The 72089-nt window shown below is 37.7% G+C and overlaps 3 protein-coding genes across 3 annotated transcripts in view; all 3 read right to left on the bottom strand.

Annotated features, from left to right (window-relative positions):
* Positions 1–3834, bottom strand: part of LOC122981806 (ADP-ribosylation factor-like protein 8A) — a 17943-nt gene extending 14109 nt beyond the window's left edge. Inside the window, exon 1 of the mRNA XM_044350589.1 lies at positions 3402–3834. Coding sequence (XP_044206524.1) covers positions 3402–3524 — 123 coding nt within the window. The 5' untranslated portion in view covers positions 3525–3834. The remainder of the gene's footprint in view (positions 1–3401) is intronic.
* A 20426-nt stretch (positions 3835–24260) lies between these two features.
* Positions 24261–33830, bottom strand: LOC122982318 (receptor-type tyrosine-protein phosphatase S-like). Its single transcript, XM_044351506.1, has 3 exons — positions 33792–33830; positions 28316–28509; positions 24261–24461 (listed from the first exon to the last, which is right to left on the bottom strand). Exons 1-3 carry the CDS (start codon positions 33828–33830, stop codon positions 24296–24298), a joined length of 399 nt encoding a protein of 132 aa, XP_044207441.1. The 3' UTR covers positions 24261–24295.
* A 12607-nt stretch (positions 33831–46437) lies between these two features.
* LOC122981814 (receptor-type tyrosine-protein phosphatase S-like) lies at positions 46438–50981 on the bottom strand. The gene is made up of 3 exons (XM_044350603.1): positions 50544–50981; positions 50060–50253; positions 46438–46875 (listed from the first exon to the last, which is right to left on the bottom strand). The coding sequence occupies exons 1-3, from the start codon at positions 50583–50585 to the stop codon at positions 46710–46712; spliced, it is 402 nt and encodes a 133-aa protein (XP_044206538.1). The 5' UTR covers positions 50586–50981; the 3' UTR covers positions 46438–46709.
* Positions 50982–72089: the final 21108 nt, after the last annotated feature.

The raw sequence follows: 72089 nt of genomic DNA, 5'->3' as shown, positions 1-72089 counted from the left end.
ACTCTGGAGGACGTTTTGGAAAAGCTCCGTTTTCAGAGCAGAACAAACGCTGTGTTAGTCTGGATGGAAGCCAAAACAGAGAGAAGAAAATGCATTTACAAATCTAGCCAACTTAGCGTGGACATGGTCTCAGTCTGTAACAGTCTGTCAGCGCTAAAAGTGTTTCGGTCCAGTTCAGCCTACGGGAGCTTTTGAAGGCTTGTGTGATGTGTTTTTCTGAGTAAATAAATTCCTGATGAGTAGAAATGAGTAGAAATGAGCTGACCGCAGAAACACAGCAGAGCCCAAATCATCTGTCAAGCAGCAAAAAAATTGCCAATCTTGTTTCGAAGATAATGGGGAGCTCAAAAAAAAAATGTCTAAAAAAAGAGAAAATTATTTTTCACCGCTTCTAAGAACCTGGAAGGAGAGACTGTGTGACTGACAAAATACACTAATGTGGGATTTATGTATATATAATTTATTATAACATAAGTATTTGATGTTTTACTTCTACGTCCCATCATCAGGGTCGTCTGATATTCTGGCCAATACGATAGATTTCCTCTCAATCTAGAATTGAGCATATTACACAACTAATCAATCTGTGAAAAACATGAGAATCAACATTTATACTAGGAACTAAATCTAAGGAATCCTTACAAAAAATGTTTGTTTAGAAAAAAACAAAATCTTTATCACTGTCCGATTTTATAGCTTTGAAAATATAAATTTCGAACTCAGAAATAAACCATCAGTCGAGCTGCATTTCAGACTTCTAAAATGATTAAAACATACAAAAATCTTTTTGGGTGGAGGAAAATCTATTTGAGTGAGTCACCCAAATTTTCAACTGTAAAACATACCCCTCTGCACATAACTCGGGTCAGAATTATCTAAGACCCAAATCTAAAGAATCAAAAATGCTTATTTAAGTAATGTGATTATGGTAAAATATCATCATCTCTATCTGATCTTTTAACCCTTACAGTGATGGAAGAAGTATTCAGACTCTTTACTTAAGTAAAAGTACCAATACAGCAATGTAAAAATACTCCATTACAAGTAAAATTCCTGCATGAAAAATCTGACCACAGTTAAAGTACATAAGTATTATGAGCTTGATGTAGTTAAAATATTGCAGTAAAAGTACATAAGTATTATGAGCTTGATGTAATTAAAGTATTGAAGTAAAAGTACATAAGTATTATGAGCTTGATGTAGTTAAAGTATTGCAGTAAAAGTACATAAGTATTATGAGCTTGATGTAATTAAAGTATTGAAGTAAAAGTACATAAGTATTATGAGCTTGATGTAGTTAAAGTATTGCAGTAAAAGTACATAAGTATTATGAGCTTGATGTAATTAAAGTATTGCAGTAAAAGTACATAAGTATTATGAGCTTGATGTAGTTAAAGTATTGCAGTAAAAGTACATAAGTATTATGAGCTTGATGTAATTAAAGTATTGCAGTAAAAGTACATAAGTATTATGAGCTTGATGTAGTTAAAGTATTGCAGTAAAAGTACATAAGTATTATGAGCTTGATGTAATTAAAGTATTGCAGTAAAAGTACATAAGTATTATGAGCTTGATGTAGTTAAAGTATTGCAGTAAAAGTACATAAGTATTATGAGCTTGATGTAGTTAAAGTATTGCAGTAAAAGTACATAAGTATTATGAGCTTGATGTAGTTAAAGTATTGCAGTAAAAGTACATAAGTATTATGAGCTTGATGTAGTTAAAGTATTGCAGTAAAAGTACATAAGTATTATGAGCTTGATGTAGTTAAAGTATTGCAGTAAAAGTACATAAGTATTATGAGCTTGATGTAGTTAAAGTATTGCAGTAAAAGTAGTGGTTTGGTCCCTCTGACTGATATATTGTTATATATGACATCATTAGATTATTAATAGTGAAGCATCAGTGTTAGAGCAGCATGTTACTGTTGTAGCTGCTGGAGGTGGAGCTAGTTTACACTACTTTATATACAGTTAGCTAGTTTAGTCCAGTGGTTCCCAACCTAGGGGTCGGGCCCCTCCAAAGGGTCAGCAGATAAATCTGACGGGTCGCGAGATGATTAATGGGAGAGGAAAGAAGAAAAAACAAAGTTCTGATACACAAATCTGTTTTCAGTTTTTGGACTTTTTCTCTAATCTTTGATTTTTGGTGAAATATTGGATCATTTGAACATTTATTGAAATGAAAGCATGTGAGAAGTTTAGAGGGAAAAATCACTATTTGGTGGAGCTGTTAACAACTCATAGACATGTGAAATGTGACCCCGACTACACACTGCTTTTTGTAAAACGACAAAAGCCAAAAAGGTTGGAAACCACTGGTTTCATCTTTAACAATGTGTTGTATTTTAAAAGCTTGTTATATTATCCATTGTGTCAAATCTTCATCTGAAAAGTAACTAAAGCTGTCAAATAAATGTAGTGGAGTAGAAAGTACAATATTTCCCTCTGAAATGTAGTGGAGTGGAAGTATAAAGTAGCATCACATGTATCAAAGTACAAGTACCTCAAAAGTTGTACTTAAGTACAGTGAGAAGCACAGTAGATAAATGTACTTAGTTACTTTCCACCACTGTGATGCATTTCAAACTTCTACAAGGAAAATAAAAAGAAGTACAAAAATATGGAAGCATTTTTTTCAGGTAAAGGGTGATTTAAGTGAGTCACCTAAATGTTCAACTGTAAAATTTCCTGCTCTGCACATAACTTGGTCAGAATTCTCTAAGAACCAAATCTAAGGAATCTGTATCGAAAATGTTTCTTTTGATGAAGCGATTATGGTAAAACACAAAACTCATCATCCAGTTTTACAGTTCAATGAGCAATTCTCAGTTGGGCAGCGTTTCAGACTTCTAAAATGATTCACTTAAATGAAAATATCTTTTTCGGTTAAGAAAAATGTACTTGAGTGCATCACCCAAAAATTATAATAAGAATCACTGGAGGCTGATGTCAGCTGATGGTGTGATAGCGAGGGAAGGTCACTCTGTCAGGAGGGGGGGGGGGTCGACTCTCTTTCACTGGACCCACACATCTCAGCTACGGCCCTGCTACCAGCACCAGGGCTGTGGGGGTGGGGTATGGTGGGCTGGGGTTTCCTGACCCAAAACCTGTCATCCATCTGATAAAACTTACCTGTAATATAATATTTCAGGTGGAGGTTACGAGCATCGACCGGCACAGGTGTAACAGCAGCTCTACTTATTCAAATGTAAAATCAGAGCCAGAGGTTTTATATCTACAGCAGGGTGTTAACATCTGTCAGAAAACACAGCTAACACCAATCTGCCGTTTAGAAAGCATCTTCTACATCTTCCTGAACTGGCTGACCTCAGCGCCGCAGGACAACAATGGATGCAGCCAGATGCTAACTGACAGCTGGCTTCAGCAAAGGAATCTTACCGCTATCACATTGACGAAGGTCGTCTTCCCGGAGTACTGCAGCCCCACCAGGGTCAGCTCCATCTCCTCCTTCCAGAAGAGCGCCTTGAACCAGTCCAGCAGTTTGTTGATCAGCGCTATCATCTTTGTCGTCTGGTGCTAATGCTAAAGCTAGCTGCGGCTGCTAGGTGGCTCTGCTAGCGAGCTAGCTGGGCTAACAGCTAACGCCCCGATCGTGTTTTCTAGACGCCGACAGTCTCCGTGACAGCCACGGACGGTAACGGGGGACCGGACGACACCGACTGGCGTTATACGAACCTAGGTGGAGCTTTAATAACTGTGTGTTTTCAGGCTGTAATGTCCGCTGTGTATTTCTGTGATGTTTACTAGCTGCGCCTTTTCCACCCGCTCCGTCAAGACAGCGATACTTCCGGTCAAGCATTTCATAATAAAACCCGCTCCATCGAGGCAGGGATCTTTCCGGTCAAGACTTTCATAATAAAACCTGCTCCGTCAAGACAGCGATACCTCCGGTCGAACCTTTCATAATAAAAACCCGTTCCGTCCAGACAGCGATACTTCCGGTCAAGCCTTTCATAATAAAACCTGCTACGTCAAGACAGCGATACTTCCGGTCAAACCTTTCATAATAATAATAATAATAATAATAATAATTATTATTATTATTATTATTATTATTAATAATAATAATAATAATAATAATAATAATAATAATATTGGACTATATTATGATTATTATTATTGTTCATATTATTATTATTAAGATTTGAGAAGTCTGAGTATGGTGGTTTTTGATCTAGATCTGGTCTGGATATAGAAATATCAGTGAAATCACCTTTTTTCTGTTTTCATAAGCAAAATAAAGGTTTCAAAAATCTGGAAGTGGGTTTAAACAGCATTAAGGCTTTTTGCTACCATGTCTAACACTTTTTCACAAGTATAAAATCCGAGAATCAGCTGCTAAATATCATTATTTATGTTTCTCTTTGTCTACCTTCATATAACCCATACCCCCCTGCCAGTGTGGAAGCACCGGCAGACAGCTGTCCTCTACCTCTGACCTAAGTATCGGACGGGTTCCCAAAATCTACACGCGAGACTGTCTTAGTCTGCTTAGGGAGCCAGAGTTCAGCCTGGCTTTTATAATCAACTGCTGTCATTGAACCACGCTAATGGGCCTATTTAGTCAAGAGTACCTGACAGAAGGGACACAACGAAGTTTATTGGTACAAATAGGTGTTGGAGGTTTGAAAGTACTCCAAGATGGCCTTCTAACAGGTCATCACTGGAGGAGGCCCACTCTGACGGTCGAGAGCACTTGCCCGGTTTCATAGGGCAGCTTCGATGCCCCTCCACTAACAATTTAGCCAATTAAACAAATATAATAAACCTTTCAATCTGATACTGTGTTGAAATTATACCTCTGTCACAGATTCCAATTATGTTAGTTAGTAAACATTACGTGTTTATCCCTGGCAAATTTCATTATACATTTTTAACATAAATAAATTTAAATCTCTTGTCAGCCATATCCCAGGGGGGTGTCTTCTTACCTGAAAGGAGGTATCAGAAGACCTCAGAGATGAGCACAAGTCAGGAACTTTGGTTGGTGTGTATAAAAATACAAACCAGTTTTATTTGTTCTTTTCAAAAATGAGTAATGCAAAATACAACTTCCTCTTATTTGTATTACCACATATCGTCTATCTCCAGGACATTGCAACGAGTCTGTCTCCTAGAAATGACCTTTATATGTGACTAAACTGTTTCACAGTGACGTTGCGTTATCAAACGTTATCTCTGTCTGGATGATGTTCACAGTGAGATTTTGTGGAATGAATGAAGCTACATTACTATCTGTCTCTGCAGTGGGAGGGAGGAGGTCGGGGTGGATGGGGGGCTACAAGATGTTTCATACTTCACTTTCATACTGCTGTAGTTTCTACCAGCAGAGATTTTACTGCAACATCAGATATTTTGGTGGAAAAAAACAACCAGGTACGTTGTCTCTGAACATTTCACTCATATGTTCAGATTCAACACTTAAAATTTAAAATACATTAACAAAAGAAAATGTAATCAGTAGGCCATTGTAGAAGATGTGATGAAGTCTTGTTTTGATCAGAAAAATTAAAAGTATATTTCACACATCTAAGTATGAAAACCAGTTAAATTTGACCCTAACACAATAGGGCGGTTAACTGATTTAAGCATTAGGCTGCAACATAACAAAATGTGAAGAAAGTAGAGTCTGAATAGTTGTGTATCATCAGCATAGAGGTGAAAAATAGCATGTTTATAGATAATAGTTGCTGATTAAACAAAAAGAAGAAAGAAAGTGGAAAAAACTGGAACTTTGCAGCACATGTTAACCTGCACAGTACAGAATCCAGATCCAAATCCAAAAATCATCATGTGTTTGCTGTGAGTGCAGAGTAGGTTTTGTCTGGATCCCTGTCGGCTGGATCCAGGCTCTGGTAGATATTGTCTTCACACGTGGAGACAGAAGGACGCTTCTCATTGCTGACAGATAACTGAAAATAAAACAGGAATGACATCAAACCTAAAATATAGCAGTAACCACGGTAACAGCCCAGATATTGTGTTCTTCAATTGTTTGCTGATATTTTAGTGATAACAACTCGGCAGGCCAGAGGTCTATTAACAGTAACTGCGATTTTATTTAATTATACTTTGTACACAGTAGTGAAGTAGTTGCAGCCATGAGATTGTTTGTTCCTAACTGCAAAAATAAAATGTATAAATGCCAACAGTAAGAGTTAACATGTTAACAAGGGCCACTGCCATTATTCTTTGTGTGTTTAAACTCTTTCTGACATTGTCATATTTGTATTTTGTAGATTTTTAAATGTGTGTGAATGAATTGTATATGTGTACTTGTTTGCAAACGTGCTTCCCCCTTGAGGGATGAATAAAGTATTTTTGAATTGAATTGAATGAGACATACAGAGTTAAAGGAAGTCACCTCCATGTTTCTGCTGCCTAAGGTTTCTCTGGTGTTCAAATCAAAGTTCCCCCTCGTCTTCAGTTTGTAGAGGAGCAGCAGAACAACAGCCAACAGCATAACAATCACAGGCACACATACAACCAGAGGCCAGAAGTAACCTGGGCGAGAGACATCAGACATGGCTGGGAAGGAAGAGAGAGAGAGACATTTATTAGTTTAAAAGTCTGGGATCTTTTGTCTTGTATTAGAAGCTTAAGGTTCCCTGTGGAGTTTTTGACCACAAGTAGCTTGTTTTTACATGTGGATCTACGTTGTGCACATGTGGTTGATGTGATACACAATCCTGCCAGTGGTTTCACATCATCCCACCGATCTACAGGATGCAGGAACCTGCCCAGAAACACAGCAATGCACCAACAAAAGCAGGAGAGAAGAAGACCACAAGCAATGCAAGATTTAAAATACTTTATATAATCAGCTTTGCAAATATTTTATGATTGAGGAAACATGTTCAACACTTATGTTGGACCTAAAGGATACACTCAGCATGTTTTGGTGAGTAACACTGAATATAAATATAAACTTGTTTACAAGAAAACTACACAGGAAACCTTTATCAAAAATGAGATCTTCCTGTTGAAAAAACATCTCAGACTTTGGTCTGAATGTTTCTTGACTTGTCATGTGCTGACATCACATGTTAATAATTATCTTACATCATTAGAAACGTAGGATGTGTTTAAACAGACGTGAAGATAACAAGGAAATTTATTGTAAAATTGAAAGTGAAATGTTTTCTTCTAGGTGCTGAACTGTCTTATGTGCTGAAACACATGTTGGACCATCTTGTTATTCTTATTAGACAACGTTGTTATGCTGAATTTGACTGTTTTAAGAGGACGTTTTGTTGCAGAGAGACAGTGATGGACAGATGGACAGACATGAACTGTCCTGTACCTGTAAACTGCTCTGTGGTTTCAGGGAAAGATGATGAAGGTGTGAAGCTTCCTGAACTGGAGATTAAACTCTGTGTTGTTGTTGGTGTGGAGGCTGATGGGACTGATGTTGGAAAAGGTCGGAGAGTCCGGTTTGGTTTTGAAGTGGTTGGAGCTGTGAACAATGAAAACACATTGAAACAATCAGATACTGAATCAATAATGCAGAGAAATGAGATGCTGCTCTAGACAGAAAGATCATATTGACAGCATCCATCACATACACAAGAAATACGCAGCATTAAATATGTTAATGAAGTAAATGATTAAGATTTGTTCTATTAATCACAAGAAAGTATTGTTATTTGGACAACTAGTATGACTCTGCCAACCTCAGCACTCCTCTTGTTGTCACTAATCAACTTCTGGCTGTAACCCGAAAAAAGAGATATTTGTTTCTGTCATGTCATTTCCATCCACTCTTTAAATTTTGTATTCAAAGTTCTTTTTTTAAGATTATTTCTTGGGCATTTTATGGCTTTATTTGATAGTGATAGTGGAGAGAGACAGGACATGTGGGGAGTAGAGGGATGACATGCAGCAGACAGTTCGGCCAGCTGGGAATCAAACTGAGGACTCGCTGCTCAGGGCGTTAGTGTCCATGTGATAACCACTCAGCTATCAGGTCACCCCCAAAATTAATTCTTTCTTATTTTAAATGAAAACAAGACAACTTTTCATAATATTAACCATTTAAAAATTGATATTCATTGAACAGAATGTGGACTGAAAATAAAATATAAAACTCACCATCTACAACAAAGATCTGGAACGTGTAGGATGAATCTGGAGACGAAGCTCTGCCGTAACCACACCTGTACCGTCCTGTGTCTGACTTCTTCAGCTGTGTGATGGTCACATACAGTCCAAATGCAGATCCTTGTGTATATTTGATGCTGTATCTGCCATTCTGAGCTCTGTTCTCGTCTGTTTCAACCAGGATGTCTTCTTCTTTTTTACATTCATCCTTACAGAAGAACTTCCTGCTTCCATGGACAGTATTGAGGCATCCTTTTGTGAAATTTGCTCCCATAGTTCCTACAAAGAGGAAACGAGTGTTTTCACCCAACGTTGCTGCTGAAAAGATGAACAATCAACAGTTACTGTCTGTACTTCCTGTAAGATGCTGCAGTCTGGAGTAATGATTTCATCCAACATTGATACACTGAGTCAATATATCATAAACGTCTCACATTCTTCAACAATTTAATTAAATTCTATCTGACTTCATTTATTCTTAAGCTTCAGAATCATTGAATGGGATGAACCTAGTAAATATATCAGGTTTTATGACTTTCAGTAGAAACTCACCATCTATAACTGTGATGTCAAAGTCGGTGTAAGCATCTGGGGCTGAAGATCCACCCAAACCACATCTGTACCGCCCTGAGTCTGACTTGGTCAGCTGTGTGATGGTCACAGTCACAGTTCTTCTTCCAGAAGATCCGTCTTCATATCTGATGCTGTATCTGCCACTCTGAGCTGTGACATCATCTGTTTTAATGAGAATGTCTTCTTCTTTACATTCTCCTTTACAGAAGAACTTGGTGCTTCCAGACGAAGTCACGGTGCAAATAATTGAACCATTTCCTCCTTCAGCTCCAGCAAAAAGGTTTATTGCATTGACGAGTCCAGTGTTTCCATCCTGCAGTGCTGTTGGAAAGATGAACAGTGAATACTGATGATCAATACTTTGTGTATTGTAGACTTACTGTAAACAGACTGCAGATTAATGAGGGCTAATCCATCAGTTCACAGAGAAGCAGAGATGATACAGAGGCAGCCATTAGCAAAGTTTTCACTGACTGTACAGCAGTTGCTAACATTGCAGGGAAGGTGATTGGAAAGTCACAAAAACAACTTTGCAATATATTTGACAGTGCTGCACACAGGAAGGCTAAACATAGAACTGCAGATACCTCTACACTACACAACTACACTCAGAGACTGAGCTGCTCCCATCTGGCCGTCGATTCAGGGCCCCAAAGGCCAACCGGTACTTATACACAAAGTCTTTTATTCTCTACACAACACAGGCGTTGAACACAGAATGATGCATCAGGGAACACTTGTTATTTTATAAGATTTTCTCTCTGGTATTATTTATATAATCCGCTGTTACCTGCCCATTTACACTATTGTATGTTTTATATTTTGTATGTTTTTAATGGTGTGTTGTGCTATGTGTAGTGTATGTACTTTTGCTTTATTGTGGGAGAAGCCAAAGACAAATTTCCACCGAGGTGGACAATAAAGTCAGTTAATCAATTAATCAATCAATATGTTTAGTTAAATTACAAGATTAGATTACAGAGATGTTGTAATTAGTAACAGAGTAATTTAGAGAACGACAGGAAAACTAATTAACATGACAGCAACATAAAAACTAAGTGATACAAATCTGACATTTGTTAAAATGAACACAATGAATGTCCAGAAGCAGTTTGTGCTGCAGCTTTACAGACACAGTCAGGTAATCAGTCCTCACCTGATAAGAAGCAGAAGAACAGAACATGGTGGATATTCATTCTGAGTTTGATCCTGATGCAGAAAATCATCAAACTGTCAGAGAACTGCCCCCCCCTTTTCTCTCTCTCTGCAACATGAGTGATCTAGAGGAAGCATACATGTCTGACAAACATAACCTTCCTGTTCCTCTTTCTCTCTGTGTGTTTGCAACATGATGATGATGATGGTGGTTAAGGGTACATTAATGAATGAATAATTCTATTTTTGACCCCATTATTTGACCCATATGACCTCTATGGAATTATTCAGACACATTAAACACCAACAAACCAAACGTTCCAGTATGTAAACACACCAGTATCTCACAGCACAATATATTGACCTCATATAAATCTTTACATACTGTATAATATCCCAGGAGATCCCAGGAGTTATAACCATTTATTAAATATCAGTATACAACTTATAAATGCTAAATATGGGGACGATGTTAAAGTCAAGTGTTACCAATAGATATTCAAACAAATTGAAGGAAGCAACAAGAAAATGTTTAGTGAAGTGTTTGTTCAGAAAAAGAAAAATAGATCAGTGAGAGATATTTTGGCTCTAACTGAGACTTGGTGAGAGGAGTGTGTTGCTTTTTGTGTAAAATTAATATCACAACTACTGACTGCAAACTTCCTTATTTCTAAAATGCATCAGACAACCTTCAGAACCAAAGTGTCCTGGGCGTTAACTCACACCAATGAATGTGTTTGTTCCCTTCAATTTGCTTCTCAAGGTTTCTCATGAGCTCTAAAATGTATTGCTCATTTCTTTTCTTTCTTTTTTTGTAGAATAACACAACTATTTGTAAATTAAGAGACATATGATGTGAACAGCTGTATTAATGATTTATGATGGATTATAAATATGTAGACTGTATTTGCCTAAGAAATAGACCTAACAAGAGCATTTACTAGAACTCTGAAAGTGTCAGACATGAACACTGACTTGAAGCTGACTTGAAATTTGTTGGGAAATAAAAAAAGATTCAGTGAAGAAAACAGTGAAAGACTGCAGGACCTCTAGAGGCACGAGGCTCTGTGCAGCAGCAACATTCACACCACTTGCAGAAGTTCTGGGAGAAGTAAACTGTAAACTTCATAATGCAGCTGTTTTGAATGTCAGCACTCTCAACCAGTTTAGATTAAAGGTTCATATTTTGCTTTTTTTGTTTTTCTGTCATTTATATCTTGGGATGCGCGATATTGAATTTTTTGCCGATATCCAATATGCCGATATTTTCCATCTGATTTTTACAGACGATACCAATATCGATTTGAAGACTTATAGTAGCTTTGATATCTGCTTTGTGGGTGTTGATTGGCCTTCCTATATGTTTTAAGACTATCTTGCCAGACTAAACGAGATTCTTCCACTTTGGTGGAACGCCAAATCCTTTCCAATTTTCGCGATGTTTGCTTTAATTTGCAGGTTTGAGAGTTATACCATGGAGCTAACCTCTTATGTTTTATTATCTTCCTTTTTAAGGGGGCGATGGAGTTGAGTGTTATTCGTAATGAGCCTGCAGCACTATCATCAAGATTATCAATTTGGGAGGGACTAAAGTTAACATAAGAGTCCTCTGTAGTATTGAGACATGGCAGTGAATTCAGTACTGATGGAATTGCTTCCTGAAATTTAGCTACAGCTCTATCAGATAGACATCTGCTAAAGACATTTTTGTCTAATAGTGTGCAATCCAGTAATAGGAATTCAAAAGTTATTAAGTAATGATCTGATAAAATAGGATTTTGTGGAAAATTTATTAAATGTTCAATTTCAATCCCATAAGTCAGAACAAGGTCTAGGGTGTGGTTAAGACAATGAGTGGAATTATTTACACACTGAGAGAAGCCAACTGAGTCTAATAATGAGATAAATGCAGTGCTGAGACTGTCACTATCAACGTCCACATGAATATTAAAATCACCTACTATAATCACTTTATCTGTACTAAGGACTAAGTTTGAAAAAAACTCAAAAACTCATCAATATGATGATCAGTTCTCCAGATCCTCTGTGTTGCAAAGCTGCTGTGCTGATCCAGTTTGACCTGCTGTGTGTCTGTGGTCACCCGCCTTCCTGCTTCACTGCCTTGAGTTGAGATTGTCAACTAGAAGTCTGTTTATTGAATTTAAAAGTAAAACTGTCTTTCACTCAACCAGCCTGTCTGAGTGTCTGCATGAGGTTTCTGCTTCCTGTTGTCTAAACTGGTTTGTTACAGTACAAACTGGCCAAATGTGGACAAACAGCACATCAACCATGAAAATGGGGATGTGAAACTTCATATTAATTCTATGATTTAAGAGTATCAGAGGAGGTTTTCTGAATAAAGAGACTGGGTTCCTGAAGCTCCACACTGTCAGCCAAAGAAACTGAGTCCTTTAAGTGAATTTAGGAAGAGTTTCATAACGACTCAGTAAAGTAGTTTTGATAAACCTCATTAAAAGCTTCTCATAAATATCACATTATAAAGTGACAAATAATGATTACAGGCCAGAAAACGTGATGCAACATGTGATGTCAAACAGGAAAAGGTACAAAGATGAGCAGCTCAGATTAAGAAGCTGCAGCTTTCAGAACAATTTGAATCAAATGTTAAACTTCTCTGTGTGTAAATGTCTTTTTCAATACGACCACTAGGAGGCACCAGAGTCAGACACCTTGAAATTACCGTACTTCCCCTAATAGTAATTTAATAGTTATTTACCTCAACTACTCAGGGTACCTGGCCCTTAGCTTTAGCATGCTCATAGATTTATGCTCACCGGTTTAGCCAAGTTACTCTGGTTACCTTGGTAACTCATCTTGATGTTGTGTCGCTGCCATCAGTATTATTGAAATATGCTGTTATCCCCTTATAAGACGATATTGCATCTCCTCTGTCCCCCTCCCCTCTCTGTGCTGGTTGGTTAGAGGGCTACGCATGTACTCATAGAACCGGAGTTACATCCAGGTAACTATTATTTATGCTTAACTGGCATGCACATTATATAACAGGCATCAGGAGTTTATCCACCCGGCTTTTCATTGACAACCAGCCACTATTAGAGGAAATACGGTACACACATACTGTCTGTAAAATGACTCACTATGGTGGACACAGACCTTCTTATTGCTGCTGGAGCAGCAGTCATGTCCTGTCTAAAGATTGAGATCTTTTTTGGATGTAAATGTGTCCAAAACTAAAGAAATAGTAATCTCACTAGAACACACAGACAGTTCCAACAATCATTCTTGACTTCAGTAAGTGTTGAACTCGTCCAGACCTTCAAATACTTGGGAACTGTGTTTGATGATGTGAGGGGTCAGTGGATATCAGTAAGATATTTTATATCGGTATATTGTATATGGGTTAAATTTAAACTGCATAAAAGTTCATGTCCGCAGGCAATGTAGATAATTCTAAATGCCTTTCCAGGATACAGTGTTTGTGAGTTTGTATTTCATTCAGTATTGTTTGTGGATGCATTGTCTGGTTCCCGCCACCAGGATATGCTGTTGAGTCAGAAAACGTGAGTTGTGAAGGAGAAGAAGAAAACTGTTGATGTTGTTGATGTTGTTGTTGTTGTTGTTGTTGTTGTCATGGTAGCCAAGAGAAGAAGACAATCATTTTTTAGCAGCAGAGAAAGTGTGCTGCCGGACTGTAAGAGTGAGCATAGACTGCTTTGTTTTTGTTATTTATAGCAAAAATAAAGACATTGCTAGTTGCACGGCAGTCCTGCATCTGCCTGAGTCCTTGGCTGCAACAATGACATGACATTGAGATTTAGTGACAGTACAGATGTTATTGTGAAAAGACTCAGTAGTGTCTGTCCTGTAAACTAAACTCCTTTGGAGTCAATGAGAGAATATTGACAAACATTTTATTCCTCTTTCATTGAAAGTATTTTAACTGCTGGTTTACATTTGTCAAAAGGACAAGAACCCATTACCACACGTTGTTAACTTCAGCTCAAAAATTATTAGCAAAACACAAAGATCCCTGTTACAGCTTAATAATGAACAAGTCCTCAACAAAGCAGAGAAGATTATCAGCAACCCCACACATGATGTCCTCTATGACTACTTTAACCTGATACCATCAGGAATGTGTTTTATATCTCCTGCATGTAAAACAAATAGAAGGAAGTTTGGCTTTATTCCATCAGACTTATGAACAGTACAAGAAATGGTCAGTTTACCTCATGTATGATTGATTCTTCTGACATAATATGAGCCTTTGTGGTGTTGGATATTGTTGACCAGCTACAGACCGGCCTCTGCCATTAAATTCTTTCTAACACTGTCATATTTTTATTTTTTAGATTGTTTTCATGTGTGTAAATTAATTGTATATGTGTACTTGTTTGCCTCAAAGTGCCCCTTGAGGGACGAATAAAGTATTTTCAATTCAACTGAATAGAAATCAGGATTCTCTTGGCTTTCATTAGAAAATGTGACTTGGTCTGATACATTAAGTAAAAACTGAGCTGCTCTGACTTCTTCATGTGTTGCTCAAAACGAGTCTGTCTCCTAGAAATGACCTTCATATGTGACTAAACTGTTTCACAGTGACACTGCTTTATGAAACATAATCTCTGCCTGGATGATGTTCACAGTGAGATTTTGTGGAATGAATGAAGGCAAGGCAAGTTTATTTGTATAGCACATTTCAACAACAACATCAAAGTGCTTTACAGAGAGCATAAAAGGCATCAAGACAGAATATAAAAGCAACACAATAAATAAAATTAAAAAGTGTTGAATTTGGGAATAAAAAGAAGCTAAAAAGAATTAGACAGATAAAACATGAAGCTACATTTCTATGTGTCTCTGCAGTGGGAGGGAGGAGGTCGGGGTGGATGGGGGGCTACAAGATGCAGGACTGTGACAGCAGAGACCCGGGTTCACATCCTGAGTCCTGTGTGTGTTCAGGTTTGGTTCAGGTTAGTGAAAGATGCTGCTGTGGCTTAAATGTTCATAAACATGTTGAGCTTCAAGTCACTGCAGATTTTTTTCTGTATTAAACAGAGACCAGGATCTTTCTCTGACCTGAACCAAGTGCTGCCAGAGTTTGAACACAACCACAAACACTTTCATACTGCTGGAGTTTCTACCAGCAGAGATTTTACTGCAACATCAGATATTTTGGTGAAAAAAAAAACAACCAGGTACGTTGTCTCTGAACATTTCATTCATATGTTCAGTATCAACACTTAAAATTTAAAATACATTAACAACAGAAAATGTAATCAGTAGGCCATTGTAGAAGATGTAATGAAGACTTGTTTTGATCAGAAAAATTAAAAGTATGTTTCACACATCTAAACATGAAAACCAGTTAAATTTGACCCTAACACAATAGGAGGGTTAAATGATTTTAGCATTAGACTGCAACATAACAAAATATGAAAAAAAGAGTCTGAATACTTTCTGAATGAGACAGAGTTGGCAAGTGTAGAAGAACAATATCAAACAACATCTACATTTATGAAGACAGAATGAACATTTCAGAATAAGCAAGTAAGAAGAAACATGATCAGTTGTGTATCATCAGCATAGAGGTGAAAAATAGCATGTTTATAGATAATATCTGCCGACTAAACAAAAAAAAGAAAGTAGAACAAACTGGAATCTTGCAGCACATGTTAACCTGCACAGTACAGAATCCAGATCCAAATCCAAAAATCATCATGTGTTTGCTGTGAGTGTAGAGTAGGTTTGGTCCGGATCCCTGCTGTCTGGATCCAGGCTCTGGTAGATGTTGTCTTCACACATGGTGACTGGAGGACAGTTCTCATTGCTGACAGAAGGACGGTTCTCATAGCTGACAGATAACTGAAAATAAAACAGGAATGACATCAAACCTAAAATATAGCAGTAACCACGGTAACAGCCCAGATATTGTGTTCTTCAACTGTTTGCTGATATTTTAGTGATAACAACTCGGCAGGCCAGAGGTCTATTAACAATAATTATGATTTTATTTAATTATAGTTTTGTTCATATTAGTGAAGTAGTTGCAGACATGAGATTGTTTGTTCCTAACTGCAAAAATAAAATGTCTGCCAACAGTAAGAGTTAACATGTTAACAAGGGCCACTGCCATTATTCCTTGTGTGTTTAAACTGTTTCTGACATTGTCATATTTGTATTTTGTAGATTTTTAAATGTGTGTGAATGAATTGTATATGTGTACTTGTTTGCAAACGTGCTTCCCCCTTGAGGGATGAATAAAGTATTTTTGAATTGAATTGAATGAGACATACAGAGTTAAAGGAAGTCACCTCCATGTTTCTGCTGTCTGAGGTTCCTCTGGTGTTCAAACCAGAGTTCCTCCTTTTCTTCAGATTGTAGAGGAGCAGCAGAACAACAGCCAACAGCACAACAATCACAGGCACACATACAACCAGAGGCCAGAAGTCATATGGATGAGAGACCTCAGAGACGGCTGGGAAGGGGGAGAGAGAGAGACATGTAGTAGTTTAAAAGTCTGGGATCTTTTGTCTTGTATTAGAAGCTTAAGGTTCCCTGTGGAGTTTTTGACCACAAGTAGCTTGTTTTTACATTTTTTATTTTAAATTAAAACAAAACAAGTTTTCATAATTTTAACGATTTAAAAATTGATATTCATTGAACAGAATGTGAACAGAATATTAAATATAAAACTCACCATCTGCAACAAAGATCCAGAATGTTTTGGATGAATTTGGAGACAAAGCTCTGCCGTAACCACACTTGTACCGTCCTGTGTCTGACTTCTTCAGCTGTGTGATGGTCACAGACAGTCTATATTTAGATGTTTCGTTATATTCAATGCTGTATCTGCCATTCTGAGCTCTGTTCTCTTCTGTTTCAACCAGGATGTCTTCTTCTTTTTTACATTCATCCTTACAGAAGAACTTCCTGCTTCCATTGACAGTATTGAGGCATCTGTGTGTGACATTTCCTCCCTCAGTTTCTGTACGGATGAAACTGGTGTTGTCACCCAACTTTGCAGCTGAAAAGATGAACAATCAACAGTTACTGTCTGTACTTCCTGTAAGATGCTGCAGTCTGATCACAATATTTCCTGCTTCACATTTACACAGATCCACAGAGTCACACTGGGAGCTGCCCAGTTCAACCAGTCTGACTGCTGGAGTAATGATTTCATCCAACATTGATACACTGAGTCAATATATCATAAACGTCTCACATTCTTCAACAATTTAATTAAATTCTATCTGACTTCATTTATTCTTAAGCTTCAGAATCATTAAATGGGATGAACATAGTAAATATATCAGGTTTTATGACTTTCAGTAGAAACTCACCATCTATAACTATGAGGTCAAAGTAACAAGGATTATCTGGGACTGACGATCCACCCAAACCAAATCTGTACTGTCCTGAGTCTGACTTGGTCAGCTGTGTGATGGTCACAGTCACAATTCTTCTTCCAGAAGATTCGTCTTCATATGTGATGTTGTATCTGCCACTCTGAGCTGTGACACCCTCTGTTTTAATGAGAATGCCTTCTTCTTTACATTCTCCTTTACAGAAGAACTTGGTGCTTCCAGACGAAGTCACGGTGCAAATAAGTGAACCACTTCCTCCTTCAGCTCCAGAATAACGGTTTATTGCATTGACGAGTCCAGTGTTTCCATCCTGCAGTGCTGTTGGAAAGATGAACAGTGAATACTGATGATCAATACTTTGTGTATTGTAGACTTACTGTAAACAGACTGCAGATTAATGAGGGCTAATCCATCAGTTCACAGAGAAGCAGAGATGATACAGAGGCAGCCATTAGCAAAGTTTTCACTGACTGTACAGCAGTTGCTGTTGTTCTACTTGTAGCTGCAGTTGTAGTCACAGTGTCTCTGTGTAACGTCTGTTTTTCAATGTTTTTCTGTCATACTTTCTAATATCAAACACATTAATGAGCAACAAATATTCATGATGGATGGTTCATAACAAGCTCTCTAAAATTATTAACATTGCAGGGAAGATGATTGGAAAGTCACAAAAACAACTTTGCAATATATTTGACAGTGCTGCACACAGGAAGGCTAAACATAGAACTGCAGATACCTCTACACTACACAACTACACTCAGAGACTGAGCTGCTCCCATCTTGCCGTCAATTCAGGGCCCCAAAGGCCAACCGGTACTTATACACAAAGTCTTTTATTCCCTACACAACACAGGCGTTGAACACAGAATGATGCATCAGGGAACACTTGTTATTTTATAAGATTTGCTCTCTGGTATTATTTATATAACCTATCTGCTGCTACCTGCCCATTTACACTATTGTATGTTGTATATTTTGTATGTTTTTAATGATGTGTTGTGCTATGTGTAGTGTATGTACTTTTGCTTTATTGTAGGAGAAGCCAAAGACAAATTTCCACTGTGGACAATAAAGTCAATTAATCAATCAATCAATCAATCAATATGTTTTGTTAAATTACAAGATTAGATTATAGAGATGTTGTAATTAGTAACAGAATAATTTAGAGAACAACAGGAAAACTAATTAACATGACAGCAACATGAAAACTTGTGTGATACAAATCTGACATTTGTTAAAATAAACACAATGAATGTCCAGAAGCAGTTTGTGCTGCAGCTTTACAGACACAGTCAGGTAATCAGTCCTCACCTGATAAGAAGCAGAAGAACAGAACATGGTGGATATTCATTCTGAGTTTGATCCTGATGCAGAAAATCATCAAACTGTCAGAGAACTGCCTCTATATGTCTGTCTGATCAATCAGGAAGCTGACGATGCTTTAAGTTAACATTCCTCTCTCTCTCTCTCTCTCTCTCTCTCTCTCTCTCTCTGTGTTTGCACCATGATGATGATGATGGTGGTAAAGGGTACATTAATGAATGAATGAATGGATAATTTTATTTTCAACACCATTATATGACCTTTATGTAATTATTCAGACACATTAAACACCAACAAACCAAACATTCCAGTATGTAAACACACCAGCATCTCACAGCACAATATATTGATCTCATATAAATCTTTACATACTGTATAATATCCCAGGAGATATCCAAAAATGAAGATTAAATAAATACATACACACAGTCTAACCTATATGAACACAACAAGTGTAATATTAATGTGTGTAGATCAGTGGTTTCATGATGAAGCTGCTATGAATCCTCCTTCTGTAGGCATTTAAGACCTAGTGAAATGAAAAATACATTTTCCCAGTTTTAATCCTGTGTCCCTGTGTTCATTGTTCATTTATCTCTTGTTATATGCCAAATACAGATATGGTCGAAATTATTAGTACCCTTGCATATTATTAATTAATGCACCATTTGCCCTGCACATTGTTGAAATTAAAAGATATCTCATGATCAATGCATGTCCATGTTTGATTTGCAGTGGAACAAAACAAAATAACTGAATTCATGCATATTCTACAAAGACATTCTAAAATAATCTAGATAAAATTATTGGTACCATTCAGAAGTTGTAAGACATAATTGACTTGTAGTGATACTTCAAGCAGATTATTGTGTTTTAATTATTATCACAGGTGTTTTCAATCTTATAATCACTCATGCAGCCAGTTTAAAAGGAGAAAATTACTCACTCTGCTGTTTTGTGCCACTGTGTGCATCACACTGAACGTGGAAAACAGAGGGAATCTAGAGAGTGGTCTGATAAAAGTTTATAGCCAAGCATGGTCAACATAAAGGTTACAAGACCATCTCCAAAGAGCGTGATGTTCCTGTGACCACTGTTGCCAATAGTATTAAGAAGTTTAAGACCCATGAAGCTGTAGCCAACATCTCTGGACGTGGTCACAAGAGGTAAATTGGCCCGAGATTGAACAGAAGGATTGTTTGAATGGTGGAGAAAGAACCAAGGAAAACTTCAATATAAATCCAAGTTGATCTGCAAGTTTAGGGTACAGTAGTTTCAAGTTGCACCATCCATCACTGTCTGAATGATGGTAGAATCGGTAGAAGACCCAGGAAGACCCCACTTCTGAGAGGGAGATGCAAAAAAGCCAGACTGGACTTTGCCAAAATGAGTGTTGATAAGCCGCAGTCCTTCTGGGAGAATGTGCTTTGGACAGATGAAACAAAATTAGAGCTTTTTGGTAAATAACACCAACTTTATGTTTACAGAGGAAAAGATGAAGCCTACAAAGAAAAGAACACCATACCTACCGTGAAACATGGAGGAGGCTCAGTGATGTTTTGGGGTTGCTTTGCTGCCTCAGGCACTCGGTGCCTTGAGTCTGTGCAGCACAATGAAATCAGAAGACTATCAAGGCATTTTTGGGCAAAACATACAGTTCAGAGTCAGAAAGCTGTGTCTTAGTCGCAGGTCATGGCTCTTCCAGCAGGATAATGACTCCAAACATACATCAAAAAGTTTTTCATGCAGACTCGAGGCCTGGCTCCTGTCATGCCAGTGTCTGACACATAGCTGTGGACTTGGCACTCAGGCCCACCTAATCAGAAGGCTTCCTTTTTTGCTGGATCATCCAATGAATAGCAGTCAATGAAAACTGTTTCAAATGTGACTATGAGACCAATAAAAATAAACAATTCTTGCCTCTTGTTTACCATATGATGATGTTGATAGGTCAGATTGTTTCACTCAGTGTACAGCCATGTACACTGAGTGTACATTGAACAGAGGAGCAGAAGCATACTGTCTTCTAGCTAGCTGCTTTTAATGTAAGTTAAGATGAAAACCATAGTGAAACAAAGCAGTCACAAAAAGACGTTGTGAGGAGCAAGAGGAAGAGAATCCAACTCAAGTTCAGCCATCATTCTCACTCCAGACACCTCCCCCTGCTCCAGTTTCTCCTCAAGTGCTGAGTAGTTTCGACATGTACGTGGTTGCTAATTCAGCAGCAACAAGCTGTACTGTTGAAAGACTCTTTTCAACTGTCAGTGGGGTAAAAATTGGCATCAGGGCATCAGTGATGACATACAGACTGAACTCTTTGTCCCTGCTCTCCTTTGAAAGAGAACTGACTGAATCATTGGACAGTTATGAAATAATTTCAGTGTTGAACACCAAGCTATGTCATCTCCTGCTCTAATCATCAAAAGTAAGATAATTTACAATTTTGGACAGTAGTGGCCTGTTGCCTATTTCAATATTATTGTTTATTGGGTATAGTTTTTTATTGGGTGCACAATTGGATTTTATGCTGATGTTGCTGCGTCTGCGATCTGTGTGTGTATGTGTGTATGTGTGTGTGTGTGTGTGTGTGTGTGTGTGTGTGTGTGTGTGTGTGTGTGTGTGTGTGTGTGAATATGTGGCCGCCGTGCCACCTGCGTAGTCATTGGTTTGCCCGGATGTGACTGTGACCGTGATATGTTCAAGTGATCACTATGATGTTCTTCTTATTCATATTGATAAAAACAACTATAAATAACAACGTGTCTTTAATCTTAATGGTCCAGTAATGGGATCAGCTCAGTTTTACATTTAAAAATCCATAACCCTTAACATCTATCACAAAAGAGGATGAGACAAATGACAGCTTTATGGAACTGAACATTTATTTACAGGCTTTCAAATATGTCAAGTATATTCAAGTATGTGTTTGAAAAAATAATTTTCAGGGTTCAAGTGCTTTCAAAGGGAGTCAATGTAAATCTGTTGATTATAAAACCCTAGCTGCCAGCAAAACTTAGTTATGAGTCTAAACAGCAACTGCTTTGCAAACTATTGTTTAAAAAAAAATATATATATATAAATATATATATATAAAAGCACAAATAAATAGATTGCAGGATGACAGAATTTGTAATGCCATCAAATGTCCTCTGTTATAATTGGCTGAAGGTCAGCATCCAGGCTTCCAGGCTTCCAGCTCACTGAGTGAGAGAGAAACAAGAATGAAAATCAAACACAGAGTGAGAGAAAGAGAAATGAAGCAATTTAATGGTAGAGAGAAACATTTTACACAAGAACGAGACTTAACTTCCCTTTATGAAGTAATATCAAGTTCTTTAGAAGAGTGGTGACGAGGATTCACTGTTATCTTGTTTGTCTTCTTAAGAATTCTTTCCCCAGCTGACTTCTGTTCCCCTTTCAAGGTTAATCACAATGAGACAAATGTAACAAATCACCTAATATGTCCCAGGTTTTAGTAAAGCTTGGCAACAAACTGCAGTATATTTACAGCAACCTGAGCTGTAAATAAGTTCTTTAATGTGTGCAGTAAGATGTTGCAAATCTTTTACTAGTCTGTTGTAACTAGTGCAACATTCTTCACTGCTACTGTATCTGTTGAGGCTGAATTGCAGCCAAGGAAACTAAACTCAACAAACTGATGAGGACAGCAGGCTCTGTGATAGGAACCTCTCCGTCAAACATCCTGGAGAACGTCTCTCAGCCCCTCATGACCGACTGCTGAGAAAGAGGAGAACTTTCAACATGAGACTGATTCAGTTCCATCACATGAACTCACAGCAGAAATGCTGCAATGTAGAAAGTATTGTGTATATTTTTGTGCTGTCTGGCATCATTGCACTACTAACATGAACATTAGTTTCCTATGTTGAATCTTCATAAGCACTACAGAATGGAGCTGTGTAGTCTTGTTAACATTTACAGAACAAAACTACACACACACACACACACACACACACACACACACACACACACACACAAGAATGTACAGTTAAATCTGTTAATTCTCTTTGTAGGAGCCATTTTCACTTGTATTGATATATTTGTGTTATTTATGTTTAAACCTCTGACCACCAGGCAGCGTTTCCTTGTTTGGAGGTAAATTGAGAAATGATCAGCTTCAGATGTTGCTGATGTGTGTGAGAAGCATACAGTTTTTGCCTCAGCCTTTATTTTGTCTGATTATTTTTGTTTATCCCTTTGTGGACTATTATAAACAGCAGTGGTGAGCTGTTAAAAGCTGTATAATTAATCTGAACATTTATTGGAAGTATGCATCATTATAAATCTCACAGCAGCCCCTCAGTGGCTGTTTAAAGGTGGCAAGTAGTCACTACACTGTTTAATATCCCAGGACTGCCCTGCATCTTACCACCTTTACCAATATCTACTTGACTTGCAATGATATTCAGTATATTACTCTATATTGTTATTATCGTACAGTGTATATTCAGCACCAGGATGGAAAACAAATTACTGCAGACTCACTACTGAAATACTTTAATTCATCTGCTAATGACACAGGGAGCTTTTATACTGTCATGTGTATGATAATGGGACATGGAGAGAAGATGGAGGAAAAACAAATGAGACACAGAAAAGGAGAAGAGCGGTTGATGGGGGTGAGAAGACAGGAAGTTAGAGAGGAAATATATGAAATAGAGAGATGATGAAAACAAAAGATCGAGAGAGGTCAAAATGGACAAGAGGTAAAGAGATATAGAAAGACGTCTTCTAACATGATCCTGTGATGTCCAAAGTACCAAAATATTTTAAAAGCTTGTACCTCAAAATTGTAATTAAGTATATTACTTGAGTAAATGTTCTTAGTTATTTTCCACCACTGCTTCTCACCTGTTCCTAGGTGCAAGGCCAATGGAAATCAACATCAATCAAAAGAATAAGGGTGTTTTCAAACCTCTAGTGTGTTTGTTCTAGTCTGAATCAGTGGATGAGTTGATGAACTTTTTATGTTTTTTTTTTTCAAACAGAAAAAAAGCAAACTGAAAAAGCATCACTAAAAGCCAGGTGAGAACGTTCTCTCCTCTCATTGGTCAGATGTGTCTGGGGTGGGAGCACAAACGTAAACACAGGAAGAAGCTTCTGAAGAAGCTATCTGCCCAAATATCATGAAGACAACATACTTGATTGTTAGTCCTGGCTATGGGAGCTATTTAGCTCAAACTTGCAGAGTTCTAGTCAGTCGGAGGTTGGATCAGGTTCCCACCACAAACGAACTGAGACCATTTCCTGTAAAGGGGCTCTGTGTGGTTGTTTTGGTCCAAGTACAAATTCTGTGTTCAGACCTGCCCAAACAAATTGTACCTAGGAGGAAAACTAATCAGGGTCCCATTCAGCCAGAGTGAACTACACAGGTTTGAAAACACCATAAGGTCACATTCAGACAGACTTAGTTCTGCATGAAAAAACGTAGCCAACGCACAGCGCGTCGTTCTGCAAAAGAGTTGAAGCACACATTCCAGATAGATAACTTTGCTTTATTTTACTTGATTTATCAGATATTATTATTGTTTCATGTGTTTTCTTCTACTTGGTTCTCTTGGTTCAAGCTTCTTGGTTCAGTTCTGGTTCACTGAGGTTCTCAGTCCAGGATAAAAGTTCTGTTACAGCATCAGTACTTTGGGTTTTGCTGCTGGTCTCCTTTTGCCTATAGTTTCTGTTGTTTCTGCCTTCCTGGTTTTGTCAGTAACATCTGCTGTGCGTTTGGCTGGTTTTAAGTTCTTCTAGGTTCCTTTAGCTGTGAACCTGGCCAAGCAGACGCTGCTGGTTCTCGAGGTACTGCACCACATCAGTTACTCCCATTCTTTGTGCTGTCCAGTTGTAGGTTCTGTAGTTGTATATTGACTTGGTCGTCTTGGCTCTGCTGGTTCTGTGTGATAGGCTGGTTCTGGTTCTGACCCTGGTGAAGAGAAAACACTGTTTAACTGCTGATTCAATGACTTAAATACCTAAATCATGCACAGTTTTCACTCAAAAACAAGCCCTCCAACCAAAACAACAGAACAGGTTGTTTGTCAGTGTTAGTCTCTGATCTGTCACCTCTGCGGTTACTGTTTGATTGAGTTTAGGCAACCAAACTACATGGTTACAGTTGGGAAAACAAATGAGACACAGAAAAGGAGAAGAGCGGTTGATGGGTGTGAGAAGACAGGAAGTTAGAGAGCAAATATATGAAATAGAGAGATGATGAAAACAAAAGATAGAGAGAGGGCTAAGAGGTCAAAATGGACAAGAGGCAAAGAGATATAGAAAGACGTCTTCTAACATGATCCTGTGATGTCCAAAGTACCAAAATATTTTAAAAGCTTGTACCTCGAAAATGTAATTAAGTATATTACTTGAGTAAATGTTCTTAGTTATTTTCCACCACTGCTTCTCACCTGTTCCTAGGTGCAAGGCCAATGGAAATCAACATCAATCAAAAGAATAAGGGTCTTTTTAAACCTCTAGTGTGTTTGTTCTAGTCTGAATCAGTGGATGAGTTGATAAACTTTGTAGGGTTACGGTTACCGTTTGAATGAGTTTAGCCAACCAAACTACATGGTTACAGTTGGGGAAAGATTGTGGTCATGGTTAGAAGAAACCAGCATTGACTGTTGGCAGGATGCAAACCTCTGGTGTTGAAGTTACATGCTCTCTACACCAAACCTACACTGACACCTCCTCAAGAGTTTTTCTTTTGTAGTATTTTTGCACTTATTATATAGAATACATTAGAGGGATGACAAGAAATGGCATAACCAATCACATTCCCTTTCATTCTGTTGGGAAACACAAGCACATAGTTATTTTCTACATAAACAAAAAGGAGGAAAAGCTGTTGTAGCATCAACTCCTGTCTCATCACTGTCTGTAAACCATGTTTTTTTGTGGAACAGAGAAGACAGAGACAGAGGAAGTTAAAGGACGGTTTCACTATACTTCCAGTCCATCTTAAACCAACAGTCAGGAGCTCAAATGAGCAGTGAAACCTGTTTTTCTTGCTGTAATAATTCCTCCTGTTCATACTGACCATTAGAAGATCCCTTCATAATGCACTTACAATGGAAGTGATGGAGGACAAAATCCACAGTCCTCCTTCTGTGCAAAAATGGATTTCAAAGTTTATCTGAAGCTAATATGAAGCTTCAGCGTCCAAATGAGTCAAATCAAATAGATATCTTTCAACGTTACAGTCTTTTTAGTGCCAAAGTTTCTCTTTTTGTTACTATACTTCCACCTGCAGCTCAACAGGGAAACACTGTCCGAGGAAACACAAAGAGGGAATTTGATGCTAAAAAGACTGTAAATGTGTCAGATATCCACTTGATATGACTAACTCAGACTGCTGAAGCTGAATATAAGCTTCACAGAGACTTTACATGCACTAATTTTTGCACTAAATGACACACTGTGGATTTTGGCCTCCATCACTTACATTGAAAGCACATTTGAAGGATCTTTTAATATCCAGTATGAACAGTAGGAATGATTACAGCGAGGAAAACCTCTTTCACTGTTCATATGAACACCTGACTGCTGGTTTAACACACACTTGAAAACTTGTGAACCTGTCCTTTTAAAAAAAAGTGAACAATACAACAGAGCTGCTACAATAGCTTCCTCCATTTTGGACTCTCCGGTTCTCTGTCCCCTCACAGCTCAGCACTGTCAAGACGGCTTGCTATTGGTTAAAGGTGCAAATTTATTTGAAGAGGTGCAAAAAATCTGTGTAAATTTACTTCACCTTCAGGAGCAACTCTATTGATTGCAATTATTTCATTGAAATTTATTAAATGTGCAAAAAAAAAAAAGTCCTGTTTTGAATTGTGCTGTGGGCAGGTCTTTATAATGGTAACTCTTTGAGTCTATATGGAGGACGTAAGATTCATTTACACCTTGTCTCACATAAGATAAGTTAGAAGACTTCTTCTCTCCATCTCTTCAAGATATGATGGTCAGGCCCCATCATATCTTGAAGAGCTCATAATACCGTATTATCCCACTAGAACACTGCACTCCCAGTATGCAGGCTTACTGGTGGTCCCTACAGTCTTTAAAAATAGAATGGGAGGCAGAGCCTTCAGCTATCAGGCTCCTCTTCTATGGAACCATCTACCGGATTCAGTCCGGGGTGCAGACACCCTCTCTATGTTTAAGAGTCGGCTTAAAACTTTCCTTTTTGATAAAGCTTATAGTTAGGGCCGACCATGCTCGCCTTGGATCAGCCCTTAGTTATGCTGCTATAGGCCTAGACTGCTGGGGGACTTCCCATGATGCACTGAGCTCCTCTCTCCTCCTCCTCCTCTCCATCTGTATGCATTCATGTAACATCAATGCATGTCACTAACTTTGCTTCTTCCCCGGAGTTTTTTGTGCTTTCTCATCTCACAGAAAAACCTGACTCCCGGGCCGAACCTTCGCGGTCCTTCACAGTCCTGATGGCATCCTTCCCTGTCTGTCGATGCTTGTGCTTGTTGTTGTTTGTTGTTGTCATTGCTTTTCTTCTGTCCCCCCTCCCCCTTTCCCTCTCTCTTTCTCTCTCTCAACCCAACCGGTCAAAGCAGATGGCCGCCCACCAAGAGCCGGGGTCTGCTTGAGGTTTCTACCCGTTAAAGGGGAGTTTTTCCTTACCGCTGTCGCCAAGTGCTTGCTCATGGGGGAATTGTTGGGTCTCTGTAAATTAAAGAGTACGGTCTTGACCTGCTCTATGTGAAAAGTGCCTTGAGATGACTTCTGTTGTGATATGGCGCTATATAAATAAAGATTGATTGATTGATTGATTGATATAAACATTTAATAAATGACATTATGGTAAAACACAACTGTCATCATAGGAGGAGTTAGAATTAATACTGTACATTAATAAACACTTAAAATGTCCTTATATGTGCGTATGTGCATACATCAAAGTGTGTTATAAAGCATTTATTAAATTATGATTATAAATGTTAAATAACGGGATGTTAAGTGTTAGCAAACAATGAATCTGTTTACACCAGTGATTCTTGCATGACACCTACATAATGTTAGTGATTCACAGTTGGAGCACTTTTATGGCTCATATGAACATTAAACTCCCCTGTAATATATATTAAACTATCTGGTGCTGTTACAAGAAGTCAAAAGGTAAAAAACTGTGGACATAAAAACGAGAGGAGAGAAAAAGGAGAGAATTTTGTTTTTTCAGTATTATATAGCTATAATTTTTGTTTTTCATTTACTTCTTCTTTTTAGTGGTATCTCTAGAAATCAATTTTCTGCCTTTTCATGCACGCAGCAGATTATTTGCATGTGAAAACATACTGTGGGTCAGTTCCACACCACAGCCTCGCATACTCAAACTCTTTTAACTGTCCTTCAAGCTGTGGTTGGCTGCTTGGGTACAACCGTCCACGCTCTCAAACAAGAAGTAGCTTTCAACACATCTGCCGCTCTGGTTTGCAACATCACAAGCTGCTGGTTTTACTGTTAGGTAACCCAGATAGTGATCCTCTGGTGTATTTTAGACACAGTAGGTTCCTCAGTTTGTCAGCATGTTGTCAGTTCTGGACACTTTGAGTGGTGATTCACTTCGCTCATTCACAAACTACATAAGAGTTTACAACATTTGAAAAACATCATTTTTAATAAATCAAGTCTGTTGTTAGTTTTATGATAATTCTCCAAATTATAAAAAGAGAGAGACACTCATGTAGCTGTGAAAATTTACATTTACTTGGACTCTAACAAACTAACAAAATCATTGTAAACTGTGTTTGATAAGGAACCAACCTGCAGTGGACGATGATTGGTCCGGAACCAGGCATGGGGGTTGTGATTGGCTGAGAGCTGGGTGGTAGGAGGGACTTGCTATACATCTCCACCTCCTCCACCAGTCTCAGCAGAGGAGCGGTGCATTGTGGGATGTGGTGGTCAGGCCAAGAGGTGAACCAGTAGTGTCTGACGCGACGACGCTCTGAAAACAGCTGCACACAAACACACAATCACATGAAACAAACTTCAGTATATGTTATTTTATTTTATTGTTTATTTAACAAGGAAAATGCACAATATATATTGTGCGAGATACAGCTTAAAGCTAATTTCCATGTGTAGTCCCTGAGCGGAGGCCACCAGTGTTGCACAAGCTGGTGAAGTAAAAGAAAACAATCAGTTGTGGTGAATTAAAACTTTACACTGTGAAACATCAATATTAAAATCAAGATAGAAAAAAACAAAACAGAAACATGGACATGTTGTATTAATGCTCACCAACCTAATCAGTGAATCTCAGCTCAGTCCATGAAAACCACAACAGGTCCATGAAAATGGTTTAATATAGAACATGTCAGATTCTGATGTAAAATCCCAGAAAGACACACAGATGTTTTACAGATGTTATTACATCCACTGCACTGATAAAAATATTTGCAGTGGCGGCAAGTGTAATGTGTTCTAATCATATCATATTGTATTGTATTATTATCTAATCAGTATTATTAGCATGAAGCAGTATTTGGACTCTATATGTGACAGTATAGTGTGACTCTGACACCGTGTTCATTAATGTGCTGCTGGAAACTGGCTGCAGGGATTCGACTGTGAGTTGCATCAGGTGATTTGGACCCCAGTATACCCTCTGCAGGTCTATCCATCAATATCTTATTGTAATGGATCAAATTATCATGTGTTGTATTAATCATGTTATGTATGATACTGCATTATGTTATACAATATTTGATTATATTGTAAGCCATATAGTGTATTAAAGTGTACGTCAAGAGCCCTTGAAAACAATTTGTTAATCAGTCTGTTGCTTATTTATACACACATATCACATATAATTGATGTTATACTTATAGTGATGTATAAACATGTAAGATTTGATTGGAAAACAAGTTTTGGTTTAATTTCATGTTACATCATCTATCATACAGGTGAGCACAATGAAGATCAGTATTTTATTATTTGCATTAATAATAATCAATCTTTATGATAAAAAACTTTTACTTTTAGTCGTTCAAAGTTTACAGAAGATTGTTCACTGTTGTTTACTGTTTAACTCATATTAGCTGTATATAGAGATACAGACACACCTGCCCAGATAGGATGAAATGATGCAGTCAGTGCAGTTCTACGTGGAATATGTTGATGTCTAAAATGGTGATGATGTTTGTTGTTTTGTTGTTGCTGCTGTTTTTTTGCTGTTGTTGGGTGTGTGTGTGTGTGTGTGTGTGTGTGTGTGTGTGTGTGTGTTGTTGTTGTTGTTCTCTATTATTGTGATGTTTAGACTTTGTGTTTTTTTTCTTCTTCATTTTCCATAATACTATTTTTCAAAGAAAAAAAATTACATTTACAGGTCTTTTAATTTTATGCTAATTTCCTGGAAGTTTTCTGAGTAATTAGCAGATATTTAACGGTTAATTTTAGAGCATTTTACAGAGAGGGTTGTGCAATTTGGTATAAATTGGTTTAGTTGGTTCATATGTAGTTGTTAATTTGTTAAATTCTTAATAAATTAGACTCTTAACAACTCGTTAACTGACAGAAAATACTTTTCAGTGTGTAGTTTTGTATGTCAAACAATATATTAGCATATCATGTTTTTTCAATAACTTCCTAAAAGTAGCTGTTGTGTAACTGTTAATTCTTGAGACATTCTTTGAAAAGGTTATGAGACTTAGTGGTGCACAGGAAATGTGTTTATGTAATTCATTAAGATTTTATACAAATGTACAACTATGTATGAAGCCAAATATAATGCAGTACTTACCAATGAAGCCCACTCAACACTTTTTTCAGTTTTTTCTTATAATTTGCACCAAAATGCACCACTCTCTCTGTAATAGTCTAAAAATTAACTGTTATAAATAACATAAAATATAAATACCTGTACATTTCCAGGAAATTAGTATAAAATTAAGGGACCTGTAAAATAAAGCATTACCTAATGAATAACAAATAACAAATAAATGAGAACATCAAAAATCTTATGACCCCCAGAATAAAGGAGTGAAATTGATTAATTTCAATGAAATCGGTGCAATCAGCTGATTCACTTGCAGATGTGAGGTAAACCTACATGGATTTTTTTTTATCAGGTTCAACTTCGATGAATTTTAACACTCAATTTCACACCATTGGCCAATAACAAACTGCCTTGACAGTGACTCTGGGGGAACAGAAAGCCATGTACTCTTATAAAACTCTGCTCTGTGCCTTTTAGACAGTTATGAGACAAGAGTTGATGGTACAAACACATCTTTTAAATAGACTGTGTGAACATACTTTAAGCCTTAAGCTTTAAGCATACTGCACTTCTGCTTTCTTATTCTATTCTGTAAACACAACGTCTATTTCCTGCCTGTCTGTCCCGGGAGAGGGATCCTCCTCTGTTGCTCCTCCTGAGGTTTCTTCCATTTTCTCCCCATTAATGTTTTTTAAGGGAGTTTTTCCTTATTACAATCGAGAGCTAAGAGTGCTTGAGCAAAACTAGCGTGCATATAAATATACAGCAGGTATTTATCCACAGTAGTGAGAAATATAGCAAATGAATGAATAGCGAATGTAGCTCTGAACAACAGTTCCTTTGTTGTGGTAGCATCTTACTTTACACTTAAAAAATTAACCAAAACCAACTATGTGTCTATTTGTCAATGCTTCTGATTTCCTAAATCCTGTCTATGCTACAGATAGACAGTTCTTTTTTTTTAGCCCTGAAACAGGAGAATAGTGCATTTATTGTAATACTGCCTTTGTTATTAGTGATGAACTTAATAAGATCCACTAGATGACATGACTTTAAAAACAGCAGATTATTTAATGTTCACATCTTTAAATGTAAGACCACATTTGCCCAGAAAACCAACAAAAGAGGAAGAAAAACATGGCAAAAGAAGAAAAAGCTCCAGGGCTGCACTCAAATCAGGATATATGTTTTATAAAGATTGTGTGCCTGTGGTTCATGCTTTATGTCTGGATATTTTTTGTTTTTATAAATACTCAGCACTACTTATGTTTTTTTAATAGCAGCTGAGTCTTATGTTTAATGGTAAGACACATTTTAATGCCTCTGTTCATCATCTGTGATATAAAAACATCACTTTTCCACAGAGCTGGAAAGAAATAAAAAGTGTGAGTCCCGGTCATATCAGAAGAGAGGAGATAAAACTTAGCGCAACCATAAATGACAGCAAAATGCAGTAGACGCTCACACTGAGCTGAAATGAAACGAGTAGACATAAATTAGGTAAATAACTCTCCTCTCTTCTGTTTCACAGCAGGCGAGGCTGAGAGCTCGGTGTGTGTGTGTGTCCTCTGAGCGCAGCAGAGGAGAGACAGTGAACCAGGTGAAATACTCGAGTTGACGACAACTACACTCGTTATGTTACTGTAAGTACAATAGGAGCTTTGCAAGTAAAAACCCAATAAGAGTAATGCATAACACTAATTTAATAAAACTTGCTGAAAAATGAAGAGGAGCAGCAAGATAATGTCTGATTAATCAGGAAGCTGAAGATGCTTTAAGTTAACATTCCTTCCTCTTCCTCTTTCTCTCTCTCTCTGTGTTTGCAACATGATGATGATGATGATGATGGTGGTTAAGGGTACATTAATGAATAAATAATGTTTATTTTTGACCCCATTATTTGACCCATATGACCTCTGTGGAATTATTCAGACACTTTAAACACCAACAAACCAAACGTTCCAGTATGTAAACACACCAGCATCTCACAGCACAATATATTGACCTCATACAAATCTTTACATACTGTATAATATCCCAGGAGATATCCAACAATGAAGATTAAATAAATACATACACACAGTCTAATCTATATAAACACAAGTGTAATATTAATGTGTGTAGATCAGTGGTTTCATGATGAAGCTGCTGACTGAAGATAAGAATAATCACTTTACCCCATTTATGAGCATCATATAAACAAGTGTCAAGTGTTACCAATAGATATTCAAACAAATTGAAGGAGGCAACAAGAAAATGTTCAGTGACGTGTTTGTTCAGAAAAAGAAAAATAGATCATTGAGAGATATCTTGGCTCAAACTGAGACTTGGTGAGAGGAGTGTGTTCCTCTTTGTGTAAAAGCAAACGTCCTTATTTCTAAAACCCATCAGACAACCTTCAGAACCAAAGTGTCCTGGGTGTTAACTCACACCAATGAATGTGTTTGTTCCCTTCAATTTGCTTCTCAAGTTTTCTTACAAGCTTTAAAATGTATTGCTCATTTATTTTTCTTTTCGTTTTTTTGTAGAATAACACAGCTATTTGTAAATGAAGAAACATGATGTAAACAGCTACATTTATGATTTATGATGGGTTATAAATATGTAGACTTTACTTGCCTAAGAAATAGACCTAACAAGAGCATTTACTAGAACTCTGAAAGTGTCAGACATGAACACTGACTTGAAATTCATTATGTTAGTGTGTTGTGAAATAAACAAGATTCAGTCAAGAATAAAGCAAATCATTAATCAATTATCAAAGCAAAGTAACATGATCACTACCAGTTTTCCAGATCGTCTGTGTTGCTGAGCTGCTGATCCAGTTTGACCTGCTGTCTGTTTGTGATTGATGACCAGTCACATCAGTTTATTTGGAGTAAAACTATATAATCTTATGTGTAACAAAAGCTACTGCAGAGTGTGACATTATCTCTTTACAATCACCACAGTAACACCAAGGCCAACAGCTCAGTGAGGAGAACTGATCAATATGATGATCAGTTCTCCAGATCCTCTGTGTTGCAAAGCTGCTGTGCTGATCCAGTTTGACCTGCTGTGTGTCTGTGGTCACCCGCCTTCCTGCTTCACTGCCTTGAGTTGAGATTGTCAACTAGAAGTCTGTTTATTGAATTTAAAAGTAAAACTGTCTTTCACTCAACCAGCCTGTCTGAGTGTCTGCATGAGGGTTCTGCTTCCTTCCTTCCTAAATATCACATGATAAAGTGACAAATAATTATTACAGGCCAGAAAACACATGATGCAACATGTGATGTCAAACAGGAAAAGGAACAAAGATGAGCAGCTCAGATTAAGAAGCTGCAGCGTTCAGAACAATTTGAATCAAATGTTAAACTTCTCTGTGTGTAAATGTCTTTTTCAATACGACCACTAGGAGGCACCAGAGTCAGACACTTTGAAATTACCGTATTTCCCCTAATAGTAATTTAATAGTTATTTACCTCAACTAGTGAGGGTACCTGGCCCTTAGCTTTAGCATGCTCATAGATTTATGCTCACCGGTTTAGCCAAGTTACTCTGGTTACCTTGGTAACTCATCTTGATGTTGTGTCGCTGCCATCAGTATTATTGAAATATGAGCTGTTATCCCCTTATAAGACGATATTGCATCTCCTCTGTCCCCCTCCCCTCTCTGTGACGGTTGGTTAGAGGGCTACGCATGTACTCATAGAACCGGACTTACATCCAGGTAACTATTATTTATGCTTAACTGGCATGCACAATATATAACAGTTTATCCACCCGGCTTTTCATTGACAACCAGCCCCTATTAGAGGAAACACGGTACACACATACTGTCTGTAAAATGACTCACTATGGTGGACACAGACCTTCTTATTGCTGCTGGAGCAGCAGTCATGTCCTGTCTAAAGATTGAGATCTTTTTTGGTTGTAAATGTGTCCAAAACTAAAGAAATAGTAATCTCACTAGAACACACAGACAGTTCCAACAATCATTCTTGACTTCAGTAAGTGTTGAACTCGTCCAGACCTTCAAATACTTGGGAACTGTGTTTGATGATGTGAGGGGTCAGTGGATATCAGTAAGATATATTTGTTAATGAGGGCATTCCCTACTGTTAAATCAGAGACCCCCCCCCATTTATTTTCTTTTGTAATTTAGTTGAATTTAACAGGTTAATTTGCAGAATGTAATTAATCTAATGGGTTAAATTTAAACTGCATAAAAGTTCATATCCGCAGGCAATGTAGATCATTCTAAATGCCTTTCCAGGATACAGTGTTTGTGAGTTTGTATTTCATTCAGTATTGTTTGTGGATGCATTGTCTGGTTCCCGCCACCAGGTTATGCTGTTGAGTCAGAAAACGTGAGTTGTGAAGGAGAAGAAGAAAACCGTTGATGTTGTTGATGTTGTTGATGTTGTTGATGTTGTTGTTGTTGTTGTTGTCATGGTAGCCAAGAGAAGAAGACAATCATTTTTTAGCAGCAGAAAAAGTGTGCTGCCGGACTGTAAGAGTGAGCATAGACTGCTTCGTTTTTGTTGTTTATAGCAAAAATAAACACATTGCTAGTTGCACAACAGTCCTGCATCTGCCTGAGTCCTTGGCTGCAACAATGACATGACATTGAGATTTAGTGACAGTACAGATGTTATTGTGAAAAAGACTCAGTATTGTCTGTCCTGTAAACTAAACTCCTTTGGAGTCAATCAGAGAATATTGACAACGTTTTATTCCTCTTTTATTGAAAGTATTTTAACTGCTGGTTTACATTTGTCAAAAGGACAAGAACCCATTACCACACGTTGTTAACTTCAGCTCAAAAATTATTAGCAAAACACAAAGATCCCTGTTACAGCTCAATTCTGAACAAGTCCTCAACAAAGCAGAGAAGATTATCAGCAACCACACACATGATGTCCTCTATGACTACTTTAACCTGATACCATCAGGAATGTGTTTTATATCTCCTGCATGTAAAACAAACAGAAGGAAGTTTGGCTTTATTCTATCAGACTTATGAACAGTACAAGAAATGGTCAGTTTACCTCATGTATGATTGATTCTTCTGACATAATATGAGCCTTTGTGGTGTTGGATATTGTTGACCAGCTACAGACCGGCCTCAGCCATTAAATTATTTCTAACACTGTCATATTTTTATTTTTTAGATTGTTTTCATGTGTGTTAATTAATTGTATATGTGTACTTGTTTGCCTCAAATTGCCCCTTGAGTGACGAATAAAGTATTTTGAATTGAATTGAATTGAATAGAAATCAGGATTCTCTTGGCTTTCATTAGAAAATGTGACTTGGTCTGATACATTAAGTAAAAACTGAGCTGCTCTGACTTCTTCATGTGTTGCTCAAAACGAGTCTGTCTCCTAGAAATGACCTTCATATGTGACTAAACTGTTTCACAGTGACGCTGCTTTATGAAACATAATCTCTGTCTGGATGATGTTCACAGTGAGTTTTTGTGGAATGAATGAAGGCAAGGCAAGTTTATTTGTGTAGCACATTTCAACAACAACATCAAAGTGCTTTACAGAGAGCATAAAAGGCATCATGACAGAATATAAAAGCAACACAATAAATAAAATTAAAAAGTGTTGAATATGGGAATAAAAAGAAGCTAAAAAGAATAAGACAGATAAAACATGACGCTACATTTCTATGTGTCTCTGCAGTGGGAGGGAGGAGGTCAGGGTGGATGGGGGGCTACAAGATGCAGAACTCTGACAGCAGAGACCCGGGTTCACATCCTGAGTCCTGTGTGTGTTCAGGTTTGGTTCAGGTTAGTGAAAGATGCTGCTGTGGCTTAAATGTACATAAACATGTTGAGCTTCAAGTCACTGCAGACTTTTTCCGTATAAAACAGAGACCAGGATCTTTCTCTGACCTGAACCAAGTGCTGCCAGAGTCTGAACCCAACCACAAACACTTTCATACTGCTGCAGTTTCTACCAGCAGAGATTTTACTGCAACATCAGATATTTTGGTGAAAAAAAACAACAACCAGGTACGTTGTCTCTGAACATTTCACTCATATGTTCAGTATCAACACTTAAAATTTAAAATACATTAACAACAGAAAATGTAATCAGTAGGCCATTGTAGAAGATGTGATGAAGCCTTGTTTTGATCAGAAAAATTAAAAGTATGTTTCACACATCTAAACATGAAAACCAGTTAAATTTGACCCAAACACAATAGGAGGGTTAAATGATTTTAGCATCAGGCTGCAACATAACAAAATGTGAAAAAAAGAGTCTGAATACTTTCTGAATACACTGTAATATGCAATTGAGTTGAATATGAATGTAATTTCTAGGAGACAGAGTTGGCTCAAAGTGTAGAAGAACAATATCAAACAACATCTACATTTATGAAGACAGAATGAACATTTCAGAATAAGCAAGTAAGAAGAAACATGATCAGTTGTGTATCATCAGCACAGAGGTGAAAAATAGCATGTTTATAGAAAATATCTGCTGATTTAACAAAAAAAAGAAAAAAAGTCAAACAAACTGGAATCTTGCAGCACATGTTAACCTGCACAGTACAGAATCCAGATCCAAATCCAAACATCATCATTTGTTTGCTGTGAGTGCAGAGTAGGTTTGGTCCGGATCCCTGCTGTCTGGATCCAGGCTCTGGTAGACGGAGTCTTCATACATGGAGACTGGAGGACGGTTCTCATAGCTGACAGATAACTGAAAATAAAACAGGAATGACATCAAACCTAAAATATAGCAGTAACCACGGTAACAGCCCAGATATTGTGTTCTTCAACTGTTTGCTGATATTTTAGTGATAACAACTGGACAGGCCAGAGGTCTATTAACAATAATTACGATTTTATTTAATTATAGTTTTGTTCATATTAGTGAAGTAGTTGCAGCCATGAGAATGTTTGTTCCTAACTGCAAAAATAAAATGTATAAATGCCAACAGTAAGAGTTAACATGTTAACAAGGGTCACTGCCATTATTCCTTGTGTGTTTAAACTCTTTCTGACATTGTCATATTTGTATTTTGTAGATTTTTAAATGTGTGTGAATGAATTGTATATGTGTACTTGTTTGCAAACGTGCTTCCCCCTTGAGGGATGAATAAAGTATTTTTGAATTGAATTGAATGAGACATACAGAGTTAAAGGAAGTCACCTCCATGTTTCTGCTGTCTGAGGTTCCTCTGGTGTTCAAACCAGAGTTCCTCCTCTTCGTCTTCAGTTTGTAGAGGAGCAGCAGAACAACAGCCAACAGCACAACAACCACAGGCAGGAATACAACCAGAGGCCAGAAGTAACCTGGGCGAGAGACATCACACATGGCTGGGAAGGAAGAGAGAGAGAGACATTTATTAGTTTAAAAGTCTGGGATCTTTTGTCTTGTATTAGAAGCTTAAAGGTTCCCTGTGGAGTTTTTGATCACAAGTAGCTTGTTTTTACTTGTGGATCTACATTGTGCACACGTGGTTGACGTGATACACAATCCTGCCAGTGGTTTCACATCATCCCACTGATCTACAGGATGCAGGAACCTGCCCAGAAACACAGCAATGCACCAACAAAAGCAGGAGAGAAGAAGACTGCAAGCAATGCAAGATTTAAAATACTTTATATAATCAGCTTTGCAAATATTTTATGATTGAGGAAACATATTCAACACTTATGTTGGACCTAAAGGATACACTCAGCATGTTTTGGTGAGTAACACTGAATATAAATATAACCTTGTTTACAAGAAAACTACACAGGGAACCTTTATCAAAAATGAGATCTTCCTGTCGAAAAAACATCTCAGACTTTGGTCTGAATGTTTCTTGACTTGTCATGTGCTGACATCACATGTTAATAATTATCTTACATCATTAGAAATGTAGGATGTGTTTAAACAGTAGACGTGAAGATAACAAGGAAATTTATTGTAAAATTGAATGTGAAATGTTTCTTCTAGGTGCTGAACTGTCTTATGTGCTGAAACACATGTTGGACCATCTTGTTATTCTTATTAGACAACGTTGTTATGCTGAATTTGACTGTTTTAAGAGGACGTTTTGTTGCAGAGAGACAGTGATGGACAGATGGACAGACATGAACTGTCCTGTACCTGTAAACTGCTCTGTGGTTTCAGGGAAAGATGATGAAGGTGTGAAGCTACCTGAACTAGAGATTAAACTCTGTGTTGTTGTTGGTGTGGAGGCTGATGGGACTGATGTTGGAAAAGGTCAGTTTGGTTTTGAAGTGGTTGGAGCCGTGAACAATGAAAACACATTGAAACAATCAGATACTGAATCAATAATGCAGAGAAATGAGATGCTGCTCTAGACAGAAAGATCATATTGACAGCATCCATCACATACACAAGAAAAATGCAGCATTAAATATGTTAATGAAGTAAATTATTAAGATTATTTGAAGTGGGTTTGTTCTATTAATCACAAGAAATTATTGTTATTTGATTTTTGATTACAGAAGAGTAAGAAAATAACATCCACAGGTTGGTTTTCTGACATTAAACATAAAAGCACAAATGTCTGAAAAAGTTTTTAAAAATCGTACAAACTGATTGTTGTAAATTTAAAAACTAACATTATAAAGGCAACACATTTTACATCAGATTACTTTGTGACTCTACAAATGAGTTTCATCTTTAGAAACATTTTAGAGTATGATGTCTTGAACATTAGGGAACCTGAGGAACCGTTCTTCTATATGTTACCTAATGTTAATAGAAATATAGAAAAGGTTCCAGGTTGGACAACTAGTATGACTCTGCCAACCACAGCACTCCTCTTGTTGTCACAAATCAACTTCTGACTGTAACCCGAAAAACAGATATTTGTTTCTGTCATGTCATTTCCATCCACTCTTTAATTTTGTATTCAAAATTCTTTTTTTTTCCATTTTAAATTAAAACAAAACAAGTTTTCATAATTTAACCATCTAACAATTGATATAAATATAAAACTCACCATCTACAACAAAGATCGAGAACGTGTAGGATGAATCTGGAGACGAAGCTCTGCCGTAACCACACCTGTACCGTCCTGTGTCTGACTTCTTCAGCTGTGTGATGGTCACAGACAGTCCAAATACAGATCCTTCTCTATATTCAATGCTGTATCTGCCATTCTGAACTCTGTTCTCGTCTGTTTCAACCAGGATGTCTTCTTCTTTTTTACATTCATCCTTACAGAAGAACTTCCTGGTTACATTGACAGTATCAAAGCATCCTCTTGTGATATCTCCTCCCTCAATTGCTACACGGGAGAAACGAGTGTTGTCACCCAACGTTGCAGCTGAAAAGATTAACAATCAACAGTTACTGTCTGTACTTCCTGTAAGATGCTGCAGTCTGATCACAATATTTCCTGCTTCACATTTACACAGATCCACAGAGTCACACTGGGAGCTGCCCAGTTCAACCAGTCTGACTGCTGGAGTAATGATTTCATCCAACATTGATACACTGAGTCAATATATCATAAACGTCTCACATTCTTCAATAATTTAACTAAATTCTATCTGACTTCATTTATTCTTATGCTTCAGAATCATTAAATGGGATGAACATAGTAAATATATCAGGTTTTATGACTTTCAGTAGAAACTCACCATCTATAACTGTGATGACAAAGTCATGGTAATCATTTGGGACTGAAGATCCACCCAAACCACATCTGTACCGTCCTGAGTCTGACTTGGTCAGCTGTGTGATGGTCACAGTCACATTTCTTCTTCCAGAAGATCCGTTTTTATATCTGATGCTGTATCTGCCACTCTGAGCTGTGACATCATCTGTTTTAATGAGAATGCCTTCTTCTTTACATTCTCCTTTACAGAAGAACATGGTGCTTCCAGATGAAGTCAAGTGGCAACTCACTGAACCATTTCCTCCTTCAGCTCCAGCATAAAGGTTTATTGCATTGACGAGTCCAGTGTTTCCATCCTGCAGTGCTGTTGGAAAGATGAACAGTGAATACTGATGATCAATACTTTGTGTATTGTAGACTTACTGTAAACAGACTGCAGATTAATGAGGGCTAATCCATCAGTTCACAGAGAAGCAGAGATGATACAGAGGCAGCCATTAGCAAAGTTTTCACTGACTGTACAGCAGTTGCTGTTGTTCTACTTGTAGCTGCAGTTGTAGTCACAGTGTCTCTGTGTAACGTCTGTTTTTCAATGTTTTTCTTTCATACTTTCTAATATCAAACACATTAATGAGCAACAAATATTCATGATGGATGGTTCATAACAAGCTCTCTAAAATTGTTAACATTGCAGGGAAGGTGATTGGAAAGTCACAAAAACAACTTTGCAATATATTTGACAGTGCTGCACACAGGAAGGCTAAACATAGAACTGCAGATACCTCTACACTACACAACTACACTCAGAGACTGAGCTGCTCCCATCTGGCCGTCGATTCAGGGCCCCAAAGGCCAACCGGTACTTATACACAAAGTCTTTTATTCCCTACACAACACAGGGGTTGAACACAGAATGATGCATCAGGGAACACTTGTTATTTTATAAGATTTGCTCTCTGGTATTATTTATATAACCTATCTGCTGCTACCTGCCCATTTACACTATTGTATGTTGTATATTTTGTATGTTTTTAATGGTGTGTTGTGCTATGTGTAGTGTATGTACTTTTGCTTTTGAGAAGCCAAAGACAAATTTCCACAGAGGTGGACAATAAAGTCAATTAATTAATCAATCAATCAATCAATATGTTTTGTTAAATTACAAGATTAGATTATAGAGATGTTGTAATTAGTAACAGAATCATTTAGAGAACGACAGGAAAACTAATTAACATGACAGCAACATGAAAACTTGTGTGATACAAATCTGACATTTGTTAAAATGAACACAATGAATGTCCAGAAGCAGTTTGTGCTGCAGCTTTACAGACACAGTCAGGTAATCGGTCCTCACCTGATAAGAAGCAGAAGAACAGAACATGGTGGATATTCATTCTGAGTTTGATCCTGATGCAGAAAATCATCAAACTGTCAGAGAACTGCCTCTAAATGTCTGTCTGATCAATCAGGAAGCTGACGATGCTTTAAGTTAACAAACCTCTCTCTCTCTCTCTCTCTCTCTCTCTCTCTCTCTCTCTCTCTCTCTCTCTCTGTGTGTGTTTGCACCATGATAATGATGATGGTGGTGGTAAAGGGTACATTAATGAATGACTGAATGGATAATTTTATTTTCAACGCCATTATATGACCTCTATGTTATTATTCAGACACATTAAACACCAACAAACCAAACATTCCAGCATCTCACAGCACAATATATTGACCTCATACAAATCTTTACATACTGTATAATATCCCAGGAGATATCCAACAATGAAGATTAAATAAATACATACACACAGTCTAACATATATGAACACAACAAGTGTAATATTAATGTGTGTAGATCAGTGGTTTCATGATGAAGCTGCTATGAATCCTCCTTCTGTAGGCATTTAAGACCTAGTGAAATGAAAAATACATTTTCCCAGTTTTAATCCTGTGTCCCTGTGTTAATTGTTCATTTATCTCTTGTTATATGCCAAATACAGATATGGTTGAAATTATTAGTACCCTTGCATCTTATTAATTAATGCACCATTTGCCCTGCACATTGTTGAAATTAAAAGATATCTCATGATCAATGCATGTCCATGTTTGGTTTGCAGTGGAACAAAACAAAATAACTGAATTCATGCATATTCTACAAAGACATTCTAAAATAATCTAGATAAAAATTATTGGTACCATTTAGAAGTTGTAAGACATAATTGAACAGAAGGATTGTTTGAATGGTGGAGAAAGAACCAAAGAAAACTTCAATATAAATCCAAGTTGATCTGCAAGTTTAGGGTACAGTAGTTTCAAGTTGCACCATCCATCACTGTCTGAATGATGGTAGAATCGGTAGAAGACCCAGGAAGACCCCACTTCTGAGAGGGAGATGCAAAAAAGCCAGACTGGACTTTGCCAAAATGAGTGTTAATAAGGCGCAGTCCTTCTGGGATAATGTGCTTTGGACAGATGAAACAAAATTAGAGCTTTTTGGTAAATAACACCAACTTTATGTTTACAGAGGAAAAGATGAAGCCTACAAAGAAAAGAACACCATACCTACCGTGAAACATGGAGGAGGCTCAGTGATGTTTTGGGGTTGCTTTGCTGCCTCAGGCACTCGGTGCCTTGAGTCTGTGCAGCACAATGAAATCAGAAGACTATCAGGGCATTTTTGGGGAAAACATACAGTTCAGTGTCAGAAAGCTGTGTCCCAGTTGCAGGTCATGGCTCTTCCAGCAGGATAATGACCCCAAACATACATCAAAAAGTTTTTCATGCAGACTCGAGGCCTGGCTCCTGTCATGCCAGTGTCTGACACATAGCTGTGGACTTGGCACTCAGGCCCACCTAATCTGAGGGCTTCCTTTTTTGCTGGATCATCCAATGAATAGCAGTCAATGAAAACTGTTTCAAATGTGACTATGAGACCAATAAAAATAAACAATTCTTGCCTCTTGTTTACCATATGATGATGTTGATAGGTCAGATTGTTTCACTCAGTGTACAGCCATGTACACTGAGTGTACATTGAACAGAGGAGCAGAAGCATACTGTCTTCTAGCTAGCTGCTTTTAATGTAAGTTAAGATGAAAACCATAGTGAAACAAAGCAGTCACAAAAAGACGTTGTGAGGAGCAAGAGGAAGAGAATCCAACTCAAGTTCAGCCATCATTCTCACTCCAGACACCTCCCCCTGCTCCAGTTTCTCCTCAAGTGCTGAGTAGTTTCGACATGTACGTGGCTGCTAATTCAGCAGCAACAAGCTGTACTGTTGAAAGAGGTAAAAACTGGCATCAGTGCATCAGTGATGACATACAGACTGAACTCTTTGTCCCTGCTCTCCTTTGAAAGAGAACTGACTGAATCATTGGACAGTCATGAAATAACTTCAGTGTTGAACATCAAGCTATGTCATCTCCTGCTCTAATCATCAAAAGTAAGATAATTTACAATTTTGGACTGTAGTGGCCTTTTGCCTATTTCAATATTATTGTTTATTGGATATAGTTTTTTCTTGGGTGCACAATTGGATTTTATGCTGATGTTGCGGCATCTGCTATCTATGTGTGTATGTATGTATGTGAGTGTGTGTGTGTGTGTGTGTGTGTATGTGTATGTGTGTGTGTGAATATGTGGCCGCCGTGCCACCCGCATAGTCATTGGTTTGCCCGGATGTGCCTGTGCCATCTAAATCTCAAGCTGGCACAGTCAGCATAATCATAGCAGCCTGTCACAGGCTGTCATATGTTCAAGTGATCACTATGATGTTCTTCTTATTCATATTAATAAAAACAACTATAAATAACGACGTGTCTTTAATGTTAATGGTCCAGTAATGGGATCAGCTCAGTTTTACATTTAAAAATCCATAACCCTTAACATCTATCACAAAAGTGGATGAGACAAGTGACAGCTTTATGGAACTGAACATTTATTTACAGGCTTTCAAATATGTCAAGTATATTCAAGTATGTGTTTGAAAAAATAATTTTCAGGGTTCAAGTGCTTTCAAAGGGAGTCAATGTAAATCTGTTGATTATAATATCCTGAGCTGCCAGCAAAACTTAGTTATGAGTCTAAACAGCAACTGCTTTGCAAACTATTGTTTAAAAATATATATATATATATATATATAAATATATATATATAAAAGCACAAATAAATAGATTGCAGGATGACAGAATTTGTAATGCCTTCAAATGTCCTCTGTTATAATTGGCTGAAGGTCAGCATCCAGGCTTCCAGGCTTCCAGCTCACTGAGTGAGAGAGAAACAAGAATGAAAATCAAACACAGAGTGAGAGAAAGATAAATAAAACAATTTAATGGTAGAGAGAAACATTTTACACAAGAACGAGACTTAACTTCCCTTTATGAAGTAATATCAAGTTCTTCAGAAGAGTGGTGACGAGGATTCACTGTTATCTTGTTTGTCTTCTTAAGAATTCTTTCCCCAGCTGACTTCTGTTCCCCTTTCAAGGTTAATCACAATGAGACAAATGTAACAAATCACCTAATATGTCCCAGGTTTTAGTAAAGCTTGGCAACAAACTGCAGTATATTTACAGCAACCTGAGCTGTAAATAAGTTCTTTAATGTGTGCAGTAAGATGTTGCAAATCTTTTACTAGTCTGTTGTAACTAGTGCAACATTCTTCACTGCTACTGTATCTGCTGAGGCTGAATCGCAGCCAAGGAAACTAAACTCAACAAACTGATGAGGACAGCAGGCTCTGTGATGGGAACCTCTCTGTCAAACATCCTGGAGAACGTCTCTCAGCCCGTCATGACCGACTGCTGAGAAAGAGGAGAACTTTCAACATGAGACTGATTCAGTTCCATCACATGAACTCACAGCAGAAATGCTGAAATGTAGAAAGTATTGTGTATATTTTTGTGCTGTCTTGCATCATTGCACTACTAACATGAACATTAGTTTCCTATGTTGAATCTTCATAAGCACTACAGAATGGAGCTGTGTAGTCTTGTTAACGTTTACAGAACAAAACTACACACACACACACACACACACACACACACACACACACACACACACAAGAATGTACAGTTAAATCTGTTAATTCTCTTTGTAGGAGCCATTTTCACTTGTATTGATATATTTGTGTTATTTATGTTTAAACCTCTGACCACCAGGCAGCGTTTCCTTGTTTGGAGGTAAATTGAGAAATGATCAGCTTCAGATGTTGCTGATGTGTGTGAGAAGCATACAGTTTTTGCCTCAGCCTTTATTTTGTCTGATTATTTTTGTTTATCCCTTTGTGGACTATTATAAACAGCAGTGGTGAGCTGTTAAAAGCTGTATAATTAATCTGAACATTTATTGGAAGTATGTATCATTATAAATCTCACAGCAGCCCCTCAGTGGCTGTTTAAAGGTGGCAAGTAGTCACTACACTGTTTAATATCCCAGGACTGCCCTGCATCTTACCACCTTTACCAATATCCACTTGACTTGCAATGATATTCAGTATATTACTCTATATTGTTATTATCGTACAGTGTATATTCAGCACCAGGATGGAAAACAAATTACTGCAGACTCACTACTGAAATACTTTAATTCATCTGCTAATGACACAGGGAGCTTTTATACTGTCATGTGTATGATAATGGGACATGGAGAGAAGATGGAGGAAAAACAAATGAGACACAGAAAAGGAGAAGAGAGGTTGATGGGGGTGAGAAGACAGGAAGTTAGAGAGGAAATATATGAAATAGAGAGATGATGAAAACAAAAGATCGAGAGAGGGTTAAGAGGTCAAAATGGACAAGAGGTAAAGAGATATAGAAAGACGTCTTCTGACATGATCCTGTGATGTCCAAAGTACCAAAATATTTTAAAAGCTTGTACCTCGAAATTGTAATTAAGTATATTACTTGAGTAAATGTTCTTAGTTATTTTCCACCACTGCTTCTCACCTGTTCCTAGGTGCAAGGCCAACGGAAATCAACATCAATCAAAAGAATAAGAGTCTTTTCAAACCTCTAGTGTGTTTGTTCTAGTCTGAATCAGTGGATGAGTTGATAAACTTTGTAAGGTTACGGTTACCGTTTGAATGAGTTTAGCCAACCAAACTACATGGTTACAGTTGGGGAAAGATTGTGGTCATGGCTAGAAGAGAGCTTTGTGGGCCTCATTTGGAAATACAAATATTTTACAGCTCAAATGATAGATTTTGTGTGGAGTATCACTTTAGAAGGAGTGTGGTTATACACACCTCATATGTAGGTGCAAGGCCACTGGAAATCAACATCAATCAAAAGAATAAGGGTGTTGTCAAACCTCAGTCGGAGGTCGGATCACGTTCCCACCACAAACGAACAGAGACCATTTCCTGTAAAGGGGCTCTGTGTGGTTGTTTTGGTCCAAGTACAAATTCTGTGTTCAGACCTGCCCAAACAAATTGTACCTAGGAGGAAAACTAATCAGGGTCCCATTCAGCCAGAGTGAACTACACAGGTTTGAAAACACCATAAGGTCACATTCAGACAGACTTAGTTCTGCATGAAAAAACGTAGCCAACGCACAGCGCGTCGTTCTGCAAAAAAGTTGAAGCACACATTCCAGATAGATAACTTTGCTTTATTTTACTTGATTTATCAGATATTATTATTGTTTCATGTGTTTTCTTCTACTTGGTTCTCTTGGTTCAAGCTTCTTGGTTCAGTTCTGGTTCACTGAGGTTCTCAGTCCAGGATAAAAGTTCTGTTACAACATCAGTACTTTGGGTTTTGCTGCTGGTCTCCTTTTGCCTATAGTTTCTGTTGTTTCTGCCTTCCTGGTTTTGTTAGTAACATCTGCTGTGCGTTTGGCTGGTTTTAAGTTCTTCTAGGTTCCTTTAGGTGTGAACCTGGCCAAGCAGACGCTGCTGGTTCTCGAGGTACTGCACCACATCAGTTACTCCCATTCTTTGTGCTGTCCAGTTGTAGGTTCTGTAGTTGTATATTGACTTGGTCGTCTTGGCTCTGCTGGTTCTGTGTGATAGGCTGGTTCTGGTTCTGACCCTGGTGAAGGGAAAACACTGTTTAACTGCTGATTTAATGACTTAAATACCTAAATCATGCACAGTTTTCACTCAAAAACAAGCCCTCCAACCAAAACAACAGAACAGGTTGTTTGTCAGTGTTAGTCTCTGATCTGTCACCTCTGCGGTTACTGTTTGATTGAGTTTAGGCAACCAAACTACATGGTTACAGTTGGGAAAACAAATGAGACACAGAAAAGGAGAAGAGCGGTTGATGGGTGTGAGAAGACAGGAAGTTAGAGAGCAAATATATGAAATAGAGAGATGATGAAAACAAAAGATAGAGAGAGGGTTAAGAGGTCAAAATGGACAAGAGGCAAAGAGATATAGAAAGACGTCTTCTAACATGATCCTGTGATGTCCAAAGTACCAAAATATTTTAAAAGCTTGTACCTCGAAAATGTAATTAAGTATATTACTTGAGTAAATGTTCTTAGTTATTTTCCACCACTGCTTCTCACCTGTTCCTAGGTGCAAGGCCAATGGAAATCAACATCAATCAAAAGAGTAAGGGTGTTTTCAAACCTCTAGTGTGTTTGTTCTAGTCTGAATCAGTGGATGAGTTGATAAACTTTGTAGGGTTACGGTTACCGTTTGAATGAGTTTAGCCAACCAAACTACATGGTTACAGTTGGGGAAAGATTGTGGTCATGGTTAGAAGAAACCAGCATTGACTGTTGGCAGGATGCAAACCTCTGGTGTTGAAGTTACATGCTCTCTACACCAAACCTACACTGACACCTCCTCAAGAGTTTTTCTTTTGTAGTATTTTTGCACTTATTATATAGAATACATTAGAGGGATGACAAGAAATGGCATAACCAATCACATTCCATTTCATTCTGTTGGGAAACACAAGCACATAGTTATTTTCTACATAAACAAAAAGGAGGAAAAGCTGTTGTAGCATCAACTCCTGTCTCATCACTGTCTGTAAACCATGTTTTTTTGTGGAACAGAGAAGACAGAGACAGAGGAAGTTAAAGGACGGTTTCACAATACTTCCAGTCCATCTTAAACCAACAGTCAAGAGCTCAAATGAGCAGTGAAACCTGTTTTTCTTGCTGTAATCATTCCTCCTGTTCATACTGACCATTAGAAGATCCCTTCATGATGCACTTACAATGGAAGTGATGGAGGACAAAATCCACAGTCCTCCTTCTGTGCAAAAATGGATTTAAAAGTTTATCTTAAGCTAATATGAAGCTTCAGCGTCCAAATGAGTCAAATCAAGTAGATATCTTTCAACGTTACAGTCTTTTTAGTGCCAAAGTTCCTCTTTTTGTTACTATACTTCCACCTGCAGCTCAACAGGGAAACACTGTCCGAGGAAACACAAAGAGGGAATTTGATGCTAAAAAGACTGTAAATGTGTCAGATATCCACTTGATATGACTAACTCAGACTGCTGAAGCCTCATATAAGCTTCACATCAACTTTACATGCACTAATTTTTGCACTAAATGACACACTGTGGATTTTGGCCTCCATCACTTACATTGAAAGCACATTTGAAGGATCTTTTAATATCCAGTATGAACAGGAGGAATGATTACAGCGAGGAAAACCTCTTTCACTGTTCATATGGACACCTGACTGCTGGTTTAACACACACTTGAAAGGTTAAACATGCTACATTTAGGGAATAAGCAAAATGTTACACCAGACAGTGAGAAGAGAGAGAGGAGAGACTATCGAGTTGAAGCTGACAAACTGTCTCCAAGATGTCGACCTGACCAGTTTCTCTGAGCTGCTGAGAGCCGATACTGCTGGCTATAAAACAACCTGTCCTCCCTATACCTGCACTGAGAGGAGGAGGAGAGGAGAGGAGAGGAGATTAGGTGTGTTTGCATCCACCTGTTTTTATCACATTTTCAATTTATGCATTGAAAAAAACTGGAAACAAGATGTTTGTTGCTGTCTGAGGTGTAACAGCAGCTGTGTGGATGAAAATCAAATGTAAACAGACTGAGTGAATAAATGATGTACATGAATCATGTGACTTAAACGTCACTGAAGAGATGAAAACATCAGATCTGTGTGGAGCGATGAGGAGACTGTAACCTTCCTCAAATCAGTACATGAAACAAACAGAAATGTCTTATTTCCATCATGTTTTCCATCGGCTTTGACTGCCGCTCTTTTAATGACGTCATCTCATTGCTTCCTCTTCTTCTGCAACGGTTTAATGGCACTGACTGGAGAATTAGCAGCTCTCAACAGAATCTTAATTTTGCAAATTTGATTTTAGTTATTTATTTGGATATTTATTGGACCACTTGACTTGTACATTTCATATGTAGTAAAAGGGTAACACTTTATCTTAAGTCCCTGTATTTAGCGTTTATTATCAGTACATAAACAGTTAAGCGGTTTTAATCCACTATAATGTGGCTGTAAGCAGATACAAGTGTTTATTAATGTATTAGTCAACAGCTATAACTCCTCCTGTGGGCACCCAGAAATGTTTGCTGCTATATAAACATTTAATAAATGACATTATGGTAAAACACAACTGTCATCATGGCAGGAGTTAGAATTAATACTGTACATTAATAAACACTTAAAATGTCCTTATATGTGCGTATGTGCATACATCAAAGTGTGTTATAAAGCATTTATTAAATTATGATTATAAATGTTAAATAACGGGATGTTAAGTGTTAGCAAAGAATGAATCTGTTTACACTAGTGATTCTTGCATGACACCTACATAATGTTAGTGACTCACAATTGGAGCACTTTTATGGCTCATGTGAACATTAAACTCCCTGTAAGGAAGTAGCTTTCGACACATCTGCTGCTCTGGTTTGCAACATCACAAGCTGCTGGTTTTACTGTTAGGTAACCCAGATAGTGATCCTCTGTTGTATTTTAGAAACAGTATGTTTATGTTTACAGACAGTATGTTCCTCAGTTTGTCAGCATGTTGTCAGTTCTGGACACTTTGAGTGGTGATTCACTTCGCTCATTCACAAACTACATAAGAGTTTACAACATTTGAAAAACATCATTTTTAATAAATCAAGTCTGTTGTTAGTTTTATGATAATTCTCCAAATTATAAAAAGAGAGAGACACTCATGTAGCTGTGAAAATTTACATTTACTTGGACTCTAACAAACTAACAAAATCATTGTAAACTGTGTTTGATAAGGAACCAACCTGCAGTGGACGATGATTGGTCCGGAACCAGGCATGGGGGTTGTGATTGGCTGAGAGCTGGGTGGTAGGAGGGACTTGCTGTACATCTCCACCTCCTCCACCAGTCTCAGCAGAGGAGCGGTGCATTGTGGGATGTGGTGGTCAGGCCAAGAGGTGAACCAGTAGTGTCTGACGCAACGACGCTCTGAACACAGCTGCACACAAACACACAATCACATGAAACAAACTTCAGTATATGTTATTTTATTTTATTGTTTATTTAACAAGGAAAATGCACAATATATATTGTGCCAGATACAGCTTAAAGCTAATTTCCATGTGTAGTCCCTGAGCGGAGGCCACCAGTGTTGCACAAGCTGGCGAAGTAAAAGAAAACAATCAGTTGTGGTGAATTAAAACTTTACACTGTGAAACATCAATATTAAAATCAAGATAGAAAAAAACAAAACAGAAACATGGACATGTTGTATTAATGCTCACCAACATAATCAGTGAATCTCAGCTCAGTGACTGCATGTCTGATCATCCTTCAGCCATGTTTTCAAATGAGATTTAAAAAGTGATATAAAAAGTTGCTGCACTCTCTGATACTCAGCGGCAAAGAATTCCACATCCTGGCTGCCTTCACTGAAAAAGAGTTTGGACCAAATTTAAGCACAACAGTCCCCTCTAGTGGAGCCTCTTGTTAACACAACAGGTCCATGAAAATGGTTTAATATAGAACGTGTCAGATTCTGATGTAAAATCCCAGAAAGACACACAGACGTTTTACAGATGTTATTACATCCACTGCACTGATAAAAATATTTGCAGTGGCTGCAAGTGTAATGTGTTCTAATCATATCATATTGTATTGTATTATTATCTAATCAGTATTATTAGCATGAAGCAGTATTTGGACTCTATATGTGACAGTATAGTGTGATTCTGACACCGTGTTCATTAATGTGCTGCTGGAAACTGGCTGCAGGGATTCGACTGTGAGTTGCATCAGGTGATTTGGACCCCAGTATACCCTCTGCAGGTCTATCCATCGATATCTTATTGTAATGGATCAAATTATCATGTGTTGTATTAATCATGTTATGTATGATACTGCATTATGTTATACAATATTTGATTACATTGTAAGCCATACAGTGTATTAAAGTGTACGTTAAGAGCCCTTGAAAACAATTCGGTTAATCAGTCTGTTGCTTATTTATACACACATATCACATATAATTGATGTTATACTTATAGTGATGTATAAACATGTAAGATTTGATTGGAAAACAAGTTTTGGTTTAATTTCATGTTACATCATCTATCATACAGGTGAGCACAATGAAGATCAGTATTTTATTATTTGCATTAACAATAATCAATCTTTATGATAAAAAACTTTTACTTTTAGTCATTAAAAGTTTACAGAAGATTTTTTGCTGTTGTTTACTGTTTAACTCATATTAGCTGTATATAGAGATACAGACACACCTGCCCAGATAGGATGAAATGATGCAGTCAGTGCAGTTCTACATGGAATATGTTGATGTCTTTTTTAATTCTGTTAACTAATCTTGATTCTTCAGGAAAATAAGAGACAGACTCCCTGGATTCCTAAGTTTGTAAGAGCAGACCCTCAGCCTACAGAACTGACCTTTGTAACCTTCTAAGTGGGGGTTTGATAAGTGACATTCAACAGACTCTGAAAGACCTCCTCATAAACCATTTCGATAAGTTAAATTATGACACGAACTAAAGGCATGAACTGACTCTAAAGGCCACTTGGACCGGAATAAAACAACTCCCACCTTATAGATGGAAAACAGACTCTTATCAACAAAGCCATAAACTAACCCACATGAATGAGGCCTTTGTGAAGCCTCCCTGAAAATCTGAGACAAACCTGAAATTCATGTAAATTAAATATCTAATCATTATGCAACTTAGATACAAGAAGAATGGTATAACTTTCATATATGTATGACTAGCTACTAAAGAGATATAAGACTTAGATTTTATTAACCTTTTATACTAAAGGTAACAATACTGCCCTTATTGACAAGAGTTAAAGTCCCTTATGTGAAGAGTCAATGAATGTTTGATAACCATGTATTTGTATTTTAAGTATTTAACTTGTGATATATTAACCTCATAGACAATCATATATTAGTAGTTAAATTGATTAAATTGAACATGGTTTAGTGCTCCCTCCTGGCACTAACAAATCCTAACCAAAAAGGAGGTGGGGCCCTAATGACAAGGTAATTCATTAATAAAGTATTAAGACGACTACATTTATGGTGCCCCGTGTGAGGCCAATCAAACCAACTGTTCCCTGCTTAGCCCTGATTTAGCACAGTTCTGTCGTGATGTTCCGGAGAGTGTGTCTGACAAACATAACCTTCCTGTTCCTCTTTCTCTCTGTGTGTTTGCAACATGATGATGATGATTGTGGTTAAGGGTACATTAATGAATGAATAATTCTATTTTTGACCCTATTATATGACCCATATGACCTCTGTGGAATTATTCAGACACATTAAACACCAACAAACCAAACTTTCCAGTATGTAAACACACCAGCATCTCACAGCACAATATATTGACCTCATACAAATCTTTACATACTGTATAATATCCCAGGAGATCCCAGGAGTTATAACCATTTATTAAATATCAATATACAACTTATAAATGCTAAATATGGGGACGATGTTAAAGTCAAGTGTTACCAATAGATATTCAAACAAATAGAAGGAAGCAACAAGAAAATGTTTAGTGAAGTGTTTGTTCAGAAAAAGAAAAATAGATCAGTGAGAGATATCTTGGCTCTAACTGAGACTTGGTGAGAGGAGTGTGTTGCTGTTCGTGTAAAGTTAATATCACAACTACTAACTGCAAACTTCCTTATTTCTAAAATGTATCAGACAACCTTCAGAACCAAAGTGTCCTGAGTGTTAACTCACACCAATGAATGTGTTTGTTCCCTTCAATTTGCTTCTCAAGGTTTCTCATGAGCTTTAAAATGTATTGCTCATTTCTTTTCTTTCTTTTTTTGTAGAATAACACAACTATTTGTAAATTAAGAAACATATGATGTGAACAGCTGCATCCATGATTTATGATGGATTATAAATGTGTAGACTTTATTTGCCTAAGAAATAGACCTAACAAGAGCATTTACTAGAACTCTGAAAGTGTCAGACATGAACACTGACTTGAAGCTGACTTGAAATTTGTTGGGAAATAAATAAAAATTCAGTGAAGAAAACAGTGAAAGACTGCAGGACCTCTAGAGGCACGAGGCTCTGTGCAGCAGCAACATTCAAACCACTTGCAGCAGTTCTGGGAGAAGTAAACTGTAAAAACCCAGGTTTCAGCTGCCCTGCACTGCGTTTGCAAATCTGTCTTTTTTGTTGCTGACAAGATGACGTCAGCTCATCCCATGTTCACATATGTGCGTCTGTTCTGTAATCTTTGTTACTAAGTTTGTTACTAAGGTTGTTGCTAAGGTTGTTGCTAAGGTGTTTCCATGTGTTGTTCACGTTGTCCACTCTCATATTTCAGATCTGATTCAGCTCCAACATGTACGGATGGATTTGAGAAGTTGACATTTGGAGTAAAGAAGGAGAAAAAGAAGTGAAATCCTGCTACTATAGTTTGTTTACGTAGCCCCGGAGCAGGAGGAAGCTTCCTGAAGCTGACCAATCAGAACAGAGTAGGCTCATCAGGAGGCGGGCCTTAAAGAGACAGGCACTAAAACGGCCTGTTTCAGACAGAGGCTGAACTGAGGGGCTGCATAAAGGACCAGTAGAAGATAAATAAGGAATTTTTAACTGGAAATCATGCAAAGATATTCCAATAGAGCCCCAGAATATAAATGTACACCTGGATATGTGCAATATACGTGTTCTCTCTAATTCTTTTAAATCCGTCTGATGCACATTGCTCCAGTTTCCACTATCAGGAGGCATCTGTCTAGACACCACTGGGGTGTTCTTACATAGAAAGTTGGACACAGGTGTCAATTTGGCCGAGCAAACGCTGCTGTTGATGGGCCAAACAAAGGTAGTTATCTCACTTCAACAAGCATTTAATTTAAACTAATCAGCAGCTGCCTCATCTTGAGGCTGAAGAACATAAAGTGCCACAGACGGCCACTAGCTGCTCCAACTGACTCCCATTCAAAAAGCCTCAACTTCTCCCTGGAAATATGGAGTCAATCATTGTTTTCAATGAGTCATTCTGGTCTCAATCTCTAAATTCAGGCCCTCTAATAAGTGTGCTGGTGGTCATTTTGGGAATTATTGCTCTGTTAATACGATTTGAAGACTTATAGTAGCTTTGATGTCTGCTGTGTGGGTGTTGATTGGCCTTCCTATATGTTTTAAGACTATCTTGCCAGACTAAACGAGATTCTTCCACTTTGGTGGAACGCCAAATCCTTTCCAATTTTCGCGATGTTTGCTTTAATTTGCAGGTTTGAGAGTCATACCATGGAGCTAACCTCTTATGTTTTATTATCTTCCTTTTTAAGGGGGCGATGGAGTTGAGTGTTATTCGTAATGAGCCTGCAGCACTATCATCAAGATTATCAATTTGAGAGGAAGTAAAGTTAACATAAGAGTCCTCTGTAGTATTGAGACATGGCAGTGAATTCAGTACTGATGGGATTGCTTCATTAAATTTAGCTACAGCTCTATCAGATAGACATCTGCTGAAGACATTTTTGTCTGATGGTGTGCAATCCAGTAATAGGAATTCAGAAGTTATTAAGTAATGATCTGATAAAATAGGATTTTGTGGAAAATTTATTAAATGTTCAATTTCAATCCCATAAGTCAGAACAAGGTCGAGGGTGTGGTTAAGACAGTGAGTGGGATTATTTACACACTGCAAGAAGCCAACTGAGTCTAACAATGAGATAAATGCAGTGCTGAGACTATCACTATCAATGTACACATGAATATTAAAATCACCTAAACTGAAATTTATTACAAGAAATCTACCACATGACCTGTCTCTCAAAATAATTTAACATAGATGAGGTCTATAAAGCCTGGGATCTGCATGTTTCAGGCTTGATCAGTTTTAAAAAAGTTTTACAGTTTTTATGAAATCGGAATAATGTTGCCTTTGTGCTGTAAGCTGGCAGCAGAAAGGTGCTATTGGTGCAATGTGACTCTTTTAAAATACCTCGCAACATCTACAAATTCTGTATCAGGATTTGACTCAGACTTCAGTCTGGAGATCAATGCTTGTTTTTTAGATGTATGACATGAAAATGCAAATGTGTGTTTGGTTTAGTCTGATGGAACCCATCCTGAATACAGTGAAGGCCTAAAGTTTCATTTTTGTACAATAAACTATGTGTGAATGTAGCTCTGAACAACAGTTCCTTTGTTGTGGTAGCATCTTACTTTACACTTAAAAAATTAACCAAAACCAACTATGTGTCTATTTGTCAATGCTTCTGATTTCCTAAATCCTGTCTATGCTACAGATAGACAGTTCTTTTTTTTTTTTAGCCCTGAAACAGGAGAATAGTGCATTTATTGTAATACTGCCTTTGTTATTAGTGATGAACTTAATAAGATCCACTAGATGACATGACTTTAAAACCAGCAGATTTTTTAATGTTCACATCTTTAAATGTAAGACCACATTTGCCCAGAAAACCAACAAAAGAGGAAGAAAAACATGGCAAAAGAAGAAAAAGCTCCAGGGCTGCACTCAAATCAGGATATATGTTTTATAAAGATTGTGTGCCTGTGGTTCATGCTTTATGTCTGGATATTTTTTGTTTTTATAAATACTCAGCACTACTTATGTTTTTTTAATAGCAGCTGAGTCTCATGTTTAACGGTAAGACACATTTTAATGCCTTTGTTCATCATCTGTGATATGAAAACATCACTTTTCCACAGAGCTGGAAAGAAATAAAAAGTGTGAGTCCCGGTCATATCAGAAGAGAGGAGATAAAACTTAGCGCAACCATAAATGACAGCAAAATGCAGTAGACGCTCACACTGAGCTGAAATGAAACGAGTAGACATAAATTAGGTAAATAACTCTCCTCTCTTCTGTTTCACAGCAGGCGAGGCTGAGAGCTCGGTGTGTGTGTGTGTCCTCTGAGCGCAGCAGAGGAGAGACAGTGAACCAGGTGAAATACTCGAGTTGACAACATCTACACTCGTTATGTTACTGTAAGTACAATAGAAGCTTTGCAAGTAAAAACCCAATAAGAGTAATGCATAACACTAATTTAATAAAACTTGCTGAAAAATGAAGAGGAGCAGCAAGATAATGTCTGATTAATCAGGAAGCTGAAGACGCTTTAAGTTAACATTCCTTCCTCTTCCTCTTTCTATCTCTCTCTGTGTTTGCAACATGATGAGGATGATGATGATGGTGGTTAAGGGTACATTAATGAATGAATAATGTTTATTTTTGACCCCATTATTTGACCCATATGACCTCTGTGGAATTATTCAGACACATTAAACACCAACAAACCAAACGTTCCAGTATGTAAACACACCAGCATCTCACAGCACAATATATTGACCTCATACAAATCTTTACATACTGTATAATATCCCAGGAGATATCCAACAATGAAGATTAAATAAATACATACACACAGTGTAATCTATATGAACACAACAAGTGTAATATTAATGTGTGTAGATCAGTGGTTTCATGATGAAGCTGCTGACTGAAGATAAGAATAATCACTTTACCCCATTTATGAGCATCATATAAACATTTAATATATAGTTATAAAGTATAAAGATATTTGATTAATTCTCATTATTTTTTATAATTTCTCCTATGAAGACATATTTTATATTATTATAACTGAGTTTTACTATATTGTCATTCATTATCAGTTTATACAGCAGCAAACACTTCTGGGTGCCAACAGGAGTTATAACATTTATTAAATATCAATATACAACTTATAAATGATAAAAGTGGGGACGATGTTAAAGTCAAGTGTTACCAATAGATATTCAAACAAATTGAAGGAAGCAATAAGAAAATGTTCAGTGAAGTGTTTGTTCAGAAAAATAAAAATAGATCAGTGAGAGATATTTTGGCTCAAACTGAGACTTGGTGAGAGGAGTGTGTTCCTCTTTGTGTAAAAGCAAACGTCCTTATTTCTAAAACCCATCAGTCAACCTTCAGAACCAAAGTGTCCTGGGTGTTAACTCACACCAATGAATGTGTTTGTTCCCTTCAGTTTGCTTCTCAAGTTTTCTTACAAGCTTTAAAATGTATTGCTCATTTATTTTTCTTTTCGTTTTTTTGTAGAATAACACAGCCATTTGTAAATGAAGAAACATGATGTAAACGGCTACATTTATGATTTATGATGGGTTATAAATATGTAGACTTTACTTGCCTAAGAAATACACCTAACAAGAGCATTTATTAGAACTCTGAAAGTGTCAGACATGAACACTGACTTGAAATTCATTATGTTAGTGTGTTGTGAAATAAAAATGATTCAGTCAAGAATAAAGCAAATCATTAATCAATTATCAAAGCAAAGTAACATGATCACTACCAGTTTTCCAGATCGTCTGTGTTGCTGAGCTGCTGTGCTGATCCAGTTTGACCTGCTGTCTGTTTGTGATTGATGACCAGTCACATCAGTTTATTTGGAGTAAAACTATAAAATCTTATGTGTAACAAAAGCTACTGCAGAGTGTGACATTATCTCTTTACAATCACCACAGTAACACCAAGGCCAACAGATCAGTGAGGAGAACTGATCAATATGATGATCAGTTCTCCAGATCCTCTGTGTTGCAAAGCTGCTGTGCTGATCCAGTTTGACCTGCTGTGTGTCTGTGGTCACCCGCCTTCCTGCTTCACTGCCTTGAGTTGAGATTGTCAACTAGAAGTCTGTTTATTGAATTTAAAAGTAAAACTGTCTTTCACTCAACCAGCCTGTCTGAGTGTCTGCATGAGGGTTCTGCTTCCTGTTGTCTAAACTGGTTTGTTACAGTACAAACTGACCAAATGTGGACGATCAGTACATCAACCATGAAAATGGAGATGTGAAACTTCATATTAATTCTATGATTTAAGAGTATCAGAGGAGGTTTTCTGAATAAAGAGACTGGGTTCCTGAAGATCCACACTGTCAGCCAAAGAAACTGAGTCCTTTAAGTGAATTTAGGAAGAGTTTCATAATGACTCAGTAAAGTAGTTTTGATAAACCTCATTAAAAGCTTCTCATAAATATCACATTATAAAGTGACAAATAATGATTACAGGTCAGAAAACATGTGATGCAACATGTGATGTCAAACAGGAAAAGGAACAAAAATGAGCAGCTCAGATTAAGAAGCTGCAGCGTACAGAGCAATTTGAATCAAATGTTAAACTTCTCTGTGTGTAAATGTCTTTTTCAATACGACCACTAGGAGCCACCAGAGTCAGACACTTTGAAATTACCGTATTTCCCCTAATAGTAATTTAATAGTTATTTACCTCAACTACTGAGGGTACCTGGCCCTTAGCTTTAGCATGCTCATAGATTTATGCTCACCGGTTTAGCCAAGTTACTCTGTTTACCTTGGTAACTCATCTTGATGTTGTGTCACTGCCATCAGTATTATTGAAATATGAGCTGTTATCCCCTTATAAGACGATATTGCATCTCCTCTGTCCCCCTCCCCTCTCTGTGCTGGTTGGTTAGAGGGCTACGCATGTACTCATAGAACCGGACTTACATCCAGGTAACTATTATTTATGCTTAACTGGCATGCACATTATATAACAGGCATCAGGAGTTTGACAACCAGCCACTATTAGAGGAAATACGGTACACACATACTGTCTGTAAAATGACTCACTATGGTGGACACAGACCGTCTTATTGCTGCTGGAGCAGCAGTCATGTCCTGTCTAAAGATTGAGATCTTTTTTGGATGTAAATGTGTCCAAAACTAAAGAAATAGTAATCTCATTAGAACACACAGACAGTTCCAACAATCATTCTTGACTTCAGTAAGTGTTGAACTTGTCCAGACCTTCAAATACTTGGGAACTGTGTTTGATGATGTGAGGGGTCAGTGGATATCAGTAAGATATTTTATATTTATTAATGAGGGCATTCCCTACTGTTAAATCAGAGACCACCCCCCCCCCCCCCCCCACCGATTTATTTTGTTTTGTAATTTAGTTGATTTTAACAGGTTAATTTGCAGAATGTAATTAATCTAATGGGTTAAATTTAAACTGCATAAAAGTTCATGTCCGCAGGCAATGTAGATCATTCTAAATGCCTTTCCAGGATACAGTGTTTGTGAGTTTGTATTTCATTCAGTATTGTTTGAGGATACATTGTCTGGTTCCCGCCACCAGGTTACGCTGTTGAGTCAGAAAACGTGAGTTGTGAAGGAGAAGAAGAAAACTGTTGATGTTGTTGATGTTGTTGTTGTTGTTGTCATGGTAGCCAAGAGAAGAAGACAATCATTTTTTAGCAGCAGAGAAAGTGTGCTGCCGGACTGTAAGAGTGAGCATAGACTGCTTTGTTTTTGTTGTTTATAGCAAAAATAAAGACATTGCTAGTTGCACGACAGTCCTGCATCTGCCTGAGTCCTTGGCTGCAACAATGACATGACATTGAGATTTAGTGACAGTACAGATGTTATTGTGAAAAAGACTCAGTATTGTCTGTCCTGTAAACTAAACTCCTTTGGAGTCAATGAGAGAATATTGACAACATCTTATTCCTCTTTTATTGAAAGTATTTTAACTGCTGGTTTACATTTGTCAAAAGGACAAGAACCCATTACCACACGTTGTTAACTTCAGCTCAAAAATTATTAGCAAAACACAAAGATCCCTGTTACAGCTTAATACTGACCAAGTGCTCAACAAAGCAGAGAAGATTATCAGCAACCCCACACATGATGTCCTCTATGACTACTTTAACCTGATACCATCAGGAATGTGTTTTATATCTCCTGCATGTAAAACAAACGGAAGGAAGTTTGGCTTTATTCCATCAGACTTATGAACAGTACAAGAAATGGTCAGTTTACCTCATGTATGATTGATTCTTCTGACATAATATGAGCCTTTGTGATGTTGGATATTGTTGACCAGCTACAGACCGGCCTCAGCCATTAAATTCTTTCTAACACTGTCATATTTTTATTTTTTAGATTGTTTTCATGTGTGTAAATTAATTGTATATGTGTACTTGCCTCAAATTGCCCCTTGAGGGATGAATAAAGTATTTTGAATTGAATTGAATAGAAATCAGGATTCTCTTGGCTTTCATTAGAAAATGTAACTTGGTCTGATACATTAAGTAAAAACTGAGCTGCTCTGACTTCTTCATGTGTTGCTCAAAACGAGTCTGTCTCCTAGAAATGACCTTCAATATATGACTAAACTGTTTCACAGTGACACTGCTTTATGAAACATAATCTCTGCCTGGATGATGTTCACAGTGAGATTTTGTGGAATGAATGAAGGCAAGGCAAGTTTATTTGTATAGCACATTTCAACAACAACATCAAAGTGCTTTACAGAGAGCATAAAAGGCATCATGACAGAATATAAAAGCAACACAATAAATAAAATTAAAAAGTGTTGACTTTCGGAATAAAAAGAAGCTAAAAAGAATTAGACAGATAAAACATGAAGCTACATTTCTATGTGTCTCTGCAGTGGGAGGGAGGAGGTCGGGGTGGATGGGGGGCTACAAGATACAGGACTGTGACAGCAGAGACCCGGGTTCACATCCTGAGTCCTGTGTGTATTCAGGTTTGGTTCAGGTTAGTGAAAGATGCTGCTGTGGCTTAAATGTTCATAAACATGTTGAGCTTCAAGTCACTGCAGACTTTTTCCGTATAAAACAGAGACCAGGATCTTTCTCTGACCTGAACCAAGTGCTGCCAGAGTCTGAACACAACCACAAACACTTTCATACTGCTGGAGTTTCTACCAGCAGAGATTTTACTGCAACATCAGATATTTTATTGGAAAAAAACAACCAGGTATATTGTCTCTGAATATTTCACTCATATGTTCAGTATCAACACTTAAAATTTATAAATACATTAACAACAGAAAATGTAATCAGTAGGCCATTGTAGAAGATGTGATGAAGTCTTGTTTTGATCAGAAAAATTAAAAGTATGTTTCACACATCTAAACATGAAAACCAGTTAAATTTGACCCTAACACAATAGGAGGATTAAATGATTTTAGCATCAGGCTGCTACATCACAAAATGTGAAAAAATAGTCTGAATACTTTCTGAATGCACTGTAATATGCAATTGAGTTGAATATGAATGTAATTTCTAGGAGACAGAGTTGGCTCAAAGTGTAGAAGAACAATATCAAACAACATCTACATTTATGAAGACAGAATGAACATTTCAGAATAAGCAAGTAAGAAGAAACATGATCAGTTGTGTATCATCAGCATAGAGGTGAAAAATAGCATGTTTATAGATAATATCTGCTGATTAAACAAACAAAAGACAGAAAGTGGAACAAACTGGAACCTTGCAGCACATGTTAACCTGCACAGTACAGAATCCAGATCCAAATCCAAATATCATCATTTGTTTGCTGTGAGTGCAGAGTAGGTTTGGTCCGGATCGCTGCTGTCTGGATCCAGGTTCTGGTAGATGGAGTCTTCATACATGGAGACTGGAGGACAGTTCACATTGATGACAGGACGGTTCTCATAGATGACAGATAACTGAAAATAAAACAGGAATGACATCAAACCTAAAATATAGCAGTAACCAGGGTAACAGCCCAGATATTGTGTTCTTCAATTGTTTGTTGATATTTTAGTGATAACAACTCGGCAGGCCAGAGGTCTATTAACAGTAACTGTGATTTTATTTAATTATACTTTGTACACAGTAGTGAAGTAGTTGCAGACATGAGATTGTTTGTTCCTAACTGCAAAAATAAAATGTCTGCCAACAGTAAGAGTTAACATGTTAACAAGGGCCACTGCCATTATTCCTTGTGTATTTAAACACTTTCTGACATTGTCATATTTGTATTTTGTAGATTTTTAAATGTGTTTGAATGAATTGTATATGTGTTCTTGTTTGCAAACGTGCTTCCCCCTTGAGGGATGAATAAAGTATTTTTGAATTGAATTGAATGAGACAAACAGAGTTAAAGGAAGTCACCTCCATGTTTCTGCTGTCTGAGGTTCCTCTGGTGTTCAAACCAGAGTTCCTCTTCATCTTCAATTTGTAGAGGAGCAGCAGAACAACAGCCAACAGCACAACAACCACAGGCACGATTACAGCCGGAGGCCAGAAGTAACCTGGGCGAGGGACATAGGAGTCAGGTTGGGAAGGAAGAGAGAGAGAGACATTTATTGGTTTAAAAGTCTGGGATCTTTTGTCTTGTATTAGAAGATTAAAGGTTCCCTGTGGAGTTTTTGACCACAAGTAGCTTGTTTTTACATGTGGATCTATGTTGTGCACACGTGGTTGACGTGATACACAATCCTGCCAGTGGTTTCGCATCATCCCGCTGATCTACAGGATGCAGGAACCTGCCCAGAAACGCAGCAATGCACCAACAAAAGCAGGAGAGAAGAAGACCACAAGCAATGCAAGATTTAAAATACTTTAAATAATCAGCTTTGCAAATATTTTATGATTGAGGAAACATATTCAACACTTATGTTGGACCTAAAGGATACACTCAGCATGTTTTGGTGAGTAACACTGAATATAAATATAACCTTGTTTACAAGAAAACTACACAGGGAACCTTTATCATAAATGAGATCTTCCTGTTGAAAAAACATCTCAGACTTTGGTCTGAATGTTTCTTGACTTGTCATGTGCCGACATCACATGTTAATAATTATCTTACATCATTAGAAACGTAGGATGTGTTTAAACATTAGACGTGAAGATAACAAGGAAATTTATTGTAAAATTGAATGTGAAATGTTTTCTTCTAGGTGCTGAACTGTCTTATGTGCTGAAACACATGTTGGACCATCTTGTTATTCTTATTAGACAACGTTGTTATGCTGAATTTGACTGTTTTAAGAGGACGTTTTGTTGCACAGACAGTGATGGACAGATGGACAGACATGAACTGTCCTGTACCAGTAAACTGCTCTGTGGTTTCAGGGAAAGATGATGAAGGTGTGAAGCTTCCTGAACTGGAGATTAAACTCTGTGTTGTTGTTGGTGTGGAGGCTGATGGGACTGATGTTGGAAAAGGTCGGAGAGTCTAGTTTGGTTTTGAAGTGGTTGGAGCCGTGAACAATGAAAACACATTGAAACAATCAGATACTGAATCAATAATGCAGAGAAATGAGATGCTGCTCTAGACAGAAAGATCATATTGACAGCATCCATCACATACACAAGAAATACGCAGCATTAAATATGTTAATGAAGTAAATGATTAAGAATATTTGAAGTGGGTTTGTTCTATTAATCACAAGGAATTATTGTTATTTGATTTTTGATTACAGACGAGTAAGAAAATAACATCCACAGGTTGATTTTCTGACATTAAACATAAAAGCACAAATGTCTGAAAAGTTTTTTAAAAATCGTACAAACTGATTGTTGTAAATTTAAAAACTAACATTATAAAGGCAACACATTTTACATCCGATTACTTTGTGACTCTACAAATGAGTTTCATCTTTAGAAACATTTTAGAGTATGATGTCTTGAACATTAAGGAACCTGAGGAACCATTCTTCTCTATGTTACCTAATGTTAATAGAAATATAGAAAAGGTCCCAGGTTGGACAACTAGTGTGACTCTGCCAACCTCAGCACTCCTCTTGTTGTCACAAATCAACTTCTGACCCGAAAAAAAGAGGTATTTGTTTCTGTTAAATTTTGTATTCAAAGTTTTCATAATCTTAACAATTTAAAAATTGATATTCATTGAACAGAATATTAAATATAAAACTCACCATCTACAACAAAGATCCAGAACGTGTAGGATGAATTTGGAGACAAAGCTCTGCCATAACCACACCTGTACCGTCCTGTGTCTGACTTCTTCAGCTGTGTGATGGTCAAATACAGTCCATATTCAGATCCTTTTCTATATTCAATGCTGTATCTGCCATTCTGAGCTCTGTTCGCTTCCGTTTCAACCAGGATGTCTTCTTCTTTGTTACATTCATCCTTACAGAAGAACTTCCTGCTTCCATAGACAGTATTGAGGCATTTTCTTGTGACACTTCCTCCCACAGTTCCTACACTGGAGAAACGAGTGCTTTGACCCAACGTTGCAGCTGAAAAGATGAACAATCAACAGTTACTGTCTGTACTTCCTGTAAGATGCTGCAGTCTGATCACAATATTTCCTGCTTCATATTTACACAGATCCACAGAGTCACACTGGGAGCTGCCCAGTTCAACCACAGTCTGACTGCTGGAGTAATGATTTCATCCAACATTGATACACTGAGTCAATATACCATAAACGTCTCACATTCTTCAACAATTTAATTAGATTCAATCTGACTTCATTTATTCTTAAGCTTCAAAATCATTAAATGGGATGAACATAGTAAATATATCAGGTTTTATGACTTTCAGTAGAAACTCACCATCTATAACTATGAGGTCAAAGTCACGGTAAGAATCTGGGACCGAAGATCCACCCAAACCAAATCTGTACCGTCCTGAGTCTGACTTGGTCAGCTGTTTGATGTACACAGTCACAATTCTTCTTCCAGAAGATTCGTCTTTATATGTGATGTTGTATCTGCCACTCTGAGCTCTGACATCATCTGTTTTAATGAGAATGTCTTCTTCTTTACATTCTCCTTTACAGAAGAACATGGTGCTTCCAGATGAAGTGAAGTGGTAAGTCAGTGAACCACGTCCTCCTTCAGCTCCAGCATAAAGTTTTATTTCATTGACGAGTCCAGTGTTTCCACCCTGCAGTGCTGTTGGAAAGATGAACAGTGAATACTGATGATCAATACTTTGTGTATTGTAGATTTACTGTAAACAGACTGCAGATTAATGAGGGTTAATCCATCAGTTCACAGAGAAGCAGAGATGATACAGAGGCAGCCATTAGCAAAGTTTTCACTGACTGTACAGCAGTTGCTGTTGTTCTACTTGTAGCTGCAGTTGTAGTCACAGTGTCTCTGTGTAGCGTCTGTTTTTCAATGTTTTTCTTTCATACTTTCTAATATCAAACACATTAATGAGCAACAAATATTCAAGATGGATGGTTCATATGTTTTGATAAATTACAAGATTAGATTATAGAGATGTTGTAATTAGTAACAGAATAATTTAGAGAACGACAGGAAAACTAATTAACATGACAGCAACATAAAAACTTGTGTGATACAAATCTGACATTTGTTAAAATGAACACAATGAATGTCCAGAAGCAGTTTGTGCTGCAGCTTTACAGACACAGTCAGGTAATCAGTCCTCACCTGATAAGTAGCAGAAGAACAGAACATGGTGGATATTCATTCTGAGTTTGATCCTGATGCATAAAATCATCAAACTGTCAGAGAACTGCCTCTAAATGTCTGTCTGATCAATCAGGAAGCTGACGATGATTTAAGTTAACATTCCTCTCTCTCTCTCTCTCTCTCTCTCTCTCTCTCTCTCTCTCTCTATGTGTGTGTGTGTGTGTGTGTGTTTGCACCATGATGATGATGATGGTGGTGGTAAAGGGTACATTAATGAATGAATGAATGGATAATTTTATTTTCAACACCATTATATGACCTTTATGTAATTATTCAGACACATTAAACACCAACAAACCAAACATTCCAGTATGTAAACACACCAGCATCTCACAGCACAATATATTGACCTCATACAAATCTTTACATACTGTATAATATCCCAGGAGATATCCAACAATGAAGATTAAATAAATACATACACACAGTCTAACATATATGAACACAACAAGTGTAATATTAATGTGTGTAGATCAGTGGTTTCATGATGAAGCTGCTATGAATCCTCCTTCTGTAGGCATTTAAGACCTAGTGAAATGAAAAATACATTTTCCCAGTTTTAATCCTGTGTCCCTGTGTTAATTGTTCATCTATCTCTTGATATATGCCAAATACAGATATGGTCGAAATTATTAGTACCCTTGCATCTTATTAATTAATGCACCATTTGCCCTGCACAGTGTTGAAATTAAATGATCAATGCATGTCTATGTTTGATTTGCAGTGGAACAAAACAAAATAACTGAATTCATGCATATTCTACAAAGACATTCTAAAATAATCTAGATAAAAATTATTGGTACCATTTAGAAGTTGTAAGACATAATTGACTTGTAGTGATACTTCAAGCAGATTATTGTGTTTTAATTAGTATCACAGGTGTTTTCAATCTTATAATCACTCATGCAGCCAGTTAAAAGGAGAAAATTACTCACTCTGCTGTTTTGTGCCACTTTGTGCATCACATTGAATGTGGAAAACAGAAGGAATCTAGAGAGTGGTCTGAAAAAAGGTAATAGCCAAGCATGGTCAACATAAAGGTTACAAGACCATCTCCAAAGAGCATGATGTTACTGTGACCACTGTTGCCAATAGTATTAAGAAGTTTAAGACCCATGAAGCTGTAGCCAACATCTCTGGACGTGGTCACAAGAGGTAAATTGGCCCAAGATTGAACAGAAGGATTGTTTGAATGGTGGAGAAAGAACCAAGGAAAACTTCAATATAGATCCACACTAATCTTCAAGTTTAGGGTACAGTAGTTTCAAGTTGCACCATCCATAGCTGTCTGAATGATGGTAGAATCGGTAGAAGACCCAGAAAGACTCCACTTCTAAGAGGGAGACACAAAAAAGCCAGACTGGACTTTGCCAAAATGAGTGTTGATAAGCTGCAGTCCTTCTGGGAGAATGTGCTTTGGACAGATGAAACAAAATTAGAGTTTTTTGGTAAATAACACCAACCTTATGTTTACAGAGGAAAAGATAAAGCCTTCAAAGAAAAGAACACCATGCCTACCGTGAAACATGGAGGAGGCTGAGTGATGTTTTGGGGTTGCCTTACTATTTCAGGCACTTGGTGCCTTGCATCTGTGCAGCACAATGAAATCAGAAGACTATCAAGGCATTTTTGGGCAAAACATACAGTTCAGTGTCAGAAAGCTGTGTCTTAGTCGCAAGCCATGGCTCTTCCAGCAGGATAATGACCCCAAACATACATCAAAAAGCACTCATGAGTGGATGAGAAGAAAACGTTGGACCGTTCTGAAGTGCCTTGCTATGAGTCATGATCTGAATCCCATTGAACATCCGTGGAAAGAGGTGAAACTTGCAGTTGGGAGACGGCAGCCATCAAACCTAAGAGAACTGGAGCAGTTTGTTCAAGATGAGGCCAAACTACCAGTGGAGAAGAATAGAAACATTATTCAGAGTTACAGAAAGTGCTTGACTGCAGTTATTGCCTCTAAATGCAGTGCTACAAAATATGAATTTAAGAGTACCAATATTTTTGGCCATTTTCAATTGTTTTTTTTGTATTGAATAATATGTTAAGTTGACAGGCTATAAAGGACCGCCTATTGTCTGTACTGTTGTGTACAGCCTTTATAGATCGATGCTCTGTTGGTCGAGCATGTTGGATAGACAGTGTTTTACTGTTATTGCCTTTGTGATGCAGAACATTGAAAAGTAAACTGGTCACTCATTTTTCTGTTTGTCTATATTTGCTCTTTTTTTCAAACTTTTCATAAGTCATTTTCTCTGGGAAAAGACGGTCCACTCACTTTTAATATTGGCCCACCCAAAATACAGTTTCTGCCTACACCACTGGCCAGTGTTTGCTGTCCTGACCGGATGGGGCTCCTGGATTTATGCTGTGTGATACCTGAAGGAGAACCATGACATTTAATATAACCTTAACCCAGCTTACCACTGACTTCAAAGGTGGTTTGGGACGTAAGAGCACTCCTAGGAGAAAAAATACACGTGTTAAAAGCCCAGGCCATCTTGGCCACCCTCATCAAAGTGCAAGACACATCCAGACTGTCCTCTGCCACCATCCATGGAAAGTTGGATGACCTGCATATGTTGTTTTTGTATAGAAGCACTACAGGTGCCAAAGACTGGCGTCCTGAGACTAGAGAGCAGCTGAGGGTACTGGATTGGAGAGAGAAGGTTCCCTGCTCTCAGTTTTTCCAGCAAACCATGGCTGAATGTTCTGCAAAGCTGCAGGCTGTAATGTATAGGCATCCCTGCATGGAGCTCTTCAAATCCCCTCCAGTGTTCGACCCAGTAAAGGTGTCTGGGCATAGAAAGCACATGGATGTCCAGACCATACCTGCCCTACTACAACTGTCAACTGAGGAATGACACCGCCACATTCACATGGACAAGAGTGACACTGTGGAGGTCAGTCGTGTGCAGTGGTGGGTCTCCAGGGAGGACAGGATGCCCACTCTAGCCTTGATCGCAGCTTTGTACCTCCACCTCCCTACTACCTCAGTGGATGTAGAGAGACTTTTCTCCCACTACACGATGCTGCTGAAACAGTTCAGAAGGAGCTTTACTGAAAACAACATTAAGATGATGCTGATTGCCAAGTTGAACTGTAGACTAAGACGAATCCCCACCACAGGTCAAAACTCATTCACTCAGTCATGTCACTCAACGAGTCATTTGTTCTGTTGCTGTACTGTTGATTTGTTCACTTATTTTTGACTAAATGAATTTTGTAGGACAATTTGCACTTGGATATGTGGATATTTTGAATATCCAATGAGTTTTAAGTTTTAAGTAGATGCATTATTTTAGAGTGGCCAAGAGTGGGAGTTAACAGCAACAACGACTACAAGCACAGCCATTCCAAAATGGCTGAAAAAAGGGGGAAACACAAAAAGTAGCTCAATATCTTAGGGTGTGTTTAGACTGTGTGTTTTCAAAAAACACCCAGCCTCCCAGTGAGTTCTCGGTGAGGCCACTGTATGGGTAGAGTGGATGTTGTGACACAAATGGCAAAAACCACCATGTTACTCAGCAAAAATTGGAACCTGGCTCAACTTTTACCACAATGCAAAGTCATCAAGCACGGCTTGCTATTGGTTAAAGGTGCAAATTTATTTGAAGAGGTGCAAAAAATCTGTGTAAATTTACTTCACCTTCAGGAGCAACTCTATTGATTGCAATTATTTCATTGAAATTTATTAAATGTGCAAAAAAAAAAAAAGTCCTGTTTTGAATTGTGCTGTGGGCAGGTCTTTATAATGGTAACTCTTTGAGTCTATATGGAGGACGTAAGATTCATTTACACCTTGTCTCACATAAGATAAGTTAGAAGACTTCTTCCTAAATGTCTGTATGACTGGGACACCAGGTATGAGTTGGAATACCTGGTTGTGTTGTAGCTGGGAGCTGTACTGGGCCAGAGTGGTGTACAGGAACTGGTACTGCTCCGTGGTTTGGATCATACCACCCCTGCATGAGAGGAAAGGGGGGGGGGGTACAGGTTAAACATGCTACATTTAGGGAATACGCAAAATGCACCTCTTTCACTGTTCATATGGACACCTGACTGCTGGTTTAACACACACTTGAAAACTTGTGAACCTGTCCTTTTAAAAAAAAGTGAACAATACAACAGAGCTGCTACAATAGCTTCCTCCATTTTGGACTCTCCGGTTCTCTGTCCCCTCACAGCTCAGCACTGTCAAGACGGCTTGCTATTGGTTAAAGGTGCAAATTTATTTGAAGAGGTGCAAAAAATCTGTGTAAATTTACTTCACCTTCAGGAGCAACTCTATTGATTGCAATTATTTCATTGAAATTTATTAAATGTGCAAAAAAAAAAAAAGTCCTGTTTTGAATTGTGCTGTGGGCAGGTCTTTATAATGGTAACTCTTTGAGTCTATATGGAGGACGTAAGATTCATTTACACCTTGTCTCACATAAGATAAGTTAGAAGACTTCTTCCTAAATGTCTGTATGACTGGGACACCAGGTATGAGTTGGAATACCTGGTTGTGTTGTAGCTGGGAGCTGTACTGGGCCAGAGTGGTGTACAGGAACTGGTACTGCTCCGTGGTTTGGATCATACCACCCCTGCATGAGAGGAAAGGGGGGGGGGGTACAGGTTAAACATGCTACATTTAGGGAATACGCAAAATGCACTAAGAGGAGGAGGAGAGGAGAGGAGAGGAGAGGAGATTAGGTGTGTTTGCATCCACCTGTTTTTATCACATTTTCAATTTATGCATTGAAAAAAACTGGAAACAAGATGTTTGTTGCTGTCTGAGGTGTAACAGCAGCTGTGTGGATAAAAATCAAATGTAAACAGACTGAGTGAATAAATAATGATATACATGAATCATGTGACTTAAACATCACTGAAGAGATGAAAACATCAGATCTGTGTGGAGCGATGAGGAGACTGTAACCTTCCTCAAATCAGTACATGAAACAAACAGAAATGTCTTATTTCCATCATGTTTTCCATCGTTTGAGCTTTGACTGCCGCTCTTTTAATGACGTCATCTAGTTGCTTCCTCTTCTTCTGCAAAGGCTTAATGGCACCGACTGGAGAATTAGCAGCTCTCAACAGAATCTTAATTTTGCAAAGTTGATTTTAGTTATTTATTTGGATATTTGTATTGTCTCGTATCCAACCTGCCTGCCAGATGTAGAGAGACTTTTCTCCCACTACACGATGCTGCTGAAACAGTTCAGAAGGAGCTTTACTGAAAACAACATTAAGATGATGCTGATTGCCAAGTTGAACTGTAGACTAAGACGAATCCCCACCACAGGTCAAAACTCATTCACTCAGTCATGTCACTCAACGAGTCATTTGTTCTGTTGCTGTACTGTTGATTTGTTCACTTATTTTTGACTAAATGAATTTTGTAGGACAATTTGCACTTGGATATGTGGATATTTTGAATATCCAATGAGTTTTAAGTTTTAAGTAGATGCATTATTTTAGAGTGGCCAAGAGTGGGAGTTAACAGCAACAACGACTACAAGCACAGCCATTCCAAAATGGCTGAAAAAAGGGGGAAACACAAAAAGTAGCTCAATATCTTAGGGTGTGTTTAGACTGTGTGTTTTCAAAAAACACCCAGCCTCCCAGTGAGTTCTCGGTGAGGCCACTGTATGGGTAGAGTGGATGTTGTGACACAAATGGCAAAAACCACCATGTTACTCAGCAAAAATTGGAACCTGGCTCAACTTTTACCACAATGCAAAGTCATCAAGCACGGCTTGCTATTGGTTAAAGGTGCAAATTTATTTGAAGAGGTGCAAAAAATCTGTGTAAATTTACTTCACCTTCAGGAGCAACTCTATTGATTGCAATTATTTCATTGAAATTTATTAAATGTGCAAAAAAAAAAAAAGTCCTGTTTTGAATTGTGCTGTGGGCAGGTCTTTATAATGGTAACTCTTTGAGTCTATATGGAGGACGTAAGATTCATTTACACCTTGTCTCACATAAGATAAGTTAGAAGACTTCTTCCTAAATGTCTGTATGACTGGGACACCAGGTATGAGTTGGAATACCTGGTTGTGTTGTAGCTGGGAGCTGTACTGGGCCAGAGTGGTGTACAGGAACTGGTACTGCTCCGTGGTTTGGATCATACCACCCCTGCATGAGAGGAAAGGGGGGGGGGGTACAGGTTAAACATGCTACATTTAGGGAATACGCAAAATGCACCTCTTTCACTGTTCATATGGACACCTGACTGCTGGTTTAACACACACTTGAAAACTTGTGAACCTGTCCTTTTAAAAAAAAGTGAACAATACAACAGAGCTGCTACAATAGCTTCCTCCATTTTGGACTCTCCGGTTCTCTGTCCCCTCACAGCTCAGCACTGTCAAGACGGCTTGCTATTGGTTAAAGGTGCAAATTTATTTGAAGAGGTGCAAAAAATCTGTGTAAATTTACTTCACCTTCAGGAGCAACTCTATTGATTGCAATTATTTCATTGAAATTTATTAAATGTGCAAAAAAAAAAAAAGTCCTGTTTTGAATTGTGCTGTGGGCAGGTCTTTATAAT

Source organism: Thunnus albacares, chromosome 5, assembly GCF_914725855.1.
Source record: "Thunnus albacares chromosome 5, fThuAlb1.1, whole genome shotgun sequence".
NCBI lineage: Eukaryota > Metazoa > Chordata > Actinopteri > Scombriformes > Scombridae > Thunnus > Thunnus albacares.
The sequence above is the reverse complement of the archived record's forward strand: the minus strand, read 5'-3'. Positions and strand labels throughout refer to the sequence as shown.

Bases quoted from the DNA above. Each gene is read 5' to 3' on its own strand.
- LOC122982318 (XM_044351506.1), bottom strand. From the start codon at position 33,830: ATGAGTTACCAAGGTAACCAGAGTAACTTGGCTAAACCG. The intron at 28,510-33,791 runs GTGAGCATAAAT...GTTTGTGTGCAG, and splicing joins AGAGTAACTTGGCTAAACCG to CTGTTTTCAGAGCGTCGTCG. The intron at 24,462-28,315 runs GTTGGTTCCTTA...TCTCTTCACCAG, and splicing joins CCAATCATCGTCCACTGCAG to GGTCAGAACCAGAACCAGCC.
- LOC122981814 (XM_044350603.1), bottom strand. From the start codon at position 50,585: ATGATCAGACATGCAGTCACTGAGCTGAGATTCACTGATTAT. The intron at 50,254-50,543 runs GTTGGTGAGCAT...GTTTGTGTGCAG, and splicing joins AGCTGAGATTCACTGATTAT to CTGTGTTCAGAGCGTCGTTG. The intron at 46,876-50,059 runs GTTGGTTCCTTA...TCCCTTCACCAG, and splicing joins CCAATCATCGTCCACTGCAG to GGTCAGAACCAGAACCAGCC.